This window comes from Phyllobates terribilis, unplaced genomic scaffold, assembly GCF_046119375.1.
Source record: "Phyllobates terribilis strain yellow unplaced genomic scaffold, ASM4611937v1 Scaffold_5__5_contigs__length_657084704, whole genome shotgun sequence".
Taxonomy (NCBI): Eukaryota; Metazoa; Chordata; class Amphibia; order Anura; family Dendrobatidae; genus Phyllobates; species Phyllobates terribilis.
Window position 1 is genome coordinate 9,208,747 of NW_027362765.1, and position 72,089 is coordinate 9,280,835.

Here is a 72,089-nt window from a genome sequence, read left to right on the forward strand (position 1 = left end):
ACCATCTTATTGGTACTAGACAATTGTCTGATACTTTGATTCTTTCCTTTGATGTGATATATATTATTTGCTCTGTTCAATTTTTGTTGTGTTAACACCTTTACCCCCGAACGTGGTTTGCTCGTTAATGACCAGGCCAATTTTTACAATTCTGACCGCTGTCACTTTATTATGTAATTACTCTGGAACGCTTCAACGGATCTCACTGATTATGAGATTGTTTTTTCATGACATATTGTACTTCATGATAGTGTTAAAATTTATTCGATATGACTTCAATTACTTTGTGAAAAAATCAGAAATTTGAATTTTCATGCCCTTAAATCAGAGACATGTCACACAAAATAGTTAATAAATAACATTTCCCACATGTGTACTTTATATCAGCACAATTTTTGAACCAACATTTTTTTTTGTTAAAAGGTTATAAGGGTTAAAAGTTGACCAACGATTTCTCATTTTTCCAACATAATTTACAAAACCTTTTCTCTTAGGGACCACATCACATTTGACGTGACTTTGAGGAACCTTTATGACAGAAAATACTTTTGACCCAATTTTTTTTATTTTCGCAAGGGTAACAGGAAAAAATGGACCACAAAATTTGTGCAATTTCTCCTGAGCACATCGATACTCCATTTGTGGGGGGAAACCACTTTTTGGGCGCACGGCAGGGCTCGGAAGGGAAGGAGCGACATTTGACTTTTTGAATGTAAAATTTGCTTGAATAATTAGCGGACTCCTTGTTGCGTTTGGGGAGCTCCTGATGTGCCTAAATAGTGGAAAACCCCCACAAGTGGCACCATTATGGAAACTAGACCGCTCAAGGAACTTATCTAGATGTGTGGTGAGCATGCTGAACCCCCAGGTGCTTCACAGAAGTTTGTAACGTAGAGCCGTGAAAATAAACAAATCAAACTTTTTCCACAAAAGTTATCTTTTAGCTCCAAATTTTTTATTTTCACAAGGGGAAGAGGAGAAAATGGACCCCAAAAACTTTTGTGCAATTTCTTCTGAGTACGCCAATACCACAAATGTGGGGAAAAAGCACTGTTTGGACACACGACAGGGTTCAGAACAGAAGGAGCGCTGTGTGACTTTATGAACGCAAAATCGTCTGGAATCAAGAGCGGACGGCATGTCGTGTTTGGAGAGCCCCTGATGTGCCTAAACAGTGGAAACCCCCCACAAGTGACCCCATTTTGGAAACTACACCCCTCAAGGATTTTATCAATGGGTATAGTGAACGTTTTGAACCCAGAGGTACAACACAGAATTTTGATAACATTAGGTCATCATATTGAATAAGTTGTCATTAGTCTTCAGCGCAAGTGCTTGCTACTTGAGTTTGCATCGGGTACTCAGGTATGCACCATGTATCACAGGTGCTCAAGTGACATGCTCGAGTCCCTGTTCTCATGTTTCACGGTTGTTAGACACCCAAAAAAAAAACATGTGGGGATTGCTCGTGTATGGCAAGCAATCCCCTCGTGTTATTTTTGGCTGTATAGCAGCCACGAAACATGCGGGGCGGAGACTCGAGCATGTCACCCGAGCACCCGCGATACTCAGAGCATACCCAAACACCCGATCCAAACTCAAGTAGCGAGCACTTACACTCAACACTAATCGCCATATCGTCGTCATTTTTTTTTCTTCACTATTGAAAAAATTCCAAACCTAACACAACCATAATCCTAACCCTAACACAACCCTAATCCTACCCCGAGGGATCCATTCACTATAATGAAGCAGCAGAGTTACTCTGGCCTCTGTTTAGCGGTGTCCTTTTTTTCAGAGGTTCACAAAACTGTGGCTACTGGCATTTTTATGCACATCTAATTAAAAGAGTGACACCGTGGGATCACAGGCCGGACGGCGTCCACGGTGCCTCCATCTGCCTCATTACAGGGAGTCTTCCGCAGGCCGCAGGGGTTCTGTCTGAATCGCGTATTTCAGAGATTTACACAGAAACTCCGGTGTAAGCACTCCACGCAGAGCGCAGGATAAATGTGAGCAGAGCCTTACTGCGATCTTTGGGAGGCAGAATTAAACTAATCAGCAGGTGAAGAATTGATCTTATTTTTTTATGCTGTTCCTCATGCGGTATAAGTGATTAGAAGACTTTATTCTTCGGGTCGGTGCGATTTCAGCGAGACCAGATTAATATCGGGTTTTTATGATTGACAGCTGTCACTGACTAAAATACGCTTAAAGACTAGTTTTTGAATCGCCATATTTTGATAGCTATAATTTTTCTATATTTTAGCCGACAAAGTCATGTTAGGTCTTGTTTTTTGCGGAACGAGTTGACGTCTTTATTGGTATCGTTTTCGGGCACGTGACATTTTTTGATCGCTTTCTATTCCGACTTTTTGGAGGCAGAATAAACAAAAAACAACAATTCAGGAATTGTTTTTTTTTTGTTTTTCTTTGCCGTTCCACGTGTGGTAAAATTGATAAGGAAGCTTTATTCTTCGAGTCAGTACGTTTACAGCGGTACTACATTTATATATATTTTTTTAATGTTTTGGTGCTTTTACACATTAAAAGCTATTTTATAAAAAAAATAATTTTTTTGCATTACTTTATTCTGAGCGCTATAACTTTTTTATTTTTCAGCTGATGGAGCTGTTTGGTGGCTTGATTTTGGTGGGACAAGATGAAGTTTTCAGCGGTACCATTTTTATTTACATTCGTCTTTTTCTTTGCGTTTTATTCCACTTTTTGGTCGGTGGTATGATTATAAAGCATAGTTTTTTGCTTTATTTTTTATTTTTACCGTGTTTACTAAAAGGATTAACTAGTGGGACAGTTTTATAGGTCAGGTCATTCTGGACGTGGCGATACCAAATATGAGTACTTTTATTGTTTTATCTTTTGTTTTTGTTTTTCATAATAATATTTATGGGTACAGTGTGTATGTATCACACATATACACATATATATATATATATATATATATATATATATATATATATATATATATATATATATGTGTATATATATATATACAGTACAGACCAAAAGTTTGGACACACCTTCTCATTTAAAGATTTTCCTGTATTTTTATGACTATGAAAATCGTATATTCACACTGAAGGCATCAAAACTATGAATTAACATATGTGGAATTATATACTTAACAAAAAAGTGTGAAACAACTGAAAATATGTCTTATATTGTAGGTTCTTCAAAGTAGCCACCTATTGCTTTGATGACTGCTTTGCACACTCTTGGCATTCTCTTGATGAGCTTCAAGAGGTAGTCACCGGAAATGGTCTTCCAACAATCTTGAAGGAGTTCCCAGAAATGCTTAGCACTTGTTGGCCCTTTTGCCTTCACTCTGCGGTCCATCTCACCCCAAACCATCTCGATTGGGTTCAGGTCTGGTGACTGTGGAGGCCAGGTCATCTGGCGTAGCACCCCATCACTCTCCTTCTTGGTCAAATAGCCCTTACACAGCCTGGAGGTGTGTTTGGGGTCATTGTCCTGTTGAAAAATAAATGATGGTCCAAATAAACGCAAACTGGATGGAATAGCATGTGGCTGCAAGATGCTGTGGTAGCCATGGTGGTTCAGTATGCCTTCAATTTTGAATAAATCCCCAACAGTGTCACCAGCAAAGCACCCCCACACCATCACATCTCCTCCTCCATGCTTCACGGTGGGAACCAGGCATGTAGAGTCCATCCGTTCACCTTTTCTGCGTCGCACAAAGACACGGTAGTTGGAACCAAAGATCTCATATATGGACTTATCAGACCAAAGCACAGATTTCCACTGGTCTAATGTCCATTCCTTGTGTTCTTTAGCCCAAACAAGTCTCTTCTGCTTGTTGCCTGTCCTTAGCAGTGGTTTCCTAGCAGCTATTTTACCATGAAGGCCTGCTGCACAAAGTCTCCTCTTAATAGTTGTTGAAGAGCTGTGTCTGCTGCTAGAACTCTGTGTGGCATTGACCTGGTCTCTAATCTGAGCTGCTGTTAACCTGCGATTTCTGAGGCTGGTGACTCGGATAAACTTATCCTCAGAAGCAGAGGTGACTCTTGGTCTTCCTTTCCTGGGGCAGTCCTCATGTGAGCCAGTTTCTTTGTAGCGCTTGATGGTTTTTGCAACTGCACTTGGGGACACTTTCAAAGTTTGCCTAATTTTTCGGACTGACTGACCTTCATTTCTTAAAGTAATGATGGCCACTCGTTTTTCTTTACTTAGCTGCTTTTTTCTTGCGATAATACAAATTCTAACAGTCTATTCAGTAGGACTATCAGCTGTGTATCCACCAGACTTATGCACAACACAACTAATGGTCACAACCCCATTTATAAGGCAAGAAATCCCACTTATTAAACCTGACAGGGCACACCTGTGAAGTGAAAACCATTTCCGGTGACTACCTCTTGAAGCTCATCAAGAGAATGCCAAGAGTGTGCAAAGCAGTCATCAAAGCAAAAGGTGGCTACTTTGAAGAACCTACAATATAAGACATATTTTCAGTTGTTTCACACTTTTTTGTTAAGTACATAATTCCACATGTGTTAATTCATAGTTTTGATGCCTTCAGTGTGAATATACAATTTTCATAGTCATGAAAATACAGAAAAATCTTTAAATGAGAAGGTGTGTCCAAACTTTTGGTCTGTACTATATATATATATATATATATATATAATATATATATATATATATATATGTGTGTATATATTTTTTTATAATTTTTACAACTTTTTTTTTTTTTTTTACCTTTTTTCACTTTTTTCTTAGTCCCACTGTGGGACTTTCACTTTCTGCAGTCTGATCGCAGCTATAATATATAGCAGTGCAGGATCACTGTTATACATTATAACCTGTCAACTCTGCAAACACAAGTTACTTTGATCATGCACTGCGCATGATCAAACTAACTTGCTGGTCACCATGACAACTATTGGGACCCTGCGCTGATGGTGCAGGATCTCCGATCCAAGAGCAGAGGGGCACCGATCACAGCATTTAGGGGGTTAAAGTGCCGGGAGCGGTGCAGGCAGAATCAGCTGACACCTGGCTGCGATCGCTCCCTCACAGCCTGTGTGCGGGCCTGATCGCCATGTCATAATAATACTTACCTGGTCCATAAGGCTCAGGGCACAGGGACTTATTATTACACACGCGGCTGCATGTGTCACGGCTGATAAACAGCTGTGACACATGCAGGGATTGCCGAACAAACGGAAATCTCTGCATGTGTCACAGCTGTTTAACAGCCGAGACACATGCAGCTGCGGCGCCACTAACAAAGATGCAGAGCACGCCGCAAATACTCGGCAAGCACCCGAGCGTGCTCGCCAAAAGGGTTAACAATACATGTTTGATCAACACTACTGACAATGTCAGAAAGGGGTTAAAAGCCAAGTAGCACTCCTTCCCATCCGATCCCTGCTGTGTGCGCAAATAGAAGTGTACAACCACATATGGGGTACTGCCACATTCGAGAGAAATTGTAGGGTCCAGTTTCCCCCATTACGCCTCATGTAAATTATAAATTTGGTGCTAAAACAGTATTTTAGTGGAAACATTTTTATTTTTTGTTCTCACATCTAAATGTAAAGTTTCATAAATCACTTGCAGGTTAAAAATGGTCAGTACACCCCTAGATGAATTCATTGAGGGGTCTCTTGTGGGGGGGTTTCTGTTGTTTTCGCATGTCGGGGGCTCTACAAATGCAACTTGGCATTCACAATTTATTCCAGACAAATAGTTTGCTTACCGGTTCTAGCCCTGCCATGTGCCCAAACAGACGTTTTTTACCCCATATAGGGTATCATCGCGTTCAGGAGAAATCGCGTTACAAATTATGGGGTCCGTTTTCTCCTATTATCCATTGTGAAAATTACAAATTTGGGACTAAAATAACATTTTTGTGAAAAAAATGAAAATTTTCAATAAGATGGCCTAATGTTATCAAATTCTGTGTAGTACCCGTGGGTTCAAAATTCTCATTATACTCCTGGATAAAATCCTTCAGCTGTGTAGTCTCCAAAATGGGGTAACTTGTGGGGGGGATTTTCTGCGCTTTGGGGGCCCTGCAAATGCGACACAGTGCCCACAATTTATTTCACCCAAATTTGTGTTCCAAAATTCAAATAGGGCTCCTTCCCTTCCGAACCTGGCCATTTGTCCAAATAGAGGTTTCTGACCACATATGGGGTATCAATTCATTTAGAAGAAACTGGATAACAAATTTTGGAGTCCATTTTGTCATGCTATCTTTTGTAAAGTGAAAAATGTGGGGCTGAAGCAACATTTTAGAGGCAAGATTTAAATTTATATTTTTTAATTCCACTTTGCATTACTTCCTGTGTAGCACCTGAAGGGTTAAAAAATTTCCTGACCGCAATTTTGAAGCATTTGAGGGGTGCAGTTTTTAAAATGGTGGCACTTTTGGGGAGTTTCAGATAAATAAGCACCTCAAAGTCCATTTATATCTAAATAGATCCTTAAAGAAACAGGTTTTGGAAATTTCTTGAAAATATTAGAAATTGCTGCTAAACCTTTAACCCTTCCAACATCCCAACAAAATGAAATGACATTTGAAAAATGATGCAGATGTAAAGTAGACATATGGGAAATGTTATGTATTAATTATTTAGTACAGCAGGACTAACTGGTTTAAGGATATAAATATTGAACGTTTGAACATTTTCAAAATTGTTGCCAAAATTCGGATATTTTCACAAATAAATGCAAAAAATATGGACTTAAATTTACCATTAACATAAAGTAAAATGTGTCACGAAAAACTCAGAATCACGGATAAGTTGAAGCGTTCCAGAGTTATTACCACATAAAGTGACGCTGTTCACATTTAAAAAACTCTGCCTGGTCATTAAGGTGAAAATTGCCTCGGGCGCTAAGAGGATAAATGTTTTAGATTCATGGGCGTATTCACAAGCCTTGCAGCGGTGCGCTCCACATTTATAGAAGCCGGTACAAAGGAAACTGGAAATAGTAGCACAGGTCACAGACCATAGTTAAACCCGCCCAAATTGTCGAGTTGCACAGTACCGAGTGCTTACTATATGGACCGAAGAATGGCAGACCATTCGGTAAAACACATGCAAAACTGGAGAACCACCGAATGATAGGTCCAATGAAACAAAGGAATTAAATAAATAGCCTTTATTGGTGTTATGGTACAAAAAGTGGCACTACATGCAGAAGGGAAGCCGCACTGAAGTGACCAAACACAATAGCATATAGCATCACAGTGAATACATATTATGCTGCACAGTGAACAGTACTAGAATAAGAAAACAGGTACATGCCTCAAAAACAATGATAATAGATAAATGTCACATATGGTGAAAGTCACCTAGCAGTCCGGTGTAGATGACAACTGAGTGGCCAGACAATGTAAATACATATAATCGGAATAATACCATGTGTTAAATGATTCTGGCCATTCATGTGTTAAATGCATCCGGACAGCTAATGTTGCATACCACAACTAACCACAAAAAGTCACAAAGAATCAATTGGTGAAAAATATGAACCACCTATATCATCACATATATATGCGAGGTAGTTCATATGAACGGTACCCCCTGACGAAGGACGTGTGTCCGAAACGCACGTCGGGGTAGGCCGCGGGGTGCCACTCACTCACACTGCCCAGTGTACAGGTATATTTATTTTTCAGGATTAGCGCCTCCATTAGTCTCTCCAACTGCCTTGAAACACTGCGGCCTCGGGTCTTGACATACGGAAAAACTCAGTTCTTTATGGGGGCTGTATACAAGTTTACTGAAAAGACGGCCCGTAAATCCACGCTGTGACAAGTCTGTCTCTCCCTGAATGATCTGTTCTCCTTCCCAGCATATGGCTGACACGACAACTTGTCTCTACCTTAGATACCCAGCGATTGTTAGCGTGCGGCTTCCACACATGTTGTTCTAATAGGAATTTTTTCTTAACCCGCTAATTTTGAATCATTGTCTAAACCTCTGTTTCGTATTCATTGCAGTCTATTGTTAGATTACCGGTCTTGTGTATTTTGATGCCATATAGTGAGTAAATGTCGTCACTAAGAATTCTTACAAAACGCAAAAAAACAGAAAATTTATAAAAATGTGCTATATTATCATAATTGTGCTCCTCTTTAGGCTAGTTCACAGTCACAGTAGCATGCATTAGAAATAATAAATCAATACCAAATTTGGCATTTTATTTAGCTTAAATTGAAATTATTTAAGATAATGTACAATAATATAGTCACATATTTTACATAAGGGTTTATCATCTCTCCATAGCTAATATGAGATCTCATACAGTTATATGAAAAAGTTTGTGCACCCCTATTAATCTTAAGCTTAATGTTTTATAAAAATTGGTGTTTTTGCAGCAGCCATTTCAGTTTGATATATGTAATATCTGTTGGATACAGTAATTTTTCTGCCTTGAAATGAGGTTTATTGTACTAACAAAAAATGTGCAATCTGCATTCAAACAAAATTTGACAGGTGCATAAGTATGGGCATCTCACCAGAAAAGTGACATTAATATTTAGTAGATCCTCCTTTTGCAAAAATAACAGCCTCTAGTCGCTTCCTGTAGCTTTTAATGATTTCCTGGATCCTGGATGAAGGTATTTTTGACCATTCCTCTTTACAAAACAATTCCAGTTCAGTTAAGTTTGATGGTTGCCGAGCATGGACAGCCCTCTTCAAATGATCCCACAGATGTTCAATGATATTCAGGTCTGGGGACTGGGATGGCCATTCCAGAACATTGTAATTGTTCCTCTGCATGAATGCCTGAGTAGATTTGGAGCGGTGTTTTGGATCATTGTCTTGCTGAAAGATCCATCCCCTGCGTAACTTCAACTTTGTCACTGATTCTTGAACATTATTGTCAAGAATCTGCTGATACTGAGTGGAATCCATGCGTCCCTCAACTTTAACGATTCCCAGTGCCGGCATTGGCTACACAGCCCCAAAGCATGATGGAACCTGCACCAAATTTTACTGTGGGTAGCCAGTGTTTTTCTTGGAATGCTGTGTTTTTTTGCCGCCATGCATAACGCCTTTTTGTATGACCAAACAACTCAATCTTGGTTTCATCAGTCCACAGGACCTTCTTCCAAGAAGAAATTGGCTTCTCCAAATGTGCTTTTGCATACCTCAGCCGACTCTGTTTGTGGCGTGCTTGCAGAAACGGCTTCTTTCGCATCACTCTCCCATACAGATTCTCCTTGTGCAAAGTGCGTTGTATAGTTGACTGATGCACAGTGACACCATCTGCAGCAAGTTGATGCTGCAGCTCTCTGGAGGTGGTCTGAGGATTGTCCTTGATTGATCTCACCATTCTTCTTCTCTGCCTTTCTGATGTTTTTCTTGGCCTGCCACTTCTGGCCTTAACAAGAACTGTCCCTGTGTTCTTCCATTTCCTTACTATGTTCCTCACGGTGGAAACTGACAGGTTAAAACTCTGAGACAGCTTTTTGTATCCTTCCCCTGAACAACTATGTTGAATAATCTTTGTTTTCAGATCATTTGACAGTTGTTTTGAGGAGCCCATGATGCCACTCTTCAGAGGAGATTCAAACAGGAGAACAACTTGCAAGTGGCCACTTTAAGTAGCTTTTCTCATGATTGCATACACCTGGCTATGAAGGTCAAAGCTCAATGAGGTTACAAAACCAAAAAAAGTGCGTAGGAGTCAGTAAAAAGTAGGTAGAAGTATTTAAAACAAGAAAATGATAAGGGTGCCCATACTTATGCACCTGTCAAATTTTGTTTGAATGCAGATTGCACATTTTCTGTTAGTACAATAAACCTCATTTCAAGGCAGAAACATTACTGTGTCCAACAGTTATTACATATATCAAACTGAAATAGCTGTTGCAAAAACACCAATTTTTATAAAACATTAAGCTTAAGATTAATAGGGGTGCCCAAACTTTTTCATATAACTGTATACTCACAATGGATTCGCAGCAGGTTTATACGTCTGTATTTATATTACGATTAGTTCTATGTATAGCTGCCTCACTTAAAGCGCACCTGTCAGCAGGATTGTGCAAACTAAAGTACATACACTGTCAGGTGGGCGACATTACACTGATTGACATGATACCTTTGTTGATGAAATCCATCCAGTGGTTCTTTTGTAATCTTTATATTCATTTCTGAGATAATGATATGCTCGTGCTCTGGGGCAGGCATTTGGGGAGGGGCTTTATCTTGGTGCTCTGCTTGTGTATTCATTTGTCTGCTTTCTGATAGGTCACTGTGCGTTCAGTGACCTGCCCCCTTTTTTAAATAATGCATATGCAATTGGGTATATGAAAGTCTGACATTTATATGCATCAAAATGGCCCCTACACCCACACATGCGCAATAGCGTCTCTCATTTCCTGATAGATGCTACTGCGCAAGCGCGGCCAGCGGTGCCATATTGCTGCAGGAAAACATTTTTTCCCCCAGCAAAATGGCACCCGCACCTGCTCAGTAATAGCTATCACATACAGGTCTAGTATGTGATACTGCGCATGTGCGGGCACCATATTGCTGCAGGCAATTCTTTTTTTTCCTCCAACCATACGGCGCTGCCAGGCGCACTTGCGCAGTAGAATCTATCGACAAATGAGAGATGCTATTGCGCATGTGCGGGTGTTGGCGCTATTTTGATGCATATAAATGTCAGACTTGGATATACCCAACTGCATATGCATTATTTAAAATAGGGGGCAGGTCACTGAACACACAGTGACCTATCAGAAAGCAGACAAATGAATAGACAAGCAGAGCACCAAGATAAAGCCCCTCCCCAAATGCCCGCCCCAGTGCACGAGCATATCATTATCTCAGAAATTAATATAAAGATTACACAAGAACCACTGGATGGATTTCATCAACAAAGGTATCATGTCAATCAGTGAGGTTTTCAGGTTTCGTCTGAAGGATCCAAATGTGGAGGCTAATCGGATGTGTTGAAGCACAGAATTCCATAGGATGGGAGATATTCGGGAGAAATCTTGGAGGCGATTGGGTGACGAACGAATAAGTGTGAAGGAGAGAAGGAGGTCTTGGGAGGACCGGAGATTACATAAGAGAATATATCGGGAGGATTAGTTCAGAGATGTATGGAGGAGAAAGGTTATGGATGGCTTTGTAGGTCAGTGTTAGTAGTTTGAAATGGATATGCTGGGCAATTGGGAGTCAGTGAAGGGATTTGCAGAGGAGTAGCCCGGCGAGAGATGAACCAATTGCGCAGCAGAGTTGAGGATGGACTGGAGGGGTGCGAGAGTGTTAGCAAGTAAGCCACGGAGGAGGATATTGCAGTAGTTGAGGCGGGAGATGATGAGGGCATGCACAAGCAGCTTAGTAGATTGAGGGTTAAGGAAAGGATGATTCTGGAAATATTTTTGAGCTAGAGGTGGCGAGAGCTTTGTGGGGTTTGAAGGACAGGGCAGAGTCAAGGGTTACTCCGAGGCAGCGGACTGCCGGAACAGGGGAAAGTGTGATGTAATTTACTGTGATAGAAAGATCAGGTGGGGAAGATATGCGAGATGGGGGAAAGATGATGACTTCAATTTTGTCCACATTGAGCTTGAGGAAGCGAGAGGAGAAGAACGAGGACATGGCTGATAGACATGTTGGGATTCTGGACAGCAGAGAGGTGACATCTGGGCCAGAGAGGTAGATCTGGGTGTCATCAGCGTACAGATAGTACTACAAGCCATGAGATTTAATGAGTTGTCACAAGACAAGGGTATACACTACCGTTCAAAAGTTTGGGGTCACCCAGACAATTTTGTGTTTTCCATGAAAACTCATACTTTTATTTATGAAATGGGTTGCAAAATGAATAGAAAATATAGTCCAGACATTGACAAGGTTAGGAATAATGATTTTTATTTGAAAGAATAATTTTCTCCTTCAAACTTTGCTTTCGTCAAAGAATGCTCCCTTTGCAGCAATTACAGCATTGCAGACCTTTGGCATTCTAGCTGTTAATTTGCTGAGGTAATCTTGAGAAATTTCCCCCCATGCTTCTTGAAGCCCCTCCCACAAGTTGGATTGTCTTGATGGGCACTTTTTCCCTACCATACGGTCAAGCTGCTCCCACAACAGCTCAATGGGGTTGAGATCTGGTGACTGCGCTGGCCACTCCATTACAGATAGAATACCAGCTGTCTGCTTCCTCCCTAAATAGTTCATGCATAATTTGGAGGTGTGCTTTGGGTCATTGTCCTGTCGTAGGATGAAATTGGCTCCAATCAAGCGCTGTCCACAGGGTATGGCATGGCGTTGCAAAATGGAGTGATAGCCTACCTTATTCAAAATCCCATTTACCTTGTACAAATCTCCCACTTTACCAGCACCAAAGCAACCCCAGACCATCACATTACCTCCACCATGCTTGACAGATGGCGTCAGGCACTCTTTCAGCATCTTTTCAGTTGTTCTGTGTCTCACAAATGTTCTTCTGTGTGAGCCAAACATCTCAAACTTTGATTCGTCTGTCCATAAAACTTTTTTCCAATCTTTCTCTATCCAATGTCTGTGTTCTTTTGCCCATATTAATCTTTTCCTTTTCATTACCCAGTCTCAGATATGGCTTTTTCTTTGCCACTTTGCCCTGAAGGCCAGCAACCTGGAGTCGCCTCTTCACTCTAGACGTTGACACTGGCGTTTTGCATGTACTATTTAATGAAGCTGCCAGTTGAGGAGCTGTGAGACGTTGATTTCTCAAACTAGAGACTCTAATGTACTTGTCTTGTTGCTCAGTTGTGCAGCAGGGCCTCCCACTTGTCTTTCTACTCTGGTTAGAGCCTGTTTGTGCTCTCCTCTGAAGGGAGTAGTACACACCATTGTAGGAAATCTTCAGTTTCTTGGCAATTTCTCGCATGGAATAGCCTTCATTTCTAAGAACAAGAATAGACTGTCGAGTTTCACATGAAAGTTCTCTTTTTCTGGCCATTTTGAGAGTTTCATAGAACAACCAAATGTAATGCTCCAGATTCTCAACTAGTTCAAAGGAAGGTCAATTTTATAGCTTCTCAAATCAGCCAAACCGTTTTCAGCAGGGCTAACATACTTGTGCAAGTGTTTTCTAAACAGCCATTAGCCTTCTTACACAGTTAGCAAACACAATGTACCATTAAAACACTGGAGTGGTGGTTGTTTGAAATGGGCCTCTATACACCTATGTAGATATTGCAATAAAAACAAGACGTTTGCAGCTAGAATAGCCATTTACAACATTAACAATGTATAGAGTGTATTTCTGATTCATTTAATGTTAGCTTCATTGAAAAAAAATGTGCTTTTCTTTCAAAAATAATGAAATTTCTAAATGACCCCAAACTTTTGAATGGTAGTGTAGATGGAGAAGAGTAGGGGTCCTAGGACAGATCCTTGAGGGACTCCAACAGAGAGGAGGCGGGATGAGGAGGTAGTGTGGGAGACGCTAAATGTGCGGTTAGAAAGGTATGAGGAGTTCCAAGATAGGGCAAGGTCTTTTACGCCAAAGGAAGAGAGGATCTGTAGTAGGAGGCAGTGGTCAACTGTGTCAAAGGCAGAGGACAGGTCAAGAAGAAGGAATATAGAGAATTGTCTGTTAGCTTTGGCTGTAAGTAAGTCATTAGTAATTTTGGCAAGGGCAGTTTTGGTGGAATGGTGGGGTCAGAAGCCAGATTGTTGGTTGTCAAAGAGAGAGTTAGATGAGAAGTGAGAGGAAAGTTCAGCGTGAATGTGTTACTCAAATATTTGGAGGCAAATGGGAGCAGCGATATGAGGCGGCAGCTGGACAAGGCGGTTGGGTCGAGGGATGGCTTTTAGAGGATGGGCGTGATTGTGGTATCTTTGAAGGCAGCGGGGATGGTACCAGAAGTTAGTGATAGGTTGAAGAGATGGGTTAGGGATGGGATGAGTGTGGGGGTGAGGTTGGGGAGGAGGTGGGATGGGATCGAGTGCACAAGTAGTGAGGTGTGATTTGGAGAGTAGACGAGTGAGCTCTCCTTCCATGATGTTGTAAAGGGAGGTTATGTGGGAAGGGCAATGGTCTGGGAAACAAAGGGGTTGTGGTGGTCGGACAGTAAAGACTTGCCGTGTCTGGTCAATCTTGTTTTTGACGTGTTTGGCAAACTCCTCAGCAGAGATTAGGGAGGTCGAAGGGGGCAGTGGAGGGTGAAGGAGAGAGTTGAAAGTGTTGAATAATTGTTTGCAGTTGTAGGATAAGGAAGATATGAGGGTTGTGAAGTAGGCCTTTTTAACAGAGGTGAGGGCTGATTTGAATGCGAGTGTTGCTTGTTTGAATACAGTGAAGTCATCTTGTGAATGTGTTTTCTTCCAATGCCGCTCCACAACCCTGGACGCTTGCAGTAGCTGTTTAGTGAGATTGTTGTGCCAGGGTTGCCTATTGACTTGTCGCGCTCTGCCATAGACAAGAGGGGCAACCGAGTCAATAGCTGATGGAGAGTGGCATGGTAGAAAGCAGTGGCGCTCTCTGTGTCATGGAGTGAAGATATGGATGTCAGTGGTGGAATAGAGTCAGAGAGTATGTGAGTGTCTAGATGTGCAAGGTTTCTGCGGATGTGTGCTAGTTGCTGGACATGGGTGACAGGTGAGGAGGACAGAGATGAGAAAGTGAGTAGATGGTGGTCAGATAGGGGTAGGGGGAAGTTGTGAGGTTAGATAGAGAGCAGAGTCGGGTGAAGATGAGCTCTAGTGTGTGTCCGTCTGTGTGGGGGGCTGAGGAGAACCACTGAGTAAGTCCAAAGGATGAAGTAGGCGACAGGAGTTTGGATGTTGTTGACTGGCGAGTGTCAGTGGGGATGTTGAAATCGCCCATGATGATTGTGGGAATGTGAGCAGAGAGAAAGTAAAGAAGCCAGGTGGAGAATTGGTTAATAAAGGCAGTGACCGGGCCTGGAGGTTGGTATATGACAGCCATTTGGAGGTTGGAGGGAGATTAGATGTGGACAGAGTGGACTTCAAAAGAAGGGAGAATAAGGGAGGGTAGTGGTGGGATGGGATTAAAGGTGCAGTTGGTAGAAAGGGGAAGACGCACTCCTCCATCATGTCTGTTACCAGGGTGAGGAGTGTGGGTGAAATGAAGGCCACCATAACACAGCGCAGCAGGGGAGGCAGTGTGAGAGGGTGTCAACCATGTCTCTGTGATGCCCAGGGAGGGGAGATGACGAGAAATAAAGAGGTTGTGAACAAAATAGAGCTTGTTACAGACAGAGTGGGCGTTCTAGAGTGCTCCAGAAAGAGGGAGCATGGGGGTGGGCGTCAGGGGCACAGGTTTTATGTAGGAGAAGTTGCGGTAGTTTGCAGTTGGTTGGAAGTGATTCGAGGGGGAATTGGTGGGAGGTGTAAGTTGTGGGTATCCAGGTTTGGGAGATATGTCACCAGCAGTGAGGAGAAGCAAAGAGAGGGAGAGCAGGTGGGAGAAGGAGAGTGTCCGGCTTGTTTTGTGTTTGGGTAGCATAGATCTGAGGTTGAGGAGCAGGTCTGCAGATGAGGTCATGTGGGGAGGTAAGAGGGAAGGAGAGATAATTATTTGGTTAGAGGGTGCTGAGGTTTAGGGATAGCGAAGGAGAGTAAGGATTAGTGGTGCAAAGACAGCAAGGACAAATGTAAGCATAATGAAGGTTTAAATGTGAATGAGAAGGAGAAACTAAGCACATTTAATAAATAGTTACTCATACCTTCTGGTCACTTCTGGCCCCATTTCCGGCACATTTCCGTCAGCTACTTTGGAAACTGCTACTTAGGATAAGTGCTCAGAGACCATGCATGGTCAGAGACCAGGCCCTCTAAATTTATACCTCTTAACTAATTATACATGAAAGAAACCAGATGTGAATAGAAGGGAGGAGTCACAGGGAGACAGCTAAGAATTATTATTATTATCCTATTGTAGTATAGAAAAAAGATGTAATTAAAATCATAATTAAAAACATATTAAAAACCTTAAAAACAACATCATTAAGTTACAGTGCCTTCACCCTTACAAAAAGGAACCAAATATGTTGTTTAACCCAGATGGTGCCAAGGTCCCTAGTCAAAAAATCCACTTACTTTCTACTTGGCCGATATTCTCTTAATATTGCCCCCTCTCGAACCCAGATGTACCTGATCAATGCATATAACTTTTAGTAAACTGGCATCCCCGTTATGACACATGTGGAAGTGTTTGGGCAATGTTTTAAATTCCCAATGTCTTCTTCCATATTTGATTTTTCTATATCTCTTATATGCTCTCTGATACATGTTCGAAGTTCTCTCGTAGTGAGGCCTATAAAAAAATTTCTGCAGGGAGAGAGAGCATGGTAGATTACCCCTTTAGAACTACATGTGAGATGGTGCCAAATATCATATACCCTAGTGCCATCTGCATTTTGGAATTGTTTAGTTTTAACCATATTTGGACAGGCTTTGCATCTGCCACAAGGAAAAAAGCCTTTGGTTGCCAACCACGTCTCACTCTTTTTCCTCTGATCCCCCTCATAATGGCTGTGTATTAGTAGATCTCTCAAGTTCTTGTAACCTAGTGCAGTTATTGCAGGGTTTGCAGATAAGTAATTCTTCAGAACGGGATCAACTTGTAGTACTCGCCAATGTTTTTTAATAATTACTACAAATTCAAACCATTGGTTACTATAGTTAGCTATCAATCGCACCTGGTTTTGTCCATGTCACTATCCTTAACTTTCTGATTTTGGTACAATACTTAGTTTCTAGAGATTTTCTGAGCTCTTAAATAGCCTTGGTTAATTTTTTTCCGACTATAACCTCTCTCCTGGAATCTACATCGAAGATCTCTTGATTTTTCCTCAAAGGCTTTCTCTTCAGAACAAATTCTTTTAATCCATAAAAACTGGCCTACTGGGATTCCCCTAATGGTAGAACTAGGATAAGATGAACTGGAATGAAGTAATGAATTGTAGCAGTACTCTTTCTGTAATCATTCGTTGACAAATTTTCATCTGATTCAGTGTGGATTTTGATGTCCAGAAACTCCACATCTCGACCCGTTTTAAAAGTAAAATTTTAAACTTAATTTGTTGTTGTTGAGTCTGGACATTACTTCATTCGGGGCGGACAATGACCCTTCCCAAATTAACCCCACATCGTCAATAAAACGCAGCCAGTGATGTATATTTTCTATGCCCGGTATCAACTCATCCAAAAAAATCTCTCGCTTCCATGCCCCTAAAAATAAGTTCACGTATGGAGGGGGACATGTGGCCCCTATAGCTGTTCCTTGTAGATGTAAATACACTTTTTTATTAAAAATGAAACAGTTATGGGTTAAAATGAAATCAAGGAGAATCAAGATTAGTTCCGCCATATCAGATTCAATGTTACTCCCTCTCAGAAACCACGCAACTGCAGTTAGCCCGTCCTTATGCCTAATGGAGGTATACAGAGATTCAATATCTGCTGTTACCATAATCATGTTCTGTTGTCTAATCTCCGTAAAGTCGCTGACTCAGTCTGGCCTGTGATCCCACGGTGTCTGTCTTTTAATTAGATGTGCATAAAAGTGCCGTTAGCCACAGTTTTGTGAACCTCTGAAAAAAAGGACACCTCTAAACAGAGGGCAGATAGAGTCCAGAGTAACTGCTGCCTCTTTATAGTGAATGGATCCCTGGGGGTAGGGTTAGGGTTGTGTTAGCGTTAGGGTTGGGGTTAGGATTACGGTTAGGATTAGGGTTGAGTTAAGGTTATGGTTGTGTTAGGGTTGCGATTTTTTCAAAAGTAAAGAAAAAAATGAGGAGGATATGGCAACTAGTGTTGCGCAAGTGCTCGCTACTTGAGTTTGCATCGGGTGCTTGGGTATGCTCTGGGTATCGTGGGTACTTGGGTTACATACTCAAGTCTCCACCCCGCATGTTTCGCGGCTGTTATGCAGCAAAAAAAAAACACATGGGGATTGCCTGCCATACACGAGCAATCCCCGCATGTTTTTTTGGGGTGTTTAACAACCGTGAAACATGCGGGGCGGGAACTCGAGCATGTCACTCGAGCACCCACGATACTTGGTGCATACCTGAGTACCCGATGTAAACTCAAGTAGTGAGCATTTGCGCTCAAGACTAATGACAACTTATTCAATATGATGACCTAATGTTATCAAAATTCTGTGTCGTACGTCTGGGCTCAAAATGTTCACTATACCCCTTGATAAAATCCTTGAGGGGTCTAGTTTCCAAAATGGGGTCACTTGTGGGGGGTTTCCACTGTTTAGGCACATCAGGAGCTCTCCAAACGAGACATGGTGTCCGCTCTCTATTCCAGCCAATTTTGCATTCATAAAGTCACACAGTGCTCCTCCCTTTCTGAACCTGCCGTGCGTCCAAACAGTGTTTTTTCCCTACATTTGGGGTATCGGCGTACTCAGGAGAAATTGCATAACAGTTTGTGCGGTCCATTTTCTCCTCTTACCCTTGTGAAAATAAAAAAAATGAGGCTAAAAGATAATTTTTGTGGAAAAAGTTTTGTTTATTTTCACGGCTCTACGTTATAAACTTCTGTGAAGAACCAAATGGTTCAGAGTGCTCACCACACATCTAGATAAGATCCTTGAGGAGTCTAGTTTCCAAAATGGGGAGGTTTCCACTGTTTAGGCACATTAGGGGCTCCCCAAACACGACATTGCATCAGCTAATTATTCAATCAAATTTTACATTCAGAAAGTCAAATGGTGCTCCTACCCTTCCGAACCCTGCCATGCACTCAATCCGTGGTTTTGCCCCACATATGGGGTATCGGCTTACTCAAGAGAAATTGCACAACAAATGGTATTGTGCAATTTCTTCTGTTACCCTTATGAAAATGCAAAAGTGGGGGATGAAAAACATTTTTGTGGGAAAAATGTGAAAATTTTATTTTTATGGCTCAATGTTATAAACTTCTGTGAAGCACCTGGAGGTTCAAGGTCAACACACATCTAAAGAAGTTCCCTGAGGGGTCTAGTTTCTAAAATGGTGTCACTTGTTAGGGGTTTTCACTGTTTAGGCACGGCAGGGGCTCCCAGAATGTGACATGGCGTTTGCTAATTATTCAAGCAAATTTTACATTCAAAAAGTCAAATAGCGCTCCTTTTTTCCCCACATATGGGGTATCGGTGTGCTCAGGAGAAATTGCACAACAAATGTTGTGGTATATTTTTTCCTGTTACCCTTAAGAAAAAAAAATTGGATCTAAAAGTAATATTTTTGTGAAAAAAAGTTAAATGTTCATTGTTTTCTTCCACATTCAAAAACTTTCTGTGAAGCACCTGAAAGGTGTCACTTTTGGATAATTTCTGTCATAAAGGCTCATCAAAGTCGCTTCAAATGTGATGTGGTCCCTAAAAAAATAGTTTTGTAAATTATGTTGGAAAAATGAGAAATCGCTGGTCAACTTTTAACCCTTATAACTTCTTAACAAAAAAAAATTTTGGTTCAATTGTGCTGATGTAAAGTAGACATGTGGGAAATATTATTTATTAACTATTTTGTGTGACATAAATCTCTGACTTAAGGGCATGAAAATTCAAATTTCGCCAAATTTCAGATTTTTTCACAAAGTAACGCAAGTCACATCGAAGAAATTTTAACACTATCATGAAGTACAATATGTCACAAAAAATAATCTCAGAATCAGTGAGATCCGTTGAAGCGTTCCAATGTTATTACATTATAAAGTGACAGCGGTCAGAATTTAAAAATTGGCCTGGTCATTAATGTGCAAACCACGTTCGGGGGTAAAGAGGTTAACACAACAAAAACAAAAACTGAATGGAGCAAATAATATATATCAAACCAAAGGAAAGTATCAAAGTACCAGACAATTGTCTAGTACCAATAAGATGGTGACATATCTATGCTAGGATATGAATGGCAGAACATTTGGGAATAATCATAAACACCAAACATGAGTTTGGTCAAAAACCTTTATTTCAAAAGCAATTGGTTACATGGTGGCACCTCAGAAGCGGGGGCCCACACTACATAAAATACAGTGATTGTATAATACACAAACCGTTATATATGTACAGTAGGTGATATCCAGAAGTCTATTGATCCTATTCTGAACATTATTGGAGAGTTTGGTGAATGGTCAGGCCTGTCCATTAATTGGGATAAGTCGGTTATTCTACCATTTGATGATATCCCTAATTCGAGCATATTAGAACATACACAAATACAAACGTTTGAGACATTCAAATACCTTGGTATAAGTATTACAAAAAGATCTCCGGATTACATTGTACTGATTCTATATCTTCTTCTGGAAAAGTATAAAAAGAAACTAGATGCGTGGTGCAGATTACCATTATCAGCTGTAGGAAGAGGGAACTTATTAAAAATGATATTGATGCCCCAGCTCTTATACATTCTGCATAATGCCCCTATTTGGATCCATAATTCCCATTTTCAGAAAATTCATAGCAAGTTTCATTCTCTTATATGGAAAAAAAATGTCTAGGATAAAATTTGAATAACTAGGAATCTGGTGTTTTGGCGATCCCTAATGCACTGGTATATAGTGGGGGAAAAAAGTATTTAGTCAGCCACCAATTGTGCAAGTTCTTCCACTTAAAAAGATGAGAGAGGCCTGTAATTGACATCATAGGTAGACCTCAAATATGAGAGACAAAATGAGAAAACAAATCCTGAAAATAAATTGTCTGATTTAGAAAGAATTTTTTTTTCAAATTTTGGTGGAAAATAAGTATTTGGTAAATTACAAACAAGCAAGATTTCTGGCTCTCACATACCTGTAACTTCTTCTTTAAGAGGCTCCTCTGTCCTCCACTCATTACCTGTAGTACTGGCACCTGTTTGAACTTGTTATCAGTATAAAAGACACCTGTCCGCAACCTCAAACAGTCACACTCCAAACTCCACTATGGTGAAGACCAAAGAGCTGCCGAAGGACACCAGAAACAAAATTGTAGCCCTGCACCAGGCTGGGAAAACTGAATCTGCAATAGGCAAGCAGCTTGGTGTGAAGAAATCAACTGTGGGATCAATAATACAAGACCACTGATAATCTTCCTCGATCTGGGGCTCCACACAAGATCTCACCCCGTGGGGTCAAAATCATGTCAAGAACGGTGAGCAAAAATCCCAGAACCGCATGGGGGGACCTAGTGAATGACCTTCAGAGAGCTGGGACCAACGTTACACAGGCTACCATCAGTAACACACTACACAGCCAGGGACTCAGATCCTGCAGTGCCAGATGTGTCCCCCTGCTTAAGCCATTACATGTCTGGGCCCGTCTGAAGTTTCCCAGAGAGCATTTGGATGATCCAGATGAGTATTGGGAGAATGTCATATGGTCAGATGAAACCAAAGTAGAACTGTTTGGTAGAAACACAACTCGTCGTGTTTGGAGGAGAAATAATGCTGAGTTGCATCCAAAGAATACCATACCTACTGTGAAGCATGGGGGTGGCAACATCATGCTTTGGGGCTGTTTCTCTGCCAAGGGACCAGGACGACTGATCCGTGTACTTGAAAGAATGAATGGGGCCATGTATCATGATATTTTAAGTGCAAACCTCCTTCCATCAGCATGGACATTGAAGATGAAAACGTGGCTGGGTCTTTCAGCATGACAATGATCCCAAACACACCGTCAGGGCAAGGAAGGAGTGGCTTCGCAAGAAGCATTTCAAGGTCCTGGTGTGGCCTAGCCAGTCTCCAGATCAAAACCCTATAGAAAACCTTTGGAGGGAGTTGAAAGACCATGTTTCCCAGCGACAGCCCTTAAACATCACTGCTCTAGAGGAGATCTGCATGGAGGAATGGGCCAACATTCCAGCAACAGTGTGTGCCACCCTTGTGAAGACTTTCAGAAAACGTTTGACCTCTGTCATTGTGAATAAAGGATATATAACAAAGTATTGAGATGAACTTTTGTAATTGACCAAATACTTATTTTCCACCAAAATTTGAAAAAAAATTATTTTCAAATCAGACAATGTGATTTTCAGGATTTGTTTTCTCATTTTGTCTCTCATAGTTGAGGTCGACCTATGATGTCAATTACAGGCCTCTCTCATCTTTTTAAGTGGGAGAACTTGCACAATTGGTGGCTGACTAAATACTTTTTTTCCCCATTGTATTATATGGCAGCGCAATTGCAACATTTGGGTGGGTGGCAAAGCGCTGCAAACCCAAGTATTAAGCGGTTAATTACCTCAGGAACACCGTGGAATATTCCTATTCATATAGTTGAACTGAATGACCTCACACACAAGAAATCAATATACCCTACACTTGCTCTACTCTACAAGGTCTGGGATAGGGGTAAAGATATAATGGAAATAGGAGACTGCAATGAATATGCACCTATATCTAATATATATAATCGTCTTATCCCGTCTGTCTGTCTTGTCTGTCTGACCGTCTGTCCAGGAAATCCCGCGTCGCTGATTGGCCCGGCCGCGGCCAATCAGTGACGCGGGATTTCAGAAAAAGATGGCGGCCGTTAGCAGCTCATCTGCGGGGCGGAGGTGGCCGCTGATCTCCCGACGGCAAGTGTGAAGGGAGGACCGGTGAGCGGCACCGCCGGTCGGGATACTTCAGCTGCGAGCAGCCGACCATCTCCTGGCTCTTCGCAGCGGAAGTACCCGCACAGGCAACGCCGCTGCCCGGTCCTCAGAAATACAATTCGCTGATTGGTCGCGGCCGCGACCAATCAGCGATTTTGGCGCCAAATTTAAACACCGCTCTGCTGATTGCACCCGGTGTACCGCATACATATTCTAGAATACCCGATGCGTTTGAATCGGGCCACCATCTAGTGGTTTAATAATAAATATGCAGAGTTCTATAAATTAGAGGGATTTTGGAGTTGGGTGGATAAAGGAATATATACGATATAAAACATATTGTCTGCAGGGATACTTAAGTCCTTTGATCAATTAAAGGGGAAATTTGGGTTGACAAATAAACAATTGTATAAATATCTACAGTTTCGGCATTCATTTAATGCACAATCAAGATGGACACCCTTTTGATAATTATTTAAAAATATTTTCTTCTCCAGCTAGACAAAAATGGATGGAAGATATAAGTCCAATTTATGAGGATCAATGGAGAGAGGTATTAGAACTGGTACCCCAATTATCATTACATGGGCTCTGAGATTTTCCCAGATCATATTAATACATAGGAAATATAAGACGCCTCGATTCCTATGTAACATAGGATACCGGACTGCTGCTGAATGTCCAAGATGTAACATGGATGCTGCGGGCCTATTACATACGCTATGGGAATGCCGGGAGTTAGGTGAATACTGGAAAGGAGTTCTGTCTATTATAAGAGGGTATATAAAATAGATATTCAACCAGACCCCAAAAATGCCTATTAGGTATATTAGAGGATGATATGGAATTTAACCCAATTTCAATAGGGATTTCACATATTTTATTTCAAGCTAGGAAACATATTGCATCCAAATGGATTAACCCCTCACCTCCAGAAATTAGTGAACTCAAAAATAGGATAAATAATATTATCAGATTAGAAAAAGGGGTATATAAAAAGCGAAACTCAATGAATAAATTAGAGAAAATATGGGGCTTATGGTTGGATACACCTGGAATGCCATCAAGGGGGTTATTGTTGGAGAGACAATGACTTATACGGGAAGGGGGGTATTGGCGAGGTCTAATGTTTCACTGAAATGTATATTGGAATTCCCTAACATGTGGTATGGGTAATATAGCACACCTATATGTGTATATGATTATAATGTTTATTACAATATTATGGTTATATAAGAGATTTCAAGAATATGAACGGTAATGGGCAAGCTGAAAGGATATATAGGAGAGATGCATGTATGTCATCCCTATGGTATGTTATTTTATTATTGTATGTACTGGTTTCTTGTTTTGTAAAAAAAAAAAAAACTAATGAAAAAATCTCAATAAAAATTTCTTTCATTAAAAAAAAAAAGAATAGGAAAAAGGCTACTCTCCTGTGTGAGTTCTCTGGTGCTTAATCAAAGCTAATTTCTGGTTAAAACATTTCCCACATTCTGAACATGAAAAAGGTTTCTCCCCTGTGTGGGTTCTCTTGTGACTATCAAAAATCATTTTACGATTAAAACATTTCCCACATTCTGAACAGCAAAAGGGCTTCTCCCCTGTGTGGGTTCTCTGGTGCTTATTAAGATACGCTTTCTTTTTAAAACATTTCCCACATTCTGAACATGAAAAAGACTTCTTCCCTGTGTGGGTTCTGTGGTGCTTAACCAAAGCTGATTTCTGGTAAAAACTTTTCCCACATTCTGAACAGGAAAATGGCTTCTCCCCTGTGTGGGTTCTCTGGTGGTCATCAAGATGCGCTTTCTGGTTAAAACATTTCCCACATTCTGAACATGAAAAAGGCTTCTCCCCTGTGTGGGTTCTCTGGTGTTTATTAAGATGTGATTTTTGGTTAAAACATTTCCCACATTCTGAACAGGAAAAGGGCTTCTCCCCTGTGTGGGTTCTCTGGTGGCTATCAAGATTCGCTTTCTGGTTAAAACATTTCTCACATTCTGAACATGAAAAAGGCTTCTTCCCTGTGTGGGTTCTCTGGTGGCTATCAAGATTCGCTTTCTGGTTAAAACATTTCCCACAATCTGAACAGAAAAAGGGCTTCTCCCCTGTGTGGGTTCTCTTGTGACTATCAAGAATCATTTTGCGATTAAAACATTTCCCACATTCTGAACAGGAAAAGGGCTTCTCCCCCGTGTGAGTTCTCTTGTGACTTTCAAGAATTATTTTACGATTAAAACATTTCCCACATTCTGAACAAGAAAAAGGCTTCTCCCCTGTGTGAGTTCTCTTGTGTCTATCAAGAATCATTTTACAATGAAAACATTTCCCACATTCTGAACAGGAAAAGGGCTTCTCCCCTGTGTGAGTTCTCTTGTGACTTTCAAGAATTATTTTACGATTAAAACATTTCCCACATTCTGAACAAGAAAAAGGCTTCTCCCCTGTATGAGTTCTCTTGTGTCTATCAAGAATCATTTTACGATTAAAACATTTCCCACATTCTGAACAGGAAAAGGGCTTCTCCCCTGTGTGGGTTCTCTGGTGGCTATCAAGATGCGCTTTCCGGTTAAAACATTTCCCACATTCTGAACATGAAAAAGGCTTCTTCCCTGTGTGGGTTCTCTGGTGGCTATTAAGATGTGCTTTCTGGTTAAAACATTTCCCACATTCTGAACATGAAAAAGGCTTCTCCCCTGTGTGGATTCTCTGGTGATTAACAAAAACTGATTTCTGGTTAAAACATTTTCCACATTCTGAACATGAAAAAGGCTTCTTCCCTGTGTGGGTTCTCTGGTGGGTATTAAGATGTGCTTTCTGGTTAAAACATTTCCCACATTCTGAACATGAAAAAGGCTTCTTCCCTGTGTGGGTTCTTTGGTGGGTATTAAGATGTGATTTCTGGTTAAAACATTTTCCACATTTGGAACAAAAAAATCTATTGTCCGCTGTGTGTATTTTTTGATGTTTAAGAATAGACTTTTCGAGGGTAAAACTATTTCCATTTTCTGAACGTGATTTCTTTGCTTTAGGAGCAGTTCGTTTTGTTCTTATTTTATTTTGATATTCCTTAGTAGTCGGTAAAGAATCAGAAAATAGGACCAGTTTCATAGGATCAGATGATTGATGTCTGCTGTGAAGGGATGATGGTTTATCTGGAGTAATAGCATTCACTTCAATTGTATCCTGTGGGATCTCAAGATCATCAGATTTAAAAATCTCTTGTCCATCTGATCTTCTGGTACAGTCATCTGCCAAGAAAAAAAAACAATTATTCATTTTGAATAAAATATCATTGAAATTTATATTTTTGAACATTTCTACTTAAAATATCTAAACAAACACATCCCTGGGCTACATGCTAATCCAGGAAAATGAAGAGATATACACTACCGTTTAAAAGTTTGGGGTCACCCAGACAATTTTGTGTTTTCCATGAAAACTCATACTTTTATTTATCAAATGAGTTGCAAAATGATTAGAAAATATAGTCCAGACATTGACAAGGTTAGAAATAATGATTTTTATTAGAAAGAATAATTTTCTCCCTCAAGCTTTGCTTTTGTCAAAGAATGCTCCCTTTGCAGCAATTACAGCATCTTTTCAGTTGTTCTGCGTCTCACAAATGTTCTTCTGTGTGATCCAAACACCTCAAACTTTGATTCGTCTGTCCATAAAACTTTTTTCCAATCTTCCTCTATCCAATGTCTGTGTTCTTTTGCCCATATTAATCTTTTCCTTTTATTAGCCAGTCTCAGATATGGCTTTTTCTTTGCCACTTTGCCCTGAAGGCCAGCATCCCGGAGTCGCCTCTTCACTGTAGACGTTGACACTGACGTTTTGCGTGTACTATTCAATTAAACTGCCAGTTGAGGAGCTGTGAGGCGTCGATTTCTCAAACTAGAGACTCTAATGTACTTGTCTTGTTGCTCAGTTGTGCAGCAGGGCCTCCCACTTCTCTTTCTACTCTGGTTAGAGCCTGTTTGTGCTCTCCTCTGAAGGGAATAGTACACACCGTTGTAGGAAATCTTCAGTTTCTTGGCAACTTCTCGCATGGAATAGCCTTCATTTCTAAGAACAAGAATAGACTGTCGAGTTTCACATGAAAGCTCTCTTTTTCTGGCCATTTTGACAGTTTCATAGAACAAACAAATGTAATGCTCCAGATTCTCAACTAGCTCAAAGGAAGGTCAATTTTATAGCTTCTCAAATCAAATACATTAGCCTTCTTACACAGTTAGCAAACACAATGTACCATTAAAACACTGGAGTGGTGGTTGTTGGAAATGGGCCACTATAAACCTATACAATGTATAGAGGGTATTTCTGATTAATTTAATGTTAGCTTCATTGAAAAAAAATGTGATTTTCTTTAAAAAATAATGAAATTTCTAAATGACCCCAAACTTTTGAACAGTAGTGTATGCTCTAGCTTAAAAATCAATTTTATTAGACACAAATCTAAAAAATAGAGGAATATTTAAAATACTTTAAATATTCCTCTATTTTTTAGATTAGTGTCTAATAAAATTTATTTTTAAACTTGTGCATATATTTCTTCATTTTCCTGGACTAGCATGTAGGCCAGGGATGTGTTTGTTTAGATTGATTTAGAAGTGGTATGCAATCTTTATTTATTTTTCTATGGGATTCTTGTGTTAATTGTACTTAAAATGTCTGTAGAAATGGCAAGTTATTGACAGAATGACAGTTCACAGTCTAATAGAAAACCTCATAGGATGAACCAGTAGAGCGTGGTGTCCAACTGTTTGTTCATTCTGCCTCAAAAATATGGCATAAGAAGCCATCAAACAATGCTATGCAGGCAAAAATGATACCAATTACTTCTACTCATCCCACAAAAAACAAGTCCCCACTCAGATCCATTATCTGTCAATGGAAAAACAGAGGTTTCCACATTATTAGTGGCTCAAAGGCTCTTGAGAATCAACATGGCTTCCATAAACCAATCCAGCAATATCCGCTCTACCAAAGTCAAATCTCCCCCTCACTTCTGAGCCTTGCAGTGTGCCCAAACCACATTTAGCATCCATGTATTTGGCATTACTATAGGGAGAAGAACCCACTTAATTTATGGTGTGTGTCTCCTGGAGCACAATCTGGGCACTATGTGTTGGGTAAAAAAATGGGCAATGTGCAATTTTTACACACCAACATCCATTGTGCGCTAATTTCTGGAAAGTGCCTGTGGAGTTAAAATAGACTCTACTCCTATAGATTTAATTTTGCTAATTATAACCCTCAATGAATTAGTCACTTTATGGGGATTTCTATTGCCCTGGTTTTCTGACATTTTGTCATATTAGGGCTTCTGTAAATGTTGTGTCCCATCTCCTCTGGGATTTGTTCCCCTGATGTCTCCTTCTCTCACCAGGAGCCGCCTTATTCATTCTGCAGGCGGCGCTGGTGATGGAGATATGGGAACCAGAAGCTCTGGGCGGTGCAGGTTCTGTCCAGCCACTATAATTAGGGTGCCTGGGATCAGTAGCACCATCCAGTCTGGCAGTATGGGGGTGTGTGCTGTCCAGCTGAAGTAATCTGCTCCTCAGCCAATTGGAAAGCACCGAACCCTACTAAAGCTGGAAGAATATTGCCGGAAGCTGCCAGATACAGCCTTGTTCTCCTCTGGTTCAGTCCTCTGTGCTCAGCTCCCGGCTTGTGTATTTGTTCCCTGTTGTGACCCCGGCCCGTTTACTGACTACTCTTGTGTCTTCTGATTTTTTATGTTCTCTGCCCTCCTGGTTCTGACCCCGCTACGTGACTATTCTTCTTCCCATCTCACACCACAGAACAGCAGGTAACACCGTAGCCCAAGCCTAGGGGTCTCTGTGTAAGTCCAGATCCATGTAGATAGGTTAAATGATGATGAGCAAGATAATCCTTGGATCTGAAAAATGGAGTAGATGTGCCCAGACAGTAGTGTACAACCGTATATAGGGTATTGTCGGATTCAAGAGAAGTTGGAAAATAATTTTTAAGGTCCATTTGTTTCCTATTATCATTTGTGAAGAATTCCAAAGATATCACCACATAAAGTGACACACGTCAAATTTAAAAATGTGGCCTGATTAGGAACATAAAACTGGCTGTGGTTAAATCAGAGTATTTTGAGAACTAACTACTGTAGTCAAAAACTGTGACTATAGACAATAACACATCTACTGAAATGACCAAACTCAACAGTCTTCATCAGAGAAAAATTAGTAACTAGTGGTGAAACCTCTGTGGGGTAATTAGAGTATGGGGCTCGGTGGCTCTTCGTAATCTAAACTATCGTAAGGGACAATATTTTCTGTCAGATGAGTGTCAAGAAGAAATATTAGACATTTAAAGTAAACCTTTTTACAATACTGCAGAGCTGAAGTGTCTTAAATTTAGATCTCGGGCATTTGGAAGAGGCAATGGAGACCTTTCTGAAGGACTACCAGGGAGTTACAGAGTCACATAAGTGAGGCCGGCCGATCCCACCACAATGAAACTATCATACAGAATGAACTTGTAAAAAAAGACGGAATAAAAGATATGTAACATCCCCAACAACAACGTATGTATGAGGGAAGAGCTCCAACACTAAATCGGAGTCGCACTCATTTATGGTGGACCATTACAGCTACTATGAGTCCTGAGCAGAAGAGTAGAGAAAGTATTAGCGCCCCCATTTCAGGAGAGATTGTGCAGTAATCTGACTTCCTTAGGATTGAAAACATAATGGAATTTATGATGTGGAGTGAATCCATGAAACCAGGATTCGAGCCATGCCAAAATATCTCCTGCAGGCGGGAATAAATGTATATTACAACCATCAACCACGCACAGCTTAGAGATATATCATGGCACAGGTGTAATGTTTTCTGTATAGTTTTATCGCAATCCTGTTTGAAGTTAGTTGGTTTGAAAAGAAATTGAAAAGTCAGGATAAAGGGAAACTCAGAAAGGAAGGAGAAAATATGAGTATCATTGCATAAAAAAAAATATTTTTATTAAATAATCTTAACCCCTTTACCCCCGAGGGTGGTTTGCACGTTAATTTTTACAAATCTGACCAGTCACTTCATGAGGTAATTACTCTGGAACGCTTCAACAGATCCCGCTGATTCTGAGATTGTTTTTTCGTGACATATTGTACTTCATGATAGTGGTAAAATTTCTCCGATGTCACTTGCGTTTATTTGTGAAAAAATCGGAAATTTGACGAAAATTTGGAAAATTTTGCAATTTTCAAAATTTGAATTTTTATGCCCTTAAATCAGAGAGATACAGTACAGACCAAAAGTTTGGACACACCTTCTCATTTAAAGATTTTTCTGTATTTTCATGACTATGAAAATTGTACATTCACACTGAAGGCATCAAAACTGTGAATTAACACATGTGGAATTATATACTTAACAAAAAAGTGTGAAACAGCTGAAAATATGTCTTATATTCTAGGTTCTTCAAAGTAGCCACCTTTTGCTTTGATGACTGCTTTGCACACTCTTGGCATTCTCTTGATGAGCTTCAAGAGGTAGTCACCGGAAATGGTTTTCACTTCACATGTGTGCCCTGTCAGGTTTAATAAGTGGGATTTCTTGCCTTATAAATGGGGTTGGGACCATCAGTTGTGTTGTGCAGAAGCCTGTTAAGTATATAATTCCACATGTGTTAATTCATAGTTTTGATGCCTTCAGTGTGAATGTACAAACTTTTGGTCTGTACTGCATTTCACACAAAATAGTTAATAAATAACATTTCCCACATGTCTACTTTACATCAGCACAATTTTGGAACCAAATTTTTTTTTTTTATTAGGGAGCTATAAGGGCTAAAAGTTGACCAGCGATTTCTCATTTTTACAACAAAATTTGCAAAACCATTTTTTTAGGGACCACATCACATTTGAAGTGACTTTGAGGGGCCTTTATGACAGAAAATACCCAAAAGTGACACCATTCTAAAAACTGCACCCCTCAAGGTGCTCAAAACTACATTCAAGAAGTTTATTATCCCTTCATGTGCTTCACAGGAATTTTTGGAATGGGGAAGAAAAAATGAACATTTAACTTTTTTCACAAAAATGTTACTTGTTACAATTTTTTTATTTTTGCAGGGGTAACAGGAAAAAATGGACCCCAAAATTTGTTGTGCAATTTCCCGTGAGCACGCAGATACCCCATTCGTGGGGAAAAAACACTGTTTGGGTGCACGGCAGGGCTCAGAAGGGAATGAGCGCCATTTGACTTTTTGAATGTAAAATTTGCTTGAATAATTCACGGACGTCATGTTGCGTTTAGAGCGCCTCTGATGTGCCCAAACAGTGGAAACCTCCCACAATTGACACCATTTTGGAAACCAGACCCCTCAAGGAACTTATCTAGATGTATGGTGAGCACCTTGAACCTCCAGGTGCTTCACAGAAGTTTATAACATGGAGCCGTGAAAATAAAATTTTCACATTTTTCCCACAAAAATGTTTTTCAGCCCCCAGTTTTGCATTTTCATAAGGGTAACAGGAGAAATTGCACCAAGCATCTTGTTGTGCAATCTCTTCTGAGTAAGCTGATACCCCATATGTGGGGGAAAACCACTGCTTGGGCGCACGGCAGGGTTTGGAAGGGAAGGAGCGTCATTTGACTTTTTGAATGTAAAATTTGCTTGAATAATTAGCGGATGTGCCCCTGATGTGCCTAAACAGTGGAAATCCCCACAAGTGACACCATTTTGGAAACTAGACCCCTCAGGAAACTTATCTAGATGTGTGGTGAGCACCCTTAACCCCTAGGTGCTTAAGGGAAGTTTAGAACATGAAGCCGTGAAAATAAAAAAAAAATCTAACTTTTTACACAAAAATGATCTTATAGCCCCAATTTTTTTAGTTTCACAAGGGTAAGAGGAGAAAATGGAACCTAAAAACTGTGCAATTTGTGTGTGTTGTGCCATGTAGAAATAATAGGATGTGAAGAGGATGAAATAATAGCCGTTAAGAGGACTCTATATCAGATCAGAAAGCTTATAGCTGCACATCTTTATTAAGATTAGAAGAGGGAGTTTACAAAAAGCGGAAGGCTATATGTAAATTTGGTAAAATCTTGGGTAAATGGAGCATGTTTCATGGTTATCATATTATGTCCATTTTAAATATCAATCGAGTTTGAAATATTGTGGTCTCTGAGGTTCTACTTAACTAATCACTGACTATTAGATATTATGCTCTGTATCCATGGATCAGATTATCAATGCTTTAACAGTTAGATAAGCTATATAATAATATGCGGTCTGTAATTAAATTTGTCTTTGCCATATGGTTTTTGGGGGTGTAATGGGAGGGGGAGGGGGAATGGGTGGGTTTTGAAGGGCATTGCCAGTTGGGTGATGCCTCAATGTTGTTTATGTGTAATGTTAAAAAAGTCTTTTAATAAAAAGTATCTGATTTAAAAAAAAAAAACTCCTGAGCACGCCAATACCCCATATGTGGGGAAAATACACTGTTTGGGCACACGTCAGGGTTCAGAAGGGAAGAACTGTGACTTTTTGTACGCAAAATTGGCTGGAATCAAGAGTAGACGCCATGTCGCATTTCGGGAGCCTCTGATGTGCCTAAACAGTGGAAACCCCCCACAAGTGACCCCATTTTGGAAACTAGATCCCTCAAGGATTTTATCACGGGGTATAGTGAACATTTTGAACCCAGAGGTACGACAGAATTTCATAACATTAGGTCATCATATTGAATAAGTTGTCATTAGTCTTGAGCGCAAGTGCTCGCTACTTGAGTTTGCATCGGGTACTCAGGTATGCACCATGTATCACGGGTGCTCGAGTGACATGCTCGAGTCCCTGCCCCACATGTTTCATGGTTGTTAGACACCCAAAAAAAAACATGCGGGCATTGCTTGTGCATGGCAGGTGATCCAAGCAACGTTTTTTTTGGCCGCAAAGCATATGGGGTAGAGACTCGAGCATGTCACTCGAACACCCATGATACTCAGTGCATACACGAGCACCCGATGCAAACTCAAGTAGCGAGCACTTGGGCTCAACACTGGTCGACATATCGTCTTTTTTTTTTTTCTTTACTTTTGAAAAAATCCCAACCCTAACCCTCACCATAATGCAACCCCAACACCAACGCTAACCCCAACCCTAACCCTAGCCCACCCCTAACCCCAACCCTAACCCAACCCTAACCCCAACCCTAGCACAACCCTAACCTTAAAGTTTATTTTTTTACCCCATTCCTCGTGTGGTATAAGTGATTAGACAACTTTATTCTTCGGATCGGTGCGATTACGGCGATACCAGATTCATATTGGGTTTTTATGATTGACAGCTGTCACACACTAAAAGACGCATTTTTTTGCAAAGACTTGTTTTTGCATCACCATATTTTGAGAGCTATAATTTTTACATATTTTGGCCGACAGTCATGAGACGGCTTGTTTTTTGCGGGACAAGTTGACGTTTTTAATGGTACCATTTTCGGGCATGTGACATTTTTTGATCGTATTCTATTCCGATTTTTGGGAGCCAGAATAAACAAAACCAGCAATTCCGAAATTGTTTTTATGGGTTTTTTTTTATGCCGTTCCACGTGTGGTAAAATTGATAAGGCAGCTTTATTCTTCTGGTCAGTACGTTTACAGCGGTACCACATTTATATAGTTTTTTTATGTATTGGCGCTTTTACATAATAAAAACTATTTTCTAGAAAAAATATATTTTTTGCATCGCTTTATTCTGAGAGCTATAACTTTTTTATTTTCGGCTGATGGAGCTGTATCGCGGCTTATTTTTGCGGGACAAGATGACGTTTTCAGCGGTACCATTTTTATTTATATTCGTCTTTTTGATCGCGTGTTATTCTATTTTTTTGTTTGGCGGTATGATGATAAAGCATTGTTTTTTGCTTCGTTTTTTATCATTTTTTTTACTGTGTTCACTAAAGGGGTTAACTAGTGGGACAGTTTTTTATAGGTCAGGTCGTTCCGGACGCGGCGATACCAAATATGTGCACTTTGATTGGTTTATTTTTTTTTTTCATAATAAATAAATATTATGGGCTCAATATATTTTTATTTTTTGGGGATTATTTTTTTCATTTTTTTTTTAAATATTTTTACAATTTTTTTTTTTTCACTTTTCTGCTTTTTTTTTTACTCTTATATATTGTCTCATTATGGGACTTTCACTTTTTGCAGCCTGATCGGCTGCATGGCATAGAGAGCAGCAGCTCCCTATGCCATGCAGCCTGTCAGTGCTGCACACAGGGGAGACATTACTTTGGTAATGCACTGCGCATGACCAAAGTAACGTCCTGCCTCCTGGTGACCCGGATGTTGTCATGACGACATCGGGTCATCATGGCAACATCCGGAAGCCGCCGCAGACATCGCTGGATGCCGGCAGGAGAGTTGAGTATAGCGATAACCTCCCCCCTTGCCACCGCAATGCTGCGATCGACTTTGATCGCAGCATTGAGGGGGTTAATGTGCAGGGAGCGGTGCGGGACCGCTCCCTGCACATAGCACTGGGTGTCCGCTGTGGCAATCACCCCGCACCGCTTTTCATTACTAACGGGCGAAACGCGCGTTGAGGCGTGCTGTCACCTCTGCACACCCCTCTGTGACACCCTGCATCTGCTTTGGAGCTTAGTGATTTGGTGAGTTTAAGGGCACATGTACTTTTGAATTTGACATTCTCTTTGGTTCACATGGGAACCTTGAATGTCATATGCCTATAAAATGATATTAATTATGTGCATACCTATCTCCCTTACTACCATCTCATGCTTTTTGGAATATAACATTGAGCTCCCTTTACACAGTACGGAGTCATGGTGTTTCGATCTATTGCACACCATGTTAATTATATATATTGGATTTATTGAATCTTGTATTTTAAGATTATTTAATAAAAATACAATTTTTATGCCATGATACTCATATTTTCTCCTTCCTTTCATACCTTTTTGAGTAGACAATTGTTGTGTGTTGGGCTAGTTCTTGTTGGTCTTTGACCGACCTCCCTGGCTGACTATAAAATTATGTGGGCCGTAGTTTGTCTATTAAAGGGAAATTCTGTTGTTATTGTACAGAAATTCACACTTGGCCCTCACTGCACATTTAATTTTGTCGATCATAAAAGTGAACTTTGGCCAGAAAGACTGGACCTGGTCATGTAGGGACCATATGAGCACATTCAGCAGCACAGAAGGGAGAGAAGGTAGATTCATCCAATGTGACTTCTCTGCATTTAGTGGTTACCACTCACCTGGGTAGTCATATGTAGGAATCTCCTCTTTACACTGCTCATCACCCCTCACATATGTCTGTGTAGTATTAATATGGGTCAGATCTTCACCCTGAAACAAATATTGTAAAATTCACAGACAGATGGAGAAGTCACATCTATGATCAGCTCTAATCCTGCCATCTCCACCTTTCTCATTACACAAGTATAAAACATATAATACTGGTGGATAAAACAAGACTGAAGACAAGACCTTCACAGCCGCCTACACATCATAGGGGAGATCTCATGACATCTTATCTCCATCTACCTGATGATCCTGAGGAACATTGTGATCTTCTTGTTTACAGTCCTGTGGAAGAAGATGACCGGGACATCTCTCTGGTGTTGTCCTCTTACTGGATAGATCTGGAGGAAACACATACAGAGATTGAATTTATTCTTTACATACAGATAATTATAGGCCGTGTGTAGTTAGCACTGTCCATTACCTGGTGATGTGAGGGGTTGGGGAACCTCCATCATGACGTCCTTGTACAGATCTTGTACTGATCTGTGCTCTTCTAAATACTCCCACTCCTCCATGGAGAAATAAACAGCGACATCCTGACACCTTATAGGAACCTGACACATACAATGATACCGTCATCCCCCCCATCCATCCATAGTGTTACTGTATAACGTCCCAGCATTCCCAGCAGTGTCACCTGTCCAGTCAGCAGCTCAATCATCTTGTAGGTAAGTTCTAGGATCTTCTGGTCATTGATGTCCTCATGTATCAGGGGGTGAGGTAGAGGCCCCGTGATTGGGCTCAGGGGTCTTCCCCATCCCTCAGACACAGGGTCCTGACAGCGCTCACTAGGGGTCTTCTTCACTACTGTGTAATCCTGGTTATGGAGAGACACATTAATAAATCTCACTCCAGACATTTCCAGAGTCTTCACCTCTCCAGTTCTGTCCATCTGTTATTCTCATAGATAAGAATGATGTAATGTGACGCCATCAGAATCTCTCACCTCTCCAGTAAGCCGGAAGAGGATCTCTAGGGTGAGGTGTAATATCCTCTCCGCCATCTTCTTTCTGTCTCTATCCATTCTTTTCTAGGAAAATTATATAGATAATTAGTATCTGATACTGTGGGAATCTGAGTGGATTGAAGATGAGTTGGTGTAAAATATAAAAAATTCTGTGTAATACATTTTTTTTATACCATTGTGATGCCGGTATAAAACAATAATGTGGTAGAGCTCTTCATACATTTTCAGGTCAGACAGAGATACCTATGTGCTATCAGTTGGGATTACGGAAGTTATAAAATAATTCAGGTCATTTAACAACATAAAGAAACAGCAGTTTTTGTACAGCCAATAAAATATGTTAATGGTTTATTTGTATACATCTCACCACTCCACGATACGTTCTGGAAAGAAAAGGTCTTCTAACTCCACCGCCTACTCTACACTGTGTGCACGATTATTAGATAATTTGTATTTTTGATGATTACTTTTATTATTTAACATCTACAGTGCTGTCGGTCAATCCAAAGGGTAATAAACCTGAAACCTGAATATTTAAGAAAGTAAAAGTGAGGTGTTGTTTTAGGAGAATATCTCTGTGTCCAGAATTATTATGCAACTATATGAAAAATGTAAATTTTCCATCTTAATTGTTTATTTTCATCTGTTATAGTGAGAATAAGACCCAAACATCTCAATGTCCAAAAATACATTTCTGACATTTAATAAAAATATATCAGTGACCAATATAGACACCCTTCTTCTCAATACTAGTGATAAGCCATCCATCCATGGAGTCAATTAGTTTCTTAATCTGTTGACGATCATCTTTGTGGGCAGCACCAACCATAGCCTCAGACACTGATCAGAGAGGGGACTGTTCTCCTTCACCATAAATCTCGAGTTTAACAAAAGTCCAAAAGTTATAAGTAAAGTGTAGGTCCAGTGAGGAAAAGGCCATGTCATTATGTCATTATTCTTTCATCTTTAAGACCTTTCTGGGCACTGAGCAGTGAAGACTTTTATGCTGTGATTGAGCATTCTCCTGCAGAACAATACATTTTTTTTTTTTTTTTTAAAGATGCAATTTTTTTCTGTACCTCTGCTTAAAGAAAGTGTCTTCTAAAAACTGGCAGAAGGTTTGGGAGTTGATTTTGTGTCCATCTTCAACTTGAAAAGATCCAACTAGCTCATCTAATACCGGCCCAGAACAATGCCCACCTCCACCTCGCTAGCGTCGGAATCGAAGTTGAGGTCTGTGCCCATTACTGATCCAGCCATGGGCCCATCCATCTGGTCCGTCAAGAGTCACTCTCATCAGTCCATAAAATCTTTGAAAAATCTGTCTTCAAATATTTCTTGGACAAGTTTTTTCTTGTGTCTTGTTCAGTGGTGGTCGCTATTCAGCCTCATCCATGTCTCTGAGCACTGAACACCTTGTACTTCTGGGCCTCCAGGGAGGCTACTGTTCTGGAATACGACAGGAGGTTAATATGTTCCTGGTCGCTTCACGTTTGAGTCTTCTGAAATCTCTTGCAATTAATGCTATTCTTTTTTTTCTTTTGTGACCCTGTAGACTTTTGTAGGTTCTGTGGTCACTCCTCAATATCTGATCAATTTAAGGATTGCTGCATCCCTCTGTAAGACTTTTAACCATTTTTGAGTTTTTATAGTCAGTTAAACTCTTTTTGTCCCATTTTGCCTGAGGAAAAGAAGCTGATTAATAATTCTGCCCCCCTGATAAAGGGTGTCAGGACCGTCAGCGACGACACCGAGAAGATCACACAATATCCCACCGCTGCTGTCACTCTGTCCGGATTTGTCAGGGATTTGTGCGCACACGATCCCGATTACTCACTACGTAGGAATCGGAAAGCGCGCAGTGAGCATATGGCGTATTCACCTCCGAATTCCAACGCATGGAATATGTGTATATGCCCCCGTACGGTCACTGTTAGCTTCACGAATGTTATGCACACGCTCGGACTGGCTTGCGTGTGCGTGATTAGTGATCCCACTGTAGCATGAACAGAGGAGTGCCTGGAGGGGCGTAACTAAGAATCAACCCCAAGGTCGCACGGCGGCTCAATCGACTCCGTGCACCAAGGAGGAACCAGGCAGAGGGACCAGGTGCTACTCCAGGTCAGACCCCGGACACGGCTGTTGGCCCACACCGGGGAATGCAGGAACAAGCAGGTTAGGCTGGCATACAGACAGGTGGATATTGGCTGGCACAGCTGATATGCAGGCAGGGTGGGTACTGACAGGCACGGCTGGTGTGCAGACAGGGAGGTACTAGCAGGTTGGAGCGCAGGTTGGATAAGGTCCAGTACAGACTGGGATACAGGAACAGAGCCGCAGATGCGGTAGACAAGCAAAGTAGAGCAAAACCGCCGGAGCTGTGAGCAAACAGAGCAGAGCGAAACCGCAGATGCGGTAAACGGACAGAGCAGAGCAAAACCCGCGGATGCGGTAAACGGACAGAGCAGAGCAAAACCCACGGGTGCAGTAAATGGACAGAGTAAAGCAAAACCCGCAGGTGTGGTAAATGAGCAGAGCAAGGCAAAACCCGCGGAAGCGGCGAACAAGCCAAGCAAAGCAAAACCGCAGATGCGGCGAACAAGCCAAGCAGAGCAAAACCGCAGACGCGGTGAACAAGCCAAGCAGAGCAAAACCTCAGACACGGTGAACAAGCAAAGCAAAACCGCAACAAGCGGAGCAGAGCAAAACCACAGACGCGGTGGACAAGGCAGAGCAGAGAGGAACCGCCGGAGTGGTGGGCAAGGCAGAGCAAAGAGGAACCGCCGGAGCCGTGAGCAAGGCAGAGCAGAGAGGAACCGCCGGAGCGGTGAGCAAGGCAGAGCAGAAGGGAACCGCCGGAGCGGTGAGCAAGGCAGAGCAGAGAGGAACCGCCAGAGCGGTGAGCAAAACAGAGCAGGGCGAAACCGCCGGAGCCGTGCACAAGGCAGAGCAGAGAGGACAGGGCTCTGTTCACATGGAACAGACTGGAAAGGACAAGCAGAACCAGATACACACAAGGTACTTGCAATGAAGTAGCGAGTGGACTCTAAGCTCACAAACAGGAGTACAGAGACAACGAGTTGGAGTTAGGGGCAGGTTCAGACACTGCAGGAAAAGGGAAGGTACAGACATAGAGACAAACAGGTAACGAGCTAGGACACTGTTCAGACAGAGACTGAACCAGGAACAAGGTAAAGGAATGAGCCTGGGAACTCAGCCCCCAGGATGGCAGAAACAGACAAGAAGTCACAGGTAACAGGTCTGGGAATGCAGCCCCCAGAAATGGCAGAAACAGACAAGAAACAGAACAAGACCTGGCAATTCAGAGGCAAAGAAGCACACTGAATGATAGTGTTGCTCAGGCCCCTCCTCCAAGGTGGAGTGGGTTTAAATATCCAGTGACTCACAGCAATAGGCTGGGGAAACATTAGAAGTGTGCCCACCGCAGCTATAAGAATCAGGAAGTAACCGGGCCGCAGCCTTAAGCAATCAGACCAGAGCATGCACACAGCCACCGCAGCTATAAGAATCAGGAAGTAACCGGGCCGCCGCCCTAAGCAATCAGACCAGAGCATGCACATAGTATGAACAGGAGCATGGCTTACAAACTGGACTGAAGGTTAAGATTGCGATCTTGCATAGTGGGAGGTGATGCACTATGCAAGCACGCCGCCAGGTATGTTACAGTACCCCCCCTTTACGCCCCCTCTTCTTCAAGCCTGCAAGGGTCTTCCGCAGAGAATTTGGAGGCCAATCCTTCTCTTCAAGAGGACCACCTCTTCTGTCCACTAGAGGAAACGAAACTGGTCTCATCATCTTGGTAACTAGGATGCTTCCTCCCATCAAAACATCCTCAGCAACAGATGAAGTGGGTGAAGTACCAGGAACGGCACACAGGAAAGTCTCTCTCCATTTGTTATCAGATAGCACCCCGGTGGATTCAGGAGACAACTGGAGGTCCTCTGCCAGGTTGGAGGGATGCAGAGACTCGGATCTGGAGCTTAATTTGTACAGACATATTTTGACTGTTTCTGAGTAGGGCTCGTCCTTCCGCTGACAATGCCCAAACCGGCTTCTGGAGTTTTTGGACGGGAATCAAACACTGACTCTTCAAGGTAAATCCGAGGCTTTCACTTGCCACGGACACAGTCATGGTCATCTGTGGAGAGGAGACACTAACGCCAAGGGCAGCCTCTCCTACAGGCCTAATGTCTTGGGATTCTCCAACCCTTGCTGGACAAAGACCGTCAGGAGGTCCCAGACAACTGCAGCGGGACCGCAATCCGATTTTGTGACTGAGTTCCAGCCTCTGCTTTGCCTGACGAACATGGTCAACCTTCATGGATTCAGTGCGGATAGCTGCCTCTACAGGCTGGGGAACAGGAGGTCTTTGGGAGGACAGAACCTGGCGTGATGGTTTGCCTCTACGCCTTGCACGTCTGGACTGCCTCTTGAGGTTGGGAAGAGAAGTATTCTGTGGAGCATAGACATCCTGTGTGGATTCTGGGTGGGCAGCAGTCTCTTCAGGCTGTTGGGAAGAGAAGTATTCTGTGGAGCATAGACATCCTGTGTGGATTCTGGGTGGGCAGCAGTCTCTTCAGGCTGGAGAACTGGTGAGCTACCCACACACATTACCCATCGGGACTGCTCCGGGATATTGAGAAGGGAGGCTTTAGCAGAGGCTTCAGGATTAGGGTCATCAAAGACCATTAGAAAGGCCACCAGGAAGGCCTGAAGGTCAGAGATGACAGAATCCCATACTTCGCATAGGGGGGGTGATCCATTTCAAGGCATCACCCGCTAGGTAGGACATCATAAATCCCACTTTAACCCTATCGGTAGGAAAAGAATGAGCATAGAACTTTAATTGCAGCATGCATTGCTCCACAAATGCACGGCTTTGTTTTGGATCCCTATAGTACCGTGGCGGATCCGCAGGAACGAGTGCTGATAGCTCCATTAGGACTGGTGCGTAAATAGCCTGGACCTCAGTTTGCGAAAAAAAAAAAATTTCTTCATGCACGTATTCGCTGGACATGGATTCAAAATGTCTCTGAGAGCGAAGGGCCGTGGGGCTCAATGGGAACCATGGCCTGAGCAAACTGTTATGCACACGCTCGGACTGGCTGGCGTGTGCGTGATTAGTGATCCCACTGTACCATGAACCGAGGAGTGCCTGGAGGGGCGTAACTAAGTATCAACCTGATCCGACCAAGGTCGCACGGCGGCTCAACCGACTCCGTGCATCAAGGAGGAACAGGGCAGAGGGACCAGGTGCTACTTCAGGTCAGACCTCGGACACGGCCCACACCGGGGAATGCAGGAACAAGCAGGTTAGGCTGGCATACAGACAGGTGGATATTGGCTGGCACAGCTGATATGCAGGCAGGGTGGGTACTGACAGGCACGGCTGGTGTGCAGACAGGGAGGTACTAGCAGGTTGGAACGCAGGATGGATAAGGTCCAGTACAGACTGGGATACAGGAACAGAGCCGCAGATGCGGTAGACAAGCAAAGTAGAGCAAAACCACTGGAGCAGTGAGCAAACAGAGCAGAGCGAAACCGCAGATGCGGTAAATGGACAGAGCAGAGCAAAACCCGCGGATGCGGTAAACGAACAGAGCAGAGCAAAACCTGCAGGTGCGGTAAACGGACAGAGCTGAGCAAAACCCGCGGATGCGGTAAACGAACAGAGCAGAGCAAAACCCCCAGGTGCGGTAAATGGACAGAGCAAAGCAAAACCCGCAGGTGCGGTAAATGAGCAGAGCAAGGCAAAACCCGCGCAAGCGGCGAACAAGTCAAGCAGAGCAAAACCACAGATGCGGCAAACAAGCCAAGTAGAGCAAAACTGTAGACGCGGTGAGCAAGCCAAGCAGAGCAAAACCGCAGACGCGGTGAACAAGCAAAGCAAAGCAAAACCGCAAACACGGTGAACAAGGAATGCAAAGCAAAACCGCAGACGCGGTGAACAAGCCAAGCAGAGCAAAACCGCAGACGCGGTGAACAAGCAAAGCAAAACCGCAAACACGGTGAACAAGCGGAGCCGAGCAAAACCGCAGACGCGGTGGACAAGGCAGAGCAGAGAGGAACCGCCGGAGTGGTGAGCAAGGCAGAGCAAAGAGGAACCGCCGGAGCGGTGAGCAAGGCAAAGCAGAAGGGAACCGCCGGAGCGGTGAGCAAGGCAGAGCAGAGAGGAACCGCCGGAGCGGTGAGCAAAACAGAGCAGGGCGAAACCGCCGGAGCGGTGAAAAAGGCAGAGCAGAGAGGACAGGGCTCTGTTCACACGGAACAGACTGGAATGGACAAGCAGAACCAGATACACACAAGGTACTTGCAATGAAGTAGCGAGTGGACTCTAAGCTCACAAACAGGAGTACAGAGACAACGAGTTGGAGTTAGGGGCAGGTTCAGACACTGCAGGAAAAGGGAAGGTACAGACATAGAGACAAACAGGTAACGAGCTAGGACACTGTTCAGACAGAGACTGAACCAGGAACAAGGTAAAGGAATGAGCCTGGGAACTCAGCCCCCAGGATGGCAGAAACAGACAAGAAGTCACAGGTAACAGGTCTGGGAATGCAGCCCCCAGAAATGGCGGAAACAGACAAGAAGTCACAGGTAACAGGTCTGGGAATGCAGCCCCCAGAAATGGCAGAAACAGACAAGAAACAGAACAAGACCTGGCAATTCAGAGGCGAAGAAGCACACAGAATGATAGTGTTGCTCAGGCCCCTCCTCCAAGGTGGAGTGGGTTTAAATATTGTAATGCAGCGACTTGCGGAATTACGGTAATGGTCCAGGATGTGTTTTTGCCTGACCATGTACCTCTCCCTCAGGTGACGGATCACATGACTGTGACATCAGCTCAGGTCCTACGTGCACACAGAAGGACTGATCACATGACTGTGACATCATGACAGGTCCTACATGCACAGATGAATATATAAACCCTGGTAGTTTGAAACAGGGGGAACTAGTGAGAGGCCTAGTGAGGCCGAGTGAAGCCTGGAAGCCTGAAAGGTCGAGCCTGGATCCTGTGTGTGGATGCTAGTGGCCTTGCAGGGAAAGCCGGCTTGGTGAAGAGTCCTGAAAGGCGCAGGCTGGATGTTGGTGGTGTAAGCATACCAGTAGCCTTAGAGGGAGCGACGGCTAGAGACCCCCATCTGGGAAGCCGCAAAGCCACAGTGGTGGCAAACCAAATGGACTGAAGCAGCTAAAAACCCGGCAAAGGTAATACACTGCGTTATATGGACATTGATATGGACATTGCTAATTTATTACCTTACTGAAGGTTGTACCTTGAGCCAAGTGGGCCTGTCTGCCACTTGGGGCTCGTGGACATTATATGTGTGAACTGCGGTTTATGGTAAAATAATAAACTGCTGCATTGTGAAATACTGAAAAGACATTGCTGGTGTGCATTAATTGACCTGGTGCAGCGAGTATCCCCCAGTATGATGACTAGCGCTGCCTTACAATATCCAGTGACTCACAGCAATAAGCTGGGGAAACATTAGAAGTGTGCCCACCGCAGCTATAAGAATCAGGAAGTAACCGGGCCGCCGCCCTAAGCAATCAGACCAGAGCATGCACACAGTATGAACAGGAGCACGGCTTACAAACTGGACTGAAGGTTAAGATTGCGATCTTGCATAATGGGAGGTGATGCACTATGCAAGCAGGCCGCCAGGTATGTTACAACGATAGCCCATTTAATATTATTCGCTGCCACCACTGACCAATTTTGAAATATAATACTTGCCTGATCGGATGCCTGCTTTCTGGTAGCGTATATGGCTTCGTGGGAGGGAACGATTACAGAGCAAAAGAAACAGAACTATTAAATTTTATATTTAATCCAAAAATGAGGCAGTTTATGAAAAATATACAAAGATTTTACAAAAGGAGACATTACAATACAGGATATACAGTTACACAAAATAAACAGGATTAAAGAAGACTTACGTACTAGACAGATCGCAGAGACTATTCTGTTTAGCTGGAGGGGGGGCGCTCCAATGATTTAACCGTTATCGAATGTGATAATTTGCTTATAGAATCGATACCCCCGGCAATGAATACTGACCCCCCTTTAGGCTGTGTCTTTTATGCCGAAGGGGGAGACCTGCCTACATACCCCCTGAGATGACCTCATGTGGGCTGGGCTCCAGCCTTCATATTTTTATTAGAATCTCTAACTTCTGGGATAACTTATTGATGGTTGATCACAGAAGTTTACAAGCGACGCCATATTTTTCATTATGAATTTACCTTTCGTTAGAGACTACACATGGCATAGCTGCGGTCCGTTATTCTGGTACTTTTGCGCCACAGTTCCCTGGAGGGACATACAGCTATGGAAAAAGATACATATTGTTCCTTAGATGACCCTGCCACTAAAAATATGGGTCCCATTATTATCGGAAGTATCGAACTCCAGATATTCCATATTTCGTGTCGTGACAGACAGACTATAGATTTCTGTTCAATTCTTTTGAAGTCTGGGGCTAAATCTTCCCCAGCTAGGTGTAAATTTATCGCACGTCTTTGTTAATTGGGTTTGCCACCTCTCTTTGTACTGGCATCTGCCTACAAGTCACTTTTCCTGCGCGTGCTAATTTGCACAGACACAGATGGTGGATAAGGGAAGGGGAAAGAGCGGCTTGGAGAGAGCAACATTTTCATAATATTTCCTTAATATTTTTATAACAAAGGGTGTCAATATCCATAGGCCACTTACCCCTCATTACACATATACACATCACCTGATCTACTTCATACATAAACTTTTATGTTTATTGGAACATACCTGGTGGCATTCTTGCATAGTGCTCCATCCCCCACTATGCAAGATCACAAACTTGATCACGAGTCCAGTCTGCTAGCCTGGCTTCCCTCCATGCTGTCTGCTTGCCTCTGTTCTGGCTGCTTAAGGGCGGCGCCCAATCACTTCCTGCTTCTTATAGCTGCTGTGGGCGCACCCCTAATGCGTCCTCAGCGTATTGCTGTCTGTCACTGGGTATTTAAACCAGCTTCACCTGGAAGCTAGTGCCTGAGCATCTCATTCCTTCAGTGGGCTTTTTGCCGCTGATGTGCCAGGTCCTGGCTGAACTTTCTCCTAGCCTGTTGTCTGTCCGCCTTCCTTAGGCTGTATTTCCAGGCCAGTCTGAACACGCTCCTAACCTGTTCGTTTCGCCTTCTAGGGGCCGCATACCTAGATCCGTTATCTGTGTTTTCTTGCCTGTCTGTCTGCCTTCCTGGAGGCTGTATTTCCAGGCCAGTCTGAACACACTCCTAGCCTGTTCGTCCCGCCTTCTAGGGGCCGCATACCTAGACTCGCTCCTGTATCTCACTGAAATGTCAGTTCTTGTCTGAACACTCTCCTAGCCTTTTACCTGTTTTGTCTCTATGTCCGTCCCTTCCCTTTTCCTGCATTGCCTGAACCTGCACCTAACTCCTACTCGCTGTCTCTGTACTTCTGTTTTGTGTCCACTCGCTACTTCTTAGCAAGTACCTTGTGTGTTTCTGGTTCTGCTTGTCCCTTTTCCCTTCCTCCGTATCTTCCTGTATTTTCCAGTTTGTTCCATGTGAACAGAGCCCTGTCCTCTCTGCATTGTTCACCGCTCCGGTGGTATCTCTCTGCTCTGCCTTGCTCGCCACTCCTGCGATTTCCGCTCTGCTCTGCCTTGCTCGCCGCTCCTGCGGTTTCCGCTCTGCTCTGCCTTGCTCGCCACTCCTGCGGTTTCCGCTCTGCTCTGCCTTGCTCGCCGCTCCTGGGGTTTCCGCTCTGCTCTGCCTTGCTCGCCGCTCCTGCGGTTTCCGCTCTGCTCTGCCTTGCTCGCCGCTCCTGCGGTTTCCGCTCTGCTCTGCCTTGCTCGCCGCTCCTGCGGTTTCCGCTTTGCCTTGCTCGCCGCTCCTGCGGTTTCCGCTCTGCTCTGCCTTGCTCGCCGCTCCTGCGGTTTCCGCTCTGCTCTGCCTTGCTCGCCGCTCCTGCGGTTTCCGCTCTGCTCAGCCTTGCTCGCCGCTCCTGCGGTTTCTGCTCTGCTTTGCTCACCGCTCCTGCGGTTTCCCCTCTGCTCTGCCTTGCTCACCGCTCCTGCGGTTTCCGCTCTGCTCTGCCTTTGCTCTTGCTCAGAGCTCCGGCGGTCTCGCCCCGCTCTGCTCTTGCTCACCGCTCCAGGCGGCCTCGTCCTGCTCTACTCTAGCTCACCGCTCCAGGCGGTCTCGCCCCGCTCTGCTCTTGCTCACTGCTCCGGCGGCCTCGCTCTGCTCTGTTTGTCTACCGCATCCGCGGTTCTGTTCCTGAGTCCCAATCTGTATTGGACCTTATCCCGTCTGTGCTCCAACCTGGTTGTGCCTCCCTGTCTGCACTCTAGCCATGCTAGCCTGTACCCCCTGCCTGCATACCCGCCTGCCTGCATACCAGTCGTGCCTGCCAGTGCCCCCAGTCAGTGTGCCAGCCGAGCCTGCCTGTTCCTGTATTCCCCGGTGTGGGTCAACAGCCGTGTCCGGGGTCTGACCTGGAGTAGCACCTGGTCCCTCTTCTCGGTTCCTCCCTGGTGCACTGACGTCGTATGCCGTTGTGCCACCTTGGTTGGATCAGGCAGATACTTAGTTACGCCCCTCCAGGCACTCTCCGGTTCATGGTCCAGTGGGATCACTAAACACGCACACGCCAGTCAGTCCGGGCATGTGCATAACAGTTTATACAGCTTGCATTTGGCAAATCTACATAAAAATTCTGATATAGTCAAAATATTCACTTGCCTAATAATTGCGCGCACAGTGTATGTTTCAAAGTGATCAAGAAAACTATTTTTATTCACAAATGCTATAAGCTATGGGTGCAATGTTCAGGAATCATCCTTCAATACATAGAACGTGGATTCCACATCTCAGCCCAGACAAGCCAAAAAGTGGAAATAGTTGGGCAATAATCTGAAGCTTGTCTCCATTGTGATTATTATATGTTATAAGCAAGTTTAAATCTCTCAGTTATTTCAATGTGTCTTAGGGGTGCACTGTTTTTTATGGTAATACAAAAAGAAACACTGGCATGGTTGCACGGTGCAATGCATGCTCATGTGTTATTGTGGTGTTGCAAAAAATAAATGATTACATGTCTTGTTACAGTAAAAGAGAAGAACAACCCTATTAGCGGTGTGGGCTGTGGGGCACTAAAACTATGGGGGTAAAAAAGACGAGGACCATTACTGTATATGGCAATGAGAGGGGGGGCTATTACTTTACAGGGTGCTATAGATGGTTATAGCACTACGTGGAAGTGGGGAAAAATGGGCAGGACACCTAGGGAGAGTAATGAAAAAAATATAAATAGAAAAATACAAAATACACTGTGTGCCGAATTATTAGGCAAATGAGTATTTTGATCACATGATACTTTTTATACATGTTGTCCTACTCCAAGCTGCATAGGCTTGAGAGCCAACTACCAATTAAGTAAATCTGGTGATGTGCATCTCTGTAATGAGGAGGGGTGTTGACTAATGACATCAACACCCTATATAAGGTGTGCTTAATTATTAGGCAACTTCCTTTCCTTTGGCAAAATGGGTCAGAAGAGAGATTTGACGGGCTCTGAAAAGTCCAAAATTGTGAGATGTCTTGCAGAGGGATGCAGCAGTCTTGAAAATTCCAAACTTTTGAAGCGTGATCACCGAACAATCAAGCGTTTCATGGCAAATAGCCAACAGGGTCGCAAGAAGCGTGTTGGTCAAAAAAGGCGCAAAATAACTGCCCATGAATTGAGGAAAATCAAGCGTGAAGCTGCCAAGATGCCATTCGCCCCCAGTTTTGCCATATTTCAGAGCTGCAACGTTACTGGAGTATCAAAAAGCACAAGGTGTGCGATACTCAGGGACATGGCCAAAGTAAGGAAGGCTGAAAAACGACCACCTTTGAGCAAGAAACATAAGATAAAACGTCAAGAATGGGCCAAGAAATAGCTTAAGACTGATTTTTCAAAGGTTTTATGGACTGATGAAATGAGAGTGACTCTTGATGGGCCAAATGGATGGGCCAGAGGCTGGATCAGTAAAGGGCAGAGAGCTCCACTCCGAATCAGACGCCAGCAAGGTGGAGGTGGGGTACTGGTATGGGCTGGTATCATCAAAGATGAACTTGTGGGACCTTTTCGGGTTCAGGATGGAGTGAAGCTCAACTCCCAGACCTACTGCCAGTTTCTGGAAGACAACTTCTTCAAGCAGTGGTACAGGAAGAAGTTGGTATCGTTCAAGAAAAACATGATTTTCATGCAGGACAATGCTCCATCACATGCATCCAACTACTCCACAGCGTGGCTGGCCAGTAAAGGTCTAAAAGAAGAAAAAAAAATGACATGGCCCCCTTGTTCACCTAATCTGAACCCCATAGAGAACCTGTGGTCCATCATAAAATGTGAGATCTAGAGGGAGGGAAAACAGTACACCTCTGGGAACAGTGTCTGGGAGGCTGTGGTGGCTGCTGCACGCAATGTTGATCGAAAACAGATCAAGCAACTGACAGAATCTATGGATGGAAGGCTGTTGAGTGTCATCATAAAGAAAGGTGGCTATATTCATCACTAATTTTTTTTGTTTTTGTTTTTGCATGTCAGAAATGTTTATTTCTAAATTTTGTGCACTGATATTGGTTTACCTGGTGAAAATAAACAAGTGAGATGAGATTATATTTGTTTTTTATTAAGTTGCCTAATAATTCGGCACAGTATATAGTTACCTGCACAAACAGATATCCTCCTAAAATAGCCAAATCTAAAAAAAAAACCACTCCAACTTCCAAAAATATTAAGCTTGGATATGTATGAGTCTTTTGGGTTGATTGAGAACATAGTTGTTGATCAATAATAAAAATAATCCTCTAAAATACAACTTGCCTAATAATTCGGCACACAGTGTATAAAAAAAACACACAAACAATAAATGTTTATATCATTCCCCTTTTCTCCCAAAGTAAATAGAAAAATGTAATACATTGAAAAATACATTGAAATTGTCATGCACGTAACTGCCTGAATTAATACAATTTAGAAATATTTTTTCCCATAAGGTATAAATCAAAACACTAGGAATAATGTTTTTGATCACCACAATTCCACATAAAAATGTAATAAAAAGCTATTAAAATGTCATATGTACTCCAAAATTGTAACAAAAAACGAAGAAAACAAGAAATAATCATTGAAACCGGGCCATCGATGGATGAGAGTTACGGGTCTCAGAAATTGGCGACACGAAAACATTGTTAGATACTAAATTTTCAGCCCTGGTGACATCATACATGTAGCGCATTAGACCGCTGCAGTCAACCACTGATCTCAGAACTAATGCCAATTTATTCATTATGAACTGTTGAGCTCAGTAACTGGTTGCAGTTGTCACACACGCTAAAGACATGACATCACCACTGCAGCCTATAAAGAAGACCCGAGCAGCAGCAGAGAGCCGGCACTGGAGCAGGGGAAGGTGAGTAATGCTGATTATAGGATTTGTTACACAGGCTCATAGAATGTGTACAGAACACTGAAAGGGGAAACCTCTTCTATGATACTCCTCTCTGCTGTTGGTCCAGGGCACATTGTGATATTCAAAGTTGTAATGAGCCTTAGCCTGAGGACAGACAGGAATAATGATGAGATGGCCTGAGAGCAGAGAGGAACGCTGAGGAGATGGTCTGATGGAAGAGAGGAACGCTGAGGAGGCAGCCTGATTGCAGAAAGGAATGCCAATAAGATGGCCTGACGTCAAAGAGGAATGGTGAGGAGATGGCTTGACAGAAGAGTGCTGAGGAGACAGTATGAGGGCAGAGAGGAGCGCTGAGGAGACAGCATGAGAGTAGAAAGGAGTGCTGAGAAGACAGCATGAGGGTAGAAAGGAGCGCTGAGGAGACAGCCTGAGGGTAGAAAGGAGTGCTGAGAAGACAGCATGAGGGTAGAAAGGAGCGCTGAGAAGACGGCCTGAAAGTGGAAAAGAGTGTTGAGGGGATGGTCTGAGGTTAGATATGAGCACCAAGAAGCAGCTAGGGAGCAGAGAAGAAAGGAGATGGCCCGAATACAAATAGGAGCGCTGAGAAAATGGCCTGAGGGTAGAAAGGAGCACTGAGGAGACGGCCTGAAAGTGGAGAAGAGTGTTGAGGGGATAGCCTGAGGTTAGATATGAGCACCCAGGAGGCAGCCAGACAGCAGGAAGAAAGGAGATGGCCCGAATACAGAGAGGAGCGCTGAGGAGAAGGCCTGAGAGCAGAGCGCTGAGGAGAGGTCCTGAAGCAGAGAGGAGCGCTGAAGAGACAACCTGAGGGTAGAAAGGAGTGCTGAGGAGACAGCCTGAGCATACAGAGGAGCACTGAGGAGACAGCCTGAGCATAAAGAGAAGCACTGAGGAGACAGACTGAAAGAAGAGATGAGTGCGAAGGAGGCAGACTGAGAGCAGAGAGGGACACTGAGGAGACAGACTGAGAGCATAGAAAAGCAATGAGGAGACAGACTGAGGGCAGAGAGGATTGCCGAGGAGTTGCCCGGAGAGCAGAGAGAAGCGCTGAGGAGACGACTCGGGAGCAGAGAAAAGCGCTGAGGAGACGACTCGGGAGCAGAGAAAAGCGCTGAGGAGACGACTCGGGAGCAGAGAAAAGCGCTTAGGAGACGACTCGGGAGCAGAGAAAAGCGCTGGGGAGACGACTCGGGAGCAGAGGAAAGCGCTGAGGAGACGACTCGGGAGCAGAGAAAAGCGCTGAGGAGACGACTCGGGAGCAGAGAAAAGCGCTGAGGAGATGACTCGGGAGCAGAGAAAAGCGCTGAGGAGACGACTCGGGAGCAGAGAAAAGCGCTGAGGAGACGACTCGGGAGCAGAGAAAAGCGCTGAGGAGACGACTCGGGAGCAGAGAAAAGCGCTGAGGAGACGACTCGGGAGCAGAGAAAAGCGCTGAGGAGACGACTCGGGAGCAGAGAAAAGCGCTGAGGAGACGACTCGGGAGCAGAGAAAAGCGCTGAGGAGACGACTCGGGAGCAGAGAAAAGCGCTGAGGAGACGACTCGGGAGCAGAGAAAAGCGCTGAGGAGACGACTCGGGAGCAGAGAAAAGCGCTGAGGAGACGACTCGGGAGCAGAGAAAAGAGCTGAGGAGACGACTCGGGAGCAGAGAAAAGCGCTGAGGAGACGACTCGGGAGCAGAGAAAAGCGCTGAGGAGACGACTCGGGAGCAGAGAAAAGCGCTGAGGAGATGACTCGGGAGCAGAGAAAAGCGCTGAGGAGACGACTTGGGAGCAGAGAAAAGCGCTGAGGAGACGACTCGGGAGCAGAGAAAGGCGCTGAGGAGACGAACCGGGAGCAAACAGGAGCGCTGAGGAGATGGCATGAGAGCCGAAAGGAGTGCTTAGATGGCCTGAGAGCAGAGTGGAGCACTGAGGAGACGACCCGGGAGCAGACTGTAGTGCTGAGGAGCTGGCCTGAGAGCAGACAGGAGCGCTGAGGAGATGGCCTGAAAGTAGAGAGGAGCACTGAGGAGATGGCCTGAAAATAGAGGAGCACTGAGGAGATGGCCTGAAAATAGAGGAGCACTGAGGAGATGGCCTGAAAATAGAGGAGCACTGAGGAGATGGCCTGAAAATAGAGGAGCACTGAGGAGATGGCCTGAAAGTAGAGAGGAGCACTGAGGAGATTGCCTGAAAGTAGAGAGGAGCACTGAGGAGATGGCCTGAAAATAGAGGAGCACTGAGGAGATGGCCTGAAAATAGAGGAGCACTGAGGAGATTGCCTGAAAATAGAGGAGCACTGAGGAGATGGCCTGAAAGTAGAGAGGAGCACTGAGGAGATTGCCTGAAAGTAGAGAGGAGCACTGAGAAGATGGCCTGAAAATAGAGGAGCACTGAGGAGATGGCCTGAAAATAGAGGAGCACTGAGGAGATGGCCTGAAAATAGAGGAGCACTGAGGAGATGGACTGAAAATAGAGGAGCAATGAGGAGATGGCCTGAAAATAAAGGAGCACTGAGGAGATGGCCTGAAAGTAGAGAGGAGCACTGAGGAGATGGCCTGAAAGTAGAGAGGAGCACTGAGGAGATGGCCTGAAAATAGAGGAGCACTGAGGAGATGGCCTGAAAGTAGAGAGGAGCACTGAGGAGATAGCCTTGGAGCATAGGAGTGCGCTGAGGAAATGGCCTGACAGCAAAGTTGAGCACCAAGTAGATGGCCCGAGTGCAGAGAGAAGCACTGAGGAGACAGGCTGAGAGTAAAGAGGCGCAATGAAGATATGGCCTGAGAGTAAAGGAGAGCGCTGAGGAGACCGACAAGAAATGCAGAGGAGATAGATGGTCTGAGGATAGAGAGGAACACCGAGGAGATGGCCTAAGTGTGGATTTATAAGAACAAGAACAACTTAGGTGAGAAATATGATAGGAATCTTGAGAGAAAGTTGACGGATCTCATTATAATCTGAGGGATAGTCGGGCTCTGCTCCTGGGCATCTAGTGATGAATCCGTCCCCAATCTGCTTTCCATTGCTCTATTCCTACAAAGCAACAGAACTACGGATGGCTTTAGCAGTAAACACAGCCTTAAAGGAATCGTCCATTTACGTTATGGCTTTAAGGTACAATTAAATGGTACATGGGTGGTGTTAGGGGTTAGAGGAATGGTTATGGACGTGGCCTAAGATGTCATGATGTACAATCTATCCCTCTTTATCTTCCCTGACAGTTGGGAGGTCACACAAATGTAGAAATCAAATTTTTTTTGTAGTTGCAAAATGCAATATGTGAGTAAAGTCTATAGAGAGTGTGAGCCCCAATGGGGACGGTGAGAATGATGTGTGTGCAGCGCTGCGGAGTATGGTGGTGATATAGAGAATAATGGGGAATCTCCACATACCTCCACCTGCAGAGCCGCCACCACATATATGGCTGTTCTGTGTGCACAGGACCTGTGATGAGGTCACAGGAGGGGAGGAGTCAGGGGGTCACATGATCAGGGGCCTCAGTGAATGCAGGACTCTGCTGTACTCTGTAGAATGGAGCGTGTACAAGTGTTTAGTGTGTGGTGAGCGTCTCTATTAGGTTATAGGCCAGACACTATGTACCACACTTATCTGTATGACTGGCGCCCTATACCGGCCTTATCCACGTGCACTTATAATGCTGTGCAGCCGCCCCTCCATGAACCGACGGTGTGTGAGTGGTTGTTTCATCTATTTTGCACCTGTGCTGCCTCCGCCTTTATCATGGGGACTGTTGTGTCCTGCAGTGTATTTGATATTGTGTCTGTCAAGATTCCACCGCTCAGTGTGTCTTGGACGCAGTGACTGACAGCTGTCATCTAGTGCAGGGAGGTGCTGAAAGGTCAGTATTTTGATTGACAGCTCAGCTGTCTAATCTGAGACTGGGAGGTGCTGAGTTTCCTTCAGGTGTTCCCTGCTCCTAGTGATTAACCTGCTACTTAGCTGAGCTGTCAGTCCCAGATAGCAGCCAGTTGTAGCTTTCAGCTCAATGTGGTTTGTGCTCTGAATTCAGACATTCTGATCTTCTGTTGCTGGACTCTGGCTTTCCCTATTGACTACCCGTTTGTATTACCCTTTTGCCTTGACACACGCTGACCTTGGAATTCTGACTCTGGACTGTGACCTGACTAGGCCTTTGTCTCTTCCTTCTTTTTATAACGTACCCTCCTGGCTCTTGACCTCAAACTCCTTGACTATCCTGACTCACGGCTTGTCTGTAAAAAGTGAGTCAGGCTAACAACATCTTGGTTTTGGTAAATATGGCCGCCTTTTTTCCGTGATGCTTTTTGAATGTATATTGGGAGAAAAAAATAAATATTTCTAATACTGTGAGCTCTACTGGTATCACGTGCTAAGTGTTTCTGTTCTATGAGGACTGACGAAAGTTCGGTCTGAACCGTGTCCTATAGATTACAGCAAAGAGGATAAAAACAAGCTCATTATGGCTCATTCACATGTCCAAGTACATGACTCCCCCCTGGGCCGTGGGGCACTCGGATCCGGGCAATAGGGAATGATGGGAGTAGTAGTGGCAACCCGGTTTCGTGGCTCAGGGTGGTCAGGCCAGTGGTAGTCCGTTATGTGCTATTGATTATGTCCGACTACGCCACCCGTGGATTTGCGGTCATTAGGAACCGCCGCTGCAAGGCAGACCGCTGGGGCTGATGATGTGTGCAGCTGGGATGGTGTGACTCCCCACGGGAAGAGTGCGGCCCCAGGGCAGTATAGTGGATGTTGGGAGTGATGGTAGTGAGAGTCCCAGTGCTGATAGTGCTGGAGGAGCAAGGATCACGCAGACAACAGGTTGCAGTCCAGGGTCTTTACTAGAACAGGTAAACTGACCCATAAACAGTCCCAGCTAGGAGGGGACCTGGATGTCTGAGAGCAACGGGGAAATTGGCCCTGGTCAGGGTGAGGGTGTAGGCCTACTGTGCTTTCTGTGCTCCTTCTGGCTATCTCCTCCTTATAGGGTAACAGCCCACGTTTCCGAGCTTTCCGTGTATTCTCGCCTGTATGGCCTGCGACGTGGGTTCCTTTCTGCTCCCAGCCTTGTACGGCTTTGCTGGTCCCTTCTGTTGTGGCAGGGCTTCCAGGCTTCTTAGGCCAAGGAATATACAGTCCCCTGCGGACTGGTTATCTGCTGGAGAATGTGGAATCCTCCCAGCCTCAGACACCAAAGTCTGGTAAAAGAAGTCCTCTATCTGCCAAGACAGGCTCTCTTCGCCTCTTGTCTCTGGCTTGTGGCTCTCCTCCTGCCACACTTCCTCTTAGGTGCAGTGCAACTGTCTGTCCCTGTTCTGCTCTGGGACAAGTCTCAATGCTGAGACAGGCCATCCAGTTTTCCCTAACCCTGCCCCCAGCACCAGCTTTTATAGGGGCAGCCTGCTCCCCCTACTGGCCTGAGACAGGAGGCATTGCATGCTAATGTTCCCCTGACTAGAGAACCTCCCCCTTGCTCTCAGACACAGCTTTAATTACACTTGTGGCATCCAGGACAGGGTGACACATACAGACTACAATGCATGGGCTGGCCGCGAGTCTCCTGACAGCCTCATATATTTCTATAATTGTAAAGTAAAAAATGAGAAAAGAAGCTTTATGGTGGGCACTGTCATGCTGAAGACAAGGATGAGAAGGTGTAGAAAAACAAAAAACATATTAAAAGATAGCAATGTGTTTCAAAATCGATCTGACATCTTCCTAGGACCATCATAAAGCTTTTTCCCTCATTTTTTGCCTCCTTCTGTTGACTTCAACAGTGGAGAAGCAGTCTATATGAGGAATACCATTGTGCTACTTCTTTCAGCACAGTTGTGCCTGACCGGCTCAACTACACCAGGTGGGAACATTGCATCTACCCTTCTCTGTTTCTTATCACCAGGACTTCACCATGGAGCTGCATATACTTTTATGAAGCCGTCATGCTCAGGTCAGGAGACCCACGTCCAGTCCATACATTGCACAGACATATAAATGAGCCCTTAGTATTGTTGAGCACAATAACTGTGGAGGGGAATAAAGTTGTGCATCATTATTGTCTATGGCAATTGGGGAGGCGGGTGTATTACTATTACCGCAGGGCTGGCCTGGGCAAGGGGGCATCTGTCTTGGCTACCTCACAAGTGCTGACTCTCTGTGTGGTTACATATACTGTAAGGCTATGTGCCCACAATGCAGAAATGCTCCGGATTTTTTCCTGAGCATTTCTGCATCTCCCCTGGCAGAAAAAAATGCATGCGGATTGTACATGCGGATTGTACATGCGTTTTTCCTGCCAGGGACATGCGGAAGTGAAGTGTTCTTCACCTGTATTTCCGCATGCGGGTTGTCAAGCGCTTTCCAAGCGATTTTAGCATCACTTGGAAAGTGCTTGACAACTTGGTCACACTATATAATTCCATGCAACCGGCATGGATTTATATAGTGTGATCCGAGAGAATGTAAAAAAAATAAATAAATCTATACTTACCTTCCGATGGCCCCTGGAGTTTTGCTTCACTTGGTGCTGACTGCCAGCCGATCGCGGTACACTGCACTGAAGGACCTGCCGACGTCAGCGTTGCGTGACCCGTCACATGACTATGATGTCAGCGCAGGTCCTTCAGTCCATCGCGATTTGCTGGCATGAGAGGACAAGCGCACCGGGGGCCATCAGAAGGTAAGTATCATATTTATTTTTTATTTTATTCTTTTTTTCACAGGTTCTATGGTACCCGGGTCCGGAGGAGAGTCTCCTCTTCTCCAAACCCGGGTACCATCCGCACATTGAAACGCGTGGATTCCGCATCTACATATACAGTGATGCGTAATCCATGCGTTCTAAAGCAAGTCAATGGCAGCGAAAACGCAGCACTTCCGCAAAATAATTGGTAGTACTGCGTTTTTTTCCGCAATGATAATCCACAGCGGAAATTTCTGCAGCATGTGCACAGCACATGCGGATTATCATTGGGGAACATGGCAGGCCTTCTATCATGCGGTTTTTAATCGTTTCTGCAGCGTTTTTGCCGCTGCGGAAACGCTTAAAAAACGCATCGTGGGCACACAGCCTATGCATGGATAAGGTCTCTCTACTACAAAAAAGATACCACTTTGTCAATTACGTGCTGTTTATATGGAACAATCAATTTTTTTAAAGGAAAAAACCAATGATGTGGATATGATTGTGTCTTATGATGTAAGAAATCACAGGTTATGCAGACATGATGTTTTCATATGTTTGTCATTAAACTCATCTCCTCTCGATCATGTCAGGTTCCCCAGACTTCCCAAATTATCACCATTATGATTCAGAGACTTATGTACACACAACCTATCGTTTTTTTAAATTCACCTAAAAAAAACTATTGGTGTATGGGGACTTTACTAAGACCCTCATGTAATGTTCACTATTATCACAATGCAGCTTGAATGCAGCACAATTAGGACGGCAGTTTCCAAACCACACATTTTTTATTATATAATTGTTGTGGTACCAATGTAGCAAGCTTGATTGTGTTACTGTATCTACATAGCGAGTATGGATCTGTTATTATTTCTATGTGGTAAGTTTTCTCTGATCCAATATATACAGTGAGTACAGAAAGTATTCAGACCCCTTTACATTTTTCACTCTTTGTTTCATTGCATCCATTTGGTAAATTCTAAAAAGTTCATTTTTTTCTCATTAAAGTACACTCTGCGCCCCATCTTGACTGAAAAAAAACAGAAATGTAGAAATTTTTGCAAATTTATTATAAAAGAAAAACTGAAATATCACATGGTCATAAGTATTCAGACCCTTTGCTCAGACACTCATATTTAAGTCACATGCTGTCCATTTCCTCGTGATCCTCCTTGAGATGGTTCTACTCCTTCATTGGAGTCCAGCTGTGTTTAATTAAACTGATAGGACTTGATTTGGAAAGGCACACACCTGTCTATATAAGACCTCACAGCTCACAGTGCATGTCAGATCAAATGAGAATCATGACCTCAAAGGAACTGCCCAAGGAGTTCAGAGACAGAATTGTGGCAAAGCACAGATCTGGCCAAGGTTACAAAACAATTTCTGCATTGCTCAAGGTTCCTAAGAGCACAGTGGCCGCCATAATCCTTAAATGGAAGACGTTTGGGACCACCAGAAGTCTTCCTAGACCTGGCCGTCCAGCCAAACTGAGCAATCGTGGGAGAAGAGCCAGCTCCAGAGATGCAGTATGGAGATGGGAGAAAGTTCCACAAAGTCAACTATCACTGCAGCCCCCCACCAGTCGGGCCTTTATGGCAGAGTGGCCCAAAGGAAGCCTCTCCTCAGTGCAAGACTTATGAAAGCCCGCATAGAGTTTGCTCAAAAACATATGACAGACTCCCAGAGTATGAGAAATAAGGTTCTCTGGTCAGATGAGACGAAGATAGAACTTTTTGGTGATAACTGTAAGCGGTATGTGTGGAGAAAACCAGGCACTGCTGATCACCTGCCCAATACAATCCCAACAGTGAAACATGGTGGTGGCAGCATCATGCTATGGGGGTGTTTTTCAGCTGCAGGGACAGGGCGACTGGTTGCAATTGAAGGAAATATGAATGCGGCCAAGTGCAGAGATATCCTGGATGAAAACCTCTTCCATAGTGCTCTTGACCTCAGACTTGGCAAACAAGACAATAACCCTAAGCACACAGCTAAAATAACAAAGGAGTGGCTTCAGAACAACTCTGTGACCATTCTTGACTGGCCCAGCCAGAGCCCTGACCTAAACCCAATTGAGCATCTCTGGAGAGACATGAAAATGGCTGTCCACCAACGCTCACCATCCAACCTGACCGAACTGGAGAGGTTCTGCAAGTAAGAATGGCCGAGGATCCCCAAATCCAGGTGTGAAAAACTTGTTGCATCATTCCCAAGAAGACTCATGGCTGTACTAGCTCAAAAGGGTGCTTCTACTCAATACTGAGCAAAGGGTCTGAATACTTATGACCACGTGATATTTCAGTTTTTCTTTTTTAATAAATTTGCAAAAATTTCTACATTTGTTTTTTTTCTTCAGTCAAGATTGGATTCATTTATTTTATATCTTGATCTGATTTTTACGAACGTGGCGATACCACCCAAATATGTGTTGCTGTTTTTTTATTTCCTAATTTTTAATAGGCGAAAAGGGGTGTGATTTGAACACACACACACATAAATATATTTATTTATTTTTTGCATATTTTTATAAATGTTTTATTCCCCCTTAGATCATCTGATCGCTTGTGCTATATACAGCAGTGCCACAGTATTGCTGTGTATAGCAAAAATCATAAATGATAGTCTCCTATCAATGCCAGGCACGGGTTGGCTTTCACAAGAGTACTGTCATGACAGGCTCAGGGTCTTCAGCTGACCCTTGGCTGTCACGACGGCCCATCGGTGTCACACGATCGCATCGGGGGAGGGCCGATGAGCAGTTAGAACAGCGCGCCCCCTTGTTGACGTGCTGTAAATGCCGAAGCCACAGATTAACAGCGGCATTTAACAGTGGGTCAGATTATGGCTGATTATCACAGCCATCATCTGCCAGCAAAGACGTGGGTTTGTCTTACGAGCCTGCATGAATGTCAGGAAAATAGATAACGGCCCCATCCACATCAGATACATCCAAAATCTATCTTCCTTGACTCCCCCATACACTAGAGCATTGGTCTCTGCTCCGAGCTTCTGTGTTCTCTATGAGAGAGCTGCTCCGGCATTCGCTTATCTCCCTAAGAACAAAAGAATCGGCCTCCGGAAATCCAAAGCTTCGGATCCTTTTCTCTCCAACATTGTCTTATTCATAAGAATAGGAAAGCGCCCATACACATTAGACTGCGGGCGGATCCCATCCATTCACCTCATTATAGTCCAATGTGGATGGAGGCCACTAGGGACGCGCCGCTTCTCATGGGCTAGGGCTTCTAACCCCGGGATATAATGTGCCCGCTAGCCCCTGGATCTAGGCCACCGTGGATGGTTATAGCACTATGGAGGTAGGGGAGGGGGAAACATGCGCAGGGGCTGAATGGGGAATAACTGAAAATCTATAAAAATATATATAAAAACAATAAACATTATAAATCCTTCCCCTTCTTCCTCAAATTCAGAATTTTACTTTCACCACTAAATAATAATAAATTCTTCTTAATTGTGGTATCGCACCGACTGGGAGGATCACATCGCCGCTCATTCACACCCGACATTTAATGAAGGGTTTTCTCTTTTTTTCTGTACATTTTAAAGTGAATTTAGTTCTAAAGCACAAAAACTTTAAATCGCCCGATGCCAAGGGGTTAAATATTCCTAAAAATGGATGAAAAACATCATTACACAGATGGAGAAGGCGGCAAATGTGAACAGGTGTGAAGAAAGAGGAGAGAGTGAGGCCCGATGGGGACGGTGATAATGTGGCACCCCTGGTCTGGTCGCCACAGTGGCAGCAATGTCATGTCTGAGAGCAGGTGGGAGGTTCCCTGGTTGGGGACAATTAGCATGCAGCACCTCCTGCCTCAGTCCAGGGAGGGGAGAAACCTGCCCTTTATAAACTGGATCTGAGGCGGGGTTAGAGAGACAAGCCAGAGACAAGGTTCCAGTGAAGTGGCAGATAGGGACAGGTCAGCAGCAGGCTGAGGAGTCCCTGTAGGCAGAGGAGGAACACGAGGCAGGAGGGGAGCTAGCAGAGCTTGTCCTGGCTAGAGACTTACAAAGCCGGACACTGGAGTCCGAGGCTGTGAGGGTTATAGGCCCAGCAGCAGAAAAACACCACGCAGGGGACTTCAAGTCCTCTGGCCCAAGGAAGCCCAGAGGCTCAGCCACACGAGAGGGACCACTATTGCCCCGGAGGGGTGAGAAGTACGGAAGGCCCGAGTCGCCAGTCATACGGGCGAGAACAACACGGTACACTCAGAGACGTGGGCTACCACCACACTACAGCGGGATAGCCAAGAAAGAGTGAAGTCAGCACGGTAGGCCTACAAACCCCCCTTGACCAGCGGGATTTCCCAGTTGCTCTCAGACTGACCAGGCCTCCATTGTTAACCTGTATTCCGGAAGGGTCCCTTAATACCGCCAACAGTAAAGACCCTGAATTGCATGACAGACTCCATGTGGTTACTGCTGCTCCTGCGCACCATCACCACCAACATCCCTATTTACTGCCCTGAGGTTATACTCCTCCTGTGGGGAGTTATACTACCCTCTGCTGCTCCCACAACACCAGCCTCAGCGGTCTGCCCTGCAGCGGCGATTCACTCTGACCGCAATCCACGGGTGGCGTAGTCGGACATTTAATCACAAAACCCTATAAATAGACCGCCATTTGGGTTGACTACCCTGAGCCACGGGACCGGGTCCCCGCCACGCAAGGACTACAACCCCCAGCATCCACAACAGGTCCGGTTCCGGGTATCCCCACACACACACGGCCCAGGGGGCGCGTCAACTTTTTGGCGTAGTCGGCAGGATTTCGTGCCCGCCACCAACGGGTACTGCGTGCCTGAAGAAAGACTGTAATACTTACCTTGGTGGAGTTTCCCGCCATCCGCAGCCGTCTCCCGCCATCTGCAGCCATTTTCCCGCCATCGGGCGCCATCTTTGGGACGCCGCGCGGGAAGAAGAGGGGCGTGGACGACGAAAGAGCGCGAGAACTGGAGCTCCGCCTTACGCACGGACGCTGCGCAAGGTCCTGAAAGGAGCCGAGCGGACGCTGACGTCACCAGGACGCGATGCAAGGTCCTCAACCCTGACGGTCGCCTGCGGAGCCGCGGCCTACAGAAGAAAAGCAACGGAAGGTAGGCCACGGTTGACTAGGGGGGGAAGAAGATGTCGGAAGGGGAGGGGACTGTCACCGCCAGCGCGGCCGCTGCTTCACTAATGCCGTTCACGATGCCTTATATCCCCGGAGCGGCCTGGTTGTCCCAGTACTCAGGGGAGTCGCATACCCTGAGCGACTTTAAAGAGAGACTGTATAGCCTATTCAAGGTATACCCCCTGACGGAGGAACAAAAAGTGAGCATACTGATAGGCCAGTTAACCGGCGTGGCCCAACGAGAAGTAAAGTCCTGGTCAGTCAGGGACAAGGGGACCGTGAAGGAGATTTTAGCCCGTCTAAAGGACACTTTTGATACCCGCACCTCAGCAGAGATCAAAATGAGATTTTATGGGTGCAAGCAGCGGGCCCAAGACAGTATAAGAGACTATGCTTTGAATTTGCAAGAGGCCCTGAGAGCCATTAAGAAGGCAGACCCTGACAGTGTGAGGAATGCAGATAAACTGCTGACTGAACAATTCATTGAGGGTCTGCTGTCCAGCGCCCACCGAACCCAGTTACGCCTGATAGCCCTGCAGAACCCTGAGTTAGACTTTGCACAGTTTAAGGACAAAGCCATCCGGGTACTCAGAGAACCCGCACCCGGTGGCGTTGCGGCCTCCAGGCGCCCTGCTATCACTTATTACCAGGAGGCGGCGCCCCAGTCTACAGAACCTGCAGGAGCTAATGCACAGACTATGAATAGTACCCCGTCTACAGACCTGCACCATCAGGTCCAAGAACTGACCAAAAGCATTGCTGCACTAACCAGGACTGTGCAGTCGTTACAGGTATCCTCTCCAGGAAGGATCCAGCTGGCTACCAGTCCGGAGGACGTCCCATGGCGCCGATAGAAGAGGATCCCACCGTCCAGAGGGAAGCCAACGGACCGCTACGACCAGGATGGACAACCCATCTGCCGCCGCTGCAGCCAGCCAGGACATATTGCGAGGTACTGTAATTTAAACGAGCCCAACCTGGGGCAGAGGGCCAACCCCCAGGCGTAAGATCATCAGGCCCGTCAAACTGGCGTGACAAGTATGTGGGGGGACGACCGGTCTTGCCTGTGGTCCTGGATGGCATTCCCATGAGTGCACTGTTGGACACCGGGTCACAGGTAACCACCATCCCCTATGTACTTTTCAAGCGGTACTGGAATGACACGGATATTACCCGCTACCCAGATAATGACTTGAGCTTCATTGCCAGCAATGGTCAGCCCGTGCCGCAGGTGGGGTTCAAGGAGGTGACCATCAAAATTTGTAAAGTTGAACTGCCGGCGCAAGGACTGATTATTGTGGACATTGACCGTCGTGAAAGTCAATCTAAAATAACCTTGGGTACTAACGTTATTGAAAATTGTCTTTCAGAGATAATTGTTATACTACAGCAGGTTGCAATGAATGGCAGCTCCAGCCAGCGGCGTGTCTTACAAAAAGAGATCAGAGCCCTGATGAAGCGGCAACAGGTGGTGAGATTGGTAGCGTTAGGATGAGTGACCCGTTCCCTATCGCCATGCCCCCAAAAAGTGAAATGATGATCTGGTGCCGGACTGCAATCGGGTTAAGAGGTAGAGACTACCAAGCTATGGTAGAACCCGTTTACTCGGACAGTAGGCCCACCATTTTGACAGCACGGGGGGTGGTCGATGTACGCCATGGGAGGGTACCCGTCCGCATCCTAAACATTGGGGAAAGAGAAGTATACTTGCCCCGGTATGCCACTCTAGCCAAATTGTTCACCGTTAACCAGAGCTCTGTAAATGCCGTGGAACCCTTGCCTCCATCTCAACCAGAGGAGGGTAACGGCTCCAAGAAACAAATGGAGGACTGGTGTCAGAAACTGCATGTGGGCACCGACTCCACTCCCTCACACCAAAAACAGGGAGTCTACCGGGTGGTTCAGGAGTACGAAAGAGTCTTTAGTAAGCACCCCTCTAGACTTTGGGCAAGTAAAGGGGGTAGAACACCAAATGCCCACAGGAGACCATCCACCCATAAAAGAGAGATACCGGCCTGTACCCCCTGCACACTATCAGAATGCCAAGGGTATGTTGCGAGAGATGAAGGAGGCTGGGGTGATCAGGGACAGCTGCAGCCCCTGGGCAGCTCCTCTAGTTCTTGTAAAAAAGAAGGATGGCACGATGAGGATGTGTGTAGATTATAGAAAGATCAACAGAATAACACACAAAGATGCGTAGGATAGAGGAGTCTTTGGCTGCATTAAAATCTGCTAACTTCTTCTCTACTTTGGATCTCACTAGCGGGTACTGGCAGGTTCCTGTAGCAGAGTCAGACAAGGAGAAGACCGCCTTCACCACACCGATGGGTCTCAGTGAATTCAACTGTATGCCGTTCGGACTCTGCAACGCACCAGGGACCTTCCAGAGGCTGATGGAGTGCTGTCTGGGGCACAGAAATTTCGAGACGGTCCTACTCTACCTGGACGATGTCATCGTATATTCCAAGACCTATGAGGACCATCTAAAGCACCTGGAAGAGGTGTTCGATGCCCTGGCAGGCTTCGGCCTAAAGGTGAAACCCTCCAAGTGTCATCTACTGAAGCCAAAAGTACAGTACCTAGGACACGTGGTGAGTGCTGTCGGAGTAGCCCCAGATCCTGACAAGATCACGGTGATTAAGGACTGGCCAAGACCCTCCAGCATAAAGGAAGTGCAGCAGTTCCTCGGGTTGGTAGGCTACTACCGAAGATTCATCTCCGGATTCACCAAAATGGCAGCCCCTATGCAGGACCTCCTGTTAGGTCAGTCAAAGACTAAAAGTCTGAAGCCGCCCTTTAAGTGGGACAAGCTGGAGGAGGAGTTTTTCCGCCAGCTGAAGATGGCCGTCACGGGGGATGAGATCCTGGCCTACCCTCATTATGGCCAGCCTTTTATCCTCCACACCGACGCCAGTAACGTGGGCTAGGAGCCATACTGTCCCAGATCCAGCAGGACGGGTAATTGCTTATGCTAGCAGAAAGCTGAGACCCACAGAGAGAAACCCTGAGAATTATAGCTCCTTCAAGCTAGAGTTCCTGGCAGTGGTGTGGGCAGTCACCGAAAGCTTCAAGCATTACCTGGCTTCTTCTAAGTTCACTGTGTACACGGACAACAACCCGTTGACACACCTGGACACAGCAAGACTTGGTGCCCTGGAGCCGAGATGGATGGCCTGGCTGTCCAATTATGAATTTACCATCAAATACCGGACAGGGCGCGCAAATGCCAACGCAGATGCATTGTCCAGAATGCCTCACTTGCAGGACGGGGGAGAAGATCCAGAAGAACTGGAAGAAATTGAACTCCCTGCATTCCACCATCATGGGATCACCCAGTGTTCCTACTGCGTAAAGGAGAGGTGCTCTGCCACCGCTATGTTCAATCCCTTACCCCACTACGGCTGGTGACCCCGCAGTCCGCCTGGTAAAAGAGATGCTGACCCAGGCTGATGCCCACCTTGATCCGGATGCTCCAGAAGAGGCCAAACAGCTGTGGAAGGAGAGGAGCAAGCTGTTTCTCTACGAGGGGAGGCTGTGCCGCAGGACTGTCAACTCTCGAACACACGAGCTGATCTGGCAGGTAGTGGTCCCAAGGCGGGATGCAGCTATGGTATTAGAAGCATACCATGACAGCGCAGGGCACTTTGGATGGGAGAAGCTGGAGTTCCTGTTGCGTGAGCGGTTCTTCTGGGTAGGCATGAGAGGGGCTATCGAGAGATGGTGCAGAGACTGTGGCCCGTGCAACCTAAGGAGGAAAGACCGCGCCAGCCAGAAGACTCCCCTGCGGCCCATCATCACAAAGCAGCCCCTTGAGCTGGTGGCCCTGGACCACGTAAAGCTGGCTCCGAGCAGATCGGGATACGTCTATGCCCTCACAATCGTAGATCACTACTCCCAGTTCCTAGTGGTGGTCCCTGTCAAAGACTTAACAGCTCAGACGGCCGCCAGAGCCTTTCAGCAGCATTTCTGCCATCCACACGGGTATCCAGAGCAAGTGTTGACTGATCAAGGTCCAGCGTTCGAGGCTGAAGTCTTCCAGGAATTCTGCAACCTCTATGGCTGCAAGAAGATAAGGACAACGCCTTACCACCCCCAAACCAACGGGATGCGTGAGAAAATGAACCAGGTAGTAGTAGACCTGCTCAAGACGTTGCCCCTGGAGGAACGCAGCCTGTGGCCTGAGAAACTGCCGGATCTGGTGGACTTGTATAACCATATCCCAGTGGATTCTACCAACTGCACCCCGGCTTACCTAATGAGAGCAAGACCTGGTAAGCTGCCAATTGACCTGGAGATGGGAGTCCTGACACCTGAGGACACCTCACCAGAAGCAGACTGGGACACAGAACGACAGCAGCAGTACCGGAAAGTACAGGAGAGCGTGGAGCGAAGTCTGTCTCAAGCCAGAGAGAGGCAAGAGAGGGATTACAACCAGCATGCTCCTGCTGCTCCCCTGGCACCTGGAGAGCAGGTCTTGAAGAGGAAGAGACGGCTCCACAAGTTGGATGACGAGTGGGAGAAAGACCCGTACACCGTACTGCCGTCAAGCCATGAAAACCCAAAGGTGTGTGTTATCAGTAAGGATGGAGGAGAGACCACAGCCACTGTCTCCAGAGACCACCTGAAGAGGTGTCCCGAGCAGCTGCAAAGTGCTGATGAAGACCAAGATAGCCCTCAACCCGCAGATGAAAGGGAAGAAATGGTCAGTACAGTGCTTGGAGAATTTCCCCGGTCCTGGACACAAATCAACAACGCCATAGTGGTACCCGTCCTTACCTTCCTCCAGCCATCTCCTCAAGAGCCTGCAGAAGAGCCAGTAGTGTTGGAAGAGCAAGTGGCCCCGGAGGCAGAAGAGTGCATACCAGCAGCCCAGGAGAATCAACCCTCTGGTAGTAGCGAACCTGCCATGCCTGTGGTGAGCCAAAGAGTACGCAGAAAGCTGCCCAACCTACCCGTAACATCTGCAAACACCTCTAGTGCAGACACGAGCACACCCAGTACACAGGGGGTGGAAACAGGGGACCCGAGTAGAGTACCACCAGACAGTGGGTTAAATAGGTCCACCAGGAGTACTAAAGGTCAAATGCCCGCTCGCTGGAGAATCTAAATGCCAAGTATATATCTACCTGTATATTGCAAATGTTTTATGTTTGTTACCTGGTTATTAATAATGTTTTTCTAGTCTTTCTAGTTCAATGGACTAACAGGTTATGGACGCTGAATAGCCGGAACTGTCTTGCAGATAGTTGCACCTGGTGCCCTCTTTCGAAGATGGCCACGGAAGAAAAACCTGTCCGGCGTGGCCCCTTGTGGCCCAAAGTAGATAGCTCAGCCTTGTCGCCACGCCCAAGGACAGGAACTTGGGGTTTATGGAGACAGGTCCCCACACCGTTGAAGTTACACCTTGTTGGGTGACATGGACCCCCGGTTGCAGATAAGCTGTGACCCTCAAGAATTAAAAATGTTTATATATATGTTTATGTATTTGCTTTGATGCTGTATTTGTGTTTCCTAAAAATGTGTTTAATCCGGAGTACTAAATTTCACTAGGGGGGAATGTGCCACCCCGAGGTCTGGTTGCCACAGTGGCAGCAATGTCATGTCTGAGAGCAGGTAGGAGGTTCCCTGGTTGGGGACAATTAGCATGCAGCACCTCCTGCCTCAGTCCAGGGAGGGGAGAAATCTGCCCTTTATAAACTGGATCTGGGGCGGGGTTAGCTCAGAACAGTGAGAGTCCAGACAAGTTGCAGATAGGGACAGGTCAGCAGCAGGCTGAGGAGTCCCTGTAGGCAGAGGAGGAACACGAGGTCAGGAGGGGAACTAGAAGAGTTCGTCCTGGCCAGAGACTTTTAAAGCCGGACAATGGAGTCCGAGGCTGTGAGGGTTATAAGCCCAGCAGCAGAAAACCACCATGCAGGGGACTTCAAGTCCTCTGGCCCAAGGAAGCCCGGAGGCTCAGCCACACGAGAGGGACCACTACTACCCTGGAGGGGTGAGAAGTACGGAAGGCCCGAGTCGCCAGTCATACTGGTGAAAACAACACGGTACACTCAGAGACGTGGGCTACCACTACACTACAGCAGGATAGCCAAGAGAGAGTGAAGTCAGCACGGTAGGCCTACAAACTCCCCCTGACCAGCGGGATTTCCCAGTTGCTCTCAGACTGACCAGGCCTCCATTGTTAACCTGTATTCCAGACGGGTCCCTTAATACCACCAACAGTAAAGACCCTGAATTGCATGACAGACTCCGTGTGGTTACTGCTGCTCCTGCGCACCATCACCACCAACATCCCCATTTACTGCCCTGAGGTTATACTCCTCCCATGGGGAGTTATACTACGCTCAGCTGCACCCACAACACCAGCCTCAGCGGTCTGCCCTGCAGCGGCGGTTCACTCTGACCGCAATCCACGGGTGGCGTAGTCAGACATTCAGCATATAGACTGCCATTTGGTTTGACCACCCTGAGCCACGGACCGGGTCCCCGCCACTCAAGGACTACAACCCCCAGCATCCACAAAGGGTCCGGTTGCAGGTATCCCCACACACACACGGCCCAGGGGGCGCGTCACAGACACATGCACATTTGTGGCCTGCTGGAGGTCATTTTGCTGGGCTCTGGCAGTGCTCCTCCTGTTCCTTCTTGCACAAAGGCGGAGGTAGCGGTCCTGCAGGTGGGTTGTTGCCCTCCTACGGCCCACTCCACGTCTCCTGGTGTACTGGCCTGTCTCTTGGTAGCGCCTCCAGCCTCTGGACACTACGCTGACAGACACAGCAAACCTTCTTGCCACAGCTCGCATTGATGTGCCATCCTGGATGAGCTGCATTACCTGAGCAACTTCTGTGGGTTGTAGAGTCCATCTCATGCTACCACGAGTGTGAAAGCACAGCCAACATTCAAAAGTGACCAAAACATCAGCCAGAAAGCATTTGTACTGAGATGTGGTCTGTGGTCCCCACCTGCAGAACCACTCCTTTATTGAGTGTGTCTTGATAATTGCCAATAATTTCCATCTATTATCTATTCCATTTGCACAACAGCATGTGAAATTGATTGTCAATCATTGTTGCTTCCTAAGTGGACAGTTTGATTTCACAGAAGTTTGATTTACTTGGAGTTATATTCTGTTGTTTAAGACGCAATATCTCGGTGTTGCCGTCACGCTGTCAGGATTTTGTCAGGGACCCGCGATCATACGGTCCCCACTGCTCGTAGCGTATGGCATCACACCTCTGGATTCCAACGCATGGAATATGTGTTTACGCCCTCTGTACGGTCACTGTCAGCTTCACGATAGCCCGATTATAAATATAATTTGCTGCCACCACCGGCCGAGTTTGAAATATATTACAGGCCTGGCCGGACGCCTGGGTTCTGATAGCGTATGGCTTCGGGGAAGGGAACAATTACAGGAACACAGAAACTATTAAATTTTATATTTAATCCAAAAGGGAGGCAGTGTTTAGGAAAAATATACAAGGGTTTTACAAAGGGGACAATACAATACATAAGCAGTTACACAAAATAATAAGGATTAAAGCAGAAACTTACTATACGATCGCTGAGACGATTCAATATAGTTGGAGGGGAGCTCTCCTCTGATTTGACTGTTATCGAACAGGATCCGTTGCATATAATAACTATATACTCCCGCAATGAATGTTATGCCAACCTCAGCAGACGATTTTATGCTGAAGGGAGAGACCTACCCACACCCCCCTGGGCCGACATCACAGGAGCAGGGCCCCACCCATCATGCTTTTATTAAAAACGCTAATTTCTGCGATAACTTTTCGCTCATTGATCGCAGAAGCTTGCAAACGATGCCATATTTTCTGTTATGATATGATCTTCGTTTAGAGACCACGCATGGCTGTTAATGTTGATGATTATGGCTTATAGCCAGTGAAAACACTAAAGTCATTATCACAATAAATTAAAATAATTAACAAAAAACACCTGCAAAGGCTTCCTAAGCATTTAAAAAGGTCCCTTAGTCGGTTTCAGTAGGCTCCACAATCATGGTGAAGACTGCTGACTTGACAAATGTCCAGAATGCAGTCATTGACACACTCCACAAGGTTCCAGAATTTCAATTTTCATTTGGAAATCAAGGTCCCAGAGTCTGGAGGAAGAGTGGAGAGGAACACAAGCCAAGCTGCTTGAGGTCTAGTGTGAAGTTTCCACAATCAGTGATGGTTTGGGGAGCCATGTCATCTGCTGGTGTAGGTCCACTGTGTAAAAGTAAAGAGATAATTAGTAGCTTTATACAGTGGGTAATGTATATGTTATGGGCATGTCCATTCATGAACATCTTTTGGAAAGACATATTGGATATATGTGGACCAATTGTATATCATTAACCTCTTCCCAACATTTGAAGTACATGTATGTAATAACGTAATAATCAGGAAGGAATACACACACTGTGACTCACTTATCTCATGGTGAACATGTGGGCACAGGAGCAGTGCCCGCAAGATCACTGCTAGACGAATTCTGTTTGGGAGTTAGCATATTGCATACTTGACCCCCATTGCCAGCACAGACACTGGCGAATCCTCGCATCGCATTGTGTACTACAAACTTGTCATTTTAGTCCAGACAAACTCTTTAAATAGCATTCGAGCTTCTGTAGCATCAGCCAGGGTCGGTGCCCGCATCAATCGTGGTTGTTTAACCCTCTAAATGGCGCGTTCAATAGTGCCCATCGCATGTACAGTGCTCAGTATAAATGAGTACACCCCTTTTAAAAAGTAAGATGTTAAGATGCCACACCAGTGGTTTTTCTATTTCACCGCTAGAGTGGCGTCACTAATGTAAATTTCCTTCCCTAGTAATTTACTAGGGCAGGCTCCATCTTCTTCTGTTATCAGCACCGCTCTGGTCGTCTTCTGCCGATTCGGACCTGCCGGATCGCTCCAGTGTTTTCCAGTGAGGTCACTACTCAATATAAGTCCATGAGAGTCAGAACGAGGGTCTCATAGACTTAAACTGAAAGCTTGTGATCGTTACCTCTGACTTCTGGTCAGTCGGGAGCTGCAGTCAAAAGAAGGCGGCGTGGGACTGGAGCGTCGCCAGAAGGAGCAGAAGACGGTGGCTGGTAAGGATATTACTAGGGTGAGGGAACTTACATTATCGATACCACTCTAGCACTGAAATAAAAACAAAATTGCTGGCGTGGTGCTTTAGTCAATATCTCACTAAACGCAAGAACAAAGACTTAGTTTCATAGAACATTTTTTTGACCCATAACATATAAGTATGGTTAGTAATATAACTTTCATTACAAAATCAGTTTTACTCATATTAGTTGATGCAGAAATGAGTACACCCCACATCAAAAACTACTACATCTAGTATTTAGTGTGACCTCCATGAATTTTATGCGCAGCACCAAGTCTTCTAGGCGTGGAATGAACAAGTTGGCGATATATTGCTTCATCTATCTTTTTCCATTCTTCAAAAACCTAGGGCAGTATGAATCAGAGCCTGGCTGCACTGTTGCAGCCAAATGTGTCTTACTGTGAAATGCTGGTTTTTTTTTCTTCGAGAAAACATAGAAAAGTCAGCTGGGGAATATACCAAGAGGCACGACTAGTCCAGCATGGCTCCCAGCTTCTCCCTGTGTGATTGACAGCTCTCTCCCTATATGCACACATGGGAGAGACCTGTCAATCAACAGAAGCTGGTCGGGAGCCATACTGGATTAGTTACATCTGTCCCTATAGTCCCCAGCTGACTTTTTGATCTAGGTTTTCTCTAGAACGCTGCATCATTTCACAGTAAAACGTTGCGCAGCCAGACTCTGATATATGCTGCCTGTGCTTTGCGCAGCATGAATATAGTGGCAGGTTCCCATTAAGTGATATATGTTTACAACCCACAAATAAGACAGAAAACTGTTTTCACTGTAAATTAATAATTACAGTCGCAATAATTTATACAAGTTTCTCCAGCTTCAAAAAAAGTCACCCATGTTTCCATTTTTTTTTATTGACAGGGAAAATAAGTGACCTATTTTACAGACTGTCTAGGAATTTCTGGACGGTTAGCAAACCTGATAGTGTTATGTAAGTTGGAACTTCACTTATCAATTACGGGTGAAGAAATCAAATAGGCAAATGCCTCTTCAGAGAGGAAGAGGACTTGAACTCTATAGCGCCACCTGTTGGAAACAGCAATCCTACAAGTCACTATCGACCCTTTAACGAGCCTTGTAATATGACTTAGGATAAAAGCCAAATCAGAACCTCAATTTGCAGACCCGGTGTTTCGGGGTATTGCTCCTTGTCAGTGCAAAGTATGAGAACTGATATGACTAGGTGAGAGGCTCTGGACTGAGGTCTAATGGGTAATGTTTCTCCTTGTGGAGAGTGACATACCGGCTCTGGCGTGCTAAGGTTAGGAGGCTTATTCGCCATGCAATGCTCCTCTGGGAAATTAAACATGCAAAGAAAATTGAGAAGAAAAGGGCTAGACCTCTGTAGCGTCACTTGTTGGAAGCAGCGATCCTACAAGTCACTATTGACCATGTAACCAGCCTTGCCTTGTGTGAAGAAATTTGCGTTTTTGATGTCTACTTTAGATGAAAGAAAAGTGGATTTCACATACTCGACCCTGTGATCTGCCAGTAATGGGTGTTGAGTTGTGAGATATTATATTGATTTTAATGTCTTTAGAAAGCGCTTTGTTGTGGACTTGATCTTTGTGGGCTTTCATCCATGCTAAAGATTCCTGGACACTGCAATTTGTGCATAATTAAGGGATCTTCTCCTGCTTGATTGGACATTGTGGTTGCACAGACGCAACAGCAGACTGGGCAGTAGAGTTATATCATGCATGGGTCCTATTGTGAATTATTAGGAGCCGTGCAGAATACTTGCTGAGCGTGCTATAGTGGCCTGGAGAACTGTACTGTCCATGCACCTGAATCCCTCCACAGCCGACGTCAGATC

At 44.6% G+C, this 72,089-nt stretch overlaps 1 protein-coding gene across 1 annotated transcript; it reads right to left on the reverse strand.

Annotated features, from left to right (window-relative positions):
• Positions 1–20,661: 20,661 nt before the first annotated feature.
• Positions 20,662–52,790, reverse strand: LOC141271755 (uncharacterized). Its single transcript, XM_073681859.1, has 7 exons — positions 52,705–52,790; positions 35,808–35,891; positions 35,499–35,678; positions 35,283–35,415; positions 35,102–35,199; positions 34,813–34,903; positions 20,662–25,793 (listed from the first exon to the last, which is right to left on the reverse strand). Exons 2-7 carry the CDS (start codon positions 35,883–35,885, stop codon positions 23,971–23,973), a joined length of 2,403 nt encoding a protein of 800 aa, XP_073537960.1. The 5' UTR covers positions 35,886–35,891; positions 52,705–52,790; the 3' UTR covers positions 20,662–23,970.
• Positions 52,791–72,089: the final 19,299 nt, after the last annotated feature.

Coding starts and splice junctions, on each gene's coding strand:
- LOC141271755 (XM_073681859.1), bottom strand. CDS start 35,885: ATGGATAGAGACAGAAAGAAGATGGCGGAGAGGATATTACACCTCACC. Junction 35,679..35,807: donor TCTTCCGGCTTACTGGAGAG/GTGAGAGATTCT, acceptor CTCCATAACCAG/GATTACACAGTAGTGAAGAA. Junction 34,904..35,101: donor ATGTTCCTCAGGATCATCAG/GTAGATGGAGAT, acceptor TATTTGTTTCAG/GGTGAAGATCTGACCCATAT.